At 39.3% G+C, this 60,948-nt stretch overlaps 2 protein-coding genes and 1 long non-coding RNA gene across 3 annotated transcripts in view; all 3 read right to left on the bottom strand.

Annotated features, from left to right (window-relative positions):
• Positions 1–2,190: 2,190 nt before the first annotated feature.
• Positions 2,191–15,648, bottom strand: efna1a (ephrin-A1a). Its single transcript, XM_060865872.1, has 5 exons — positions 15,370–15,648; positions 5,067–5,362; positions 4,251–4,316; positions 4,086–4,163; positions 2,191–3,952 (listed from the first exon to the last, which is right to left on the bottom strand). Exons 1-5 carry the CDS (start codon positions 15,468–15,470, stop codon positions 3,831–3,833), a joined length of 663 nt encoding a protein of 220 aa, XP_060721855.1. The 5' UTR covers positions 15,471–15,648; the 3' UTR covers positions 2,191–3,830.
• Positions 15,649–16,735: 1,087 nt separating this feature from the next.
• LOC132842244 (uncharacterized) lies at positions 16,736–30,808 on the bottom strand. Its single transcript, XR_009648006.1, has 3 exons — positions 30,609–30,808; positions 17,193–17,248; positions 16,736–17,064 (listed from the first exon to the last, which is right to left on the bottom strand). It is a non-coding gene; the product is annotated as an uncharacterized LOC132842244 (long non-coding RNA).
• A 17,943-nt stretch (positions 30,809–48,751) lies between these two features.
• Positions 48,752–60,948, bottom strand: part of efna3a (ephrin-A3a) — an 82,598-nt gene continuing 70,401 nt past the window's right edge. Inside the window, exons 2-5 of the mRNA XM_060864917.1 lie at positions 53,623–53,924; positions 52,631–52,696; positions 52,173–52,244; positions 48,752–50,709 (exon numbers count right to left, since the gene is read on the bottom strand). Coding sequence (XP_060720900.1) covers positions 50,591–50,709; positions 52,173–52,244; positions 52,631–52,696; positions 53,623–53,924 — 559 coding nt within the window. The 3' untranslated portion in view covers positions 48,752–50,590. The remainder of the gene's footprint in view (positions 50,710–52,172; positions 52,245–52,630; positions 52,697–53,622; positions 53,925–60,948) is intronic.

Raw genomic sequence — 60,948 nt, 5'->3', positions numbered from 1 at the left:
TCCTTAATCAGTACAATATGGCTGTGTTAGCAGCCATGTGTTTGTTTTTTTTTTGTTAAGTATATATAAAGTGTGCACTTTATTTACGTACCTTTGGGACTTGAACTCAACATATTTATCTTAATATGTAGGTACAGATGTGCTGAGATAATCGATTTAAGCAGCGTGAAAAACTATCTGTTTTGCAGGAAAGAGAGGAAACTCAGGAATGTAAGACTGCTCTTACACATGAGACACTTTTTTTTTCTTTTGTCCAAACATTGATTTAAAGATTTACACTTTATCCATGTTGAGTCCTCCATAAAGTGGTTCCCTGTGACTATATCAACTCAAAGCCGCCTTAACCTGGCTTTAAAAAATATATAGTTTGGAGGAGACGCTGCAAAAAAATAAATAAATAAATAAATAAATAAATAAATCATCATCAAGGCAAACGCAAATAGCTTAATATTTATATAATAGTTGGAGGTTTCTAGTCTTTTTTAGGATTTACAGAGTAACTTATTTCTGTTTTACTCAGTATAAGCTTTAAGTTTTTTTTTATTCTATTTTCAGATCATTTGCTTCTTTCTAGAAATAAATTCTTTAAACTGGACTGCTTAAAGAACCAGACCATTGCATGTTCATTAATCTCATATTTACACATTTTACACGTTTTTTTTCCCCCTACACAAACACTATAATTATATTCACACTTTTCTACCACAAGTGTACATTTGTTCATCACCTCTAGACCTTCCACATAGTGCTCCTTGCCCTCTCTGCCCTCAGCACTTCTGTCTGCTTACTCACTACTTTGTAGCTTTTCTCTCCCTCTCCTGGTGTTTAAAGAGTGTTTGTGCAGTGATGAGTTCTCCGTCACCTCTGAACCTGTCCGGTGCCTTCAGCGGAGGTCGTCGGGGTGAAAACGTGTGTGATTTACGGTCACAGGGCCTTTGTTTTGAAAGCACAAGGGATCGAGCGAGAGGGACAGTGTGACAGCTGTTTTTACAGACACGGTAATAAAGGAGGAGGAGGCCTCTGGAGATGAGCAAGAGGAAGCGTGGAACAATGGAGATGGAGAGGCAGAGGGAGAGAGAGGGAGAGGTAGAGGGAGAGAGAGATTTGGTAGAAAAACAGGGTGAAAAGGCAGAGAGAAAAGCTCAGAGAGAAACAGGAAAAGTAAAAGGACAAGAGAATCAGGAATAGAAGTGGAAACACAAATCCAGGACACAGTATTAACCTGAGAAAATAAAGTGAAAGATAAATGAATTCTGGCTCACGTGAAAGTAAAAACTTACACAAGTATTCACATTGATGACACACTCCTGTGATTTAACCCACAAACACTAACACAAAAAGCCACAGAAAGCGTGAACGCTTCTTCTTTCCAGACCTACCTGATCCATCCTGACCCCTGGTTGGAGTCTCATCTCTTTGTGGTTCACTCTGCTAGTGATAGATCTTCATGGACAGCCCGTGACCCACGGGATTACTGTGGACAGAACCACTTGTAGACCATCACACAGTCTTTAAACTGTCATTGTGTCGGTCATCTTTGTGCTCTGGTCTTCATCAGTGAACATTTAAAGGCTTCATCAGGAAGGAATCGGTGTTAAGTCTGTAATGATCTCAGAAATGACTCTGACCTGTTAGTTCATCATGAGCTCTTGGTTACACAATTCCACTGGAATACAAACTGTTGTGTAAATGACATTATTTACATTGACATTATTTCCTGTTCAGTGTCACATAAATGAAGATGAGGTTCACTTCTTAGTCTGGTTCCTCTCAAGGTTTCTTCCTCATATCATCTCAGGGAGCTTTTCCTCGTCATCGTCACCTCAGGCTTGTTCATTAGGGATAAATGTTAAGAGATTTAAGAGATAAATAGTAACTTCATTTTGAACTTTACAATTTTTATTTTTGTTTCTATACTTCTATAAAGCTGCTTTGAGACAATGACAATTGTTAAAAGTGCGATACAAATAATTTGAATTAAAACGAACGAATGACAAATAAAATTGCTCACGTGCAAGTAGCAAGTTACACAAGTATTCACATAGATGACTCAATCCTGTAAGTTAACCCACAAACGTGTGTGAGTGTGTGTATAAAGCTTGTGGTTGTGGCAATGGGTACATATTATTTATTTATTTTTACTCTTTAACTGGTTTTAGAAAAAAAAGAAAAGCTACAGTAATAAAAATGTTCAAAAAATAATATTTATTTCACATAAGAATTTCACATTTACAGTATTTACCAGACATCATGTTTTTATATAGACTTCTATATGTACATAATATACAGTTCACATAGAACACAATAGAAAAGCAGGGATTGAGGAGATCAGTCATGTTTTAGTCCGTGTTCATCAGTTAGCATTCAGTCAGTTAGAATTTAGCTACAACAGCTAGCAGGACTTTATGTTTTGTGTAGAGGTTTGTTGTTCTGCTGTATTATGTGTGTACATATTAGATATAAACTACAGACAAAATTAGCTTAATAATGCGAGTTTAATCTCATTAGTTCTCTTTCAATAATTCATAAAATATATTTATTCATGTTTGTCAGTGGTTTTAATGCTATGGCGGATCTGCATCAGTCTATCTGTCGGTGTCAACACACACAGACACACACACAGACACACACACAGACACACACACACAGACACACACACAGACACACACACAGACACACACACAGACACACACACAGACACACACACAGACACACACACACACACAGACACACACACAGACACACAGACACACACACAGACACAGACAGACACACAGACACACACACACACAGACAGACACACACACACAGACAGACACACACACACAGACACACACACAGACAGGTGAAGTGAATAATATCTATGATCTGTTATTATAAAGTGAACAGTGAGATGTTGATGTGTTCTGCATGACTGTGACAAGGGCCAAAGAGTCAGAGTATTTATATCATTACTGAATGTCAGATTTAAGGTGAGATTAACTTCAGAGATAGAAAAGTCAATTTATCCTCATTCAGATGCTCAAAATAGGAACCAGTAGAGTTTACAGATGCACTTCCACTGATTTAGTAAAGCTGTCTGTCTGTGCTAAATTAGCATATATTTATAATCTCACACTCTCACACTCACTCTCACTTTTACTCGCGCCCTCTCTCTCACGTCTTTGCTCACGCACGCACACACTCCCACACTCTGCTTTTTTATTCGTCTTCGACTGCTTGCATCTTTTGCTCCTTATAAGCTATAACTATCATTCAATAGAACACTTAATAACTTAAGATCTCTTCAAATAAAACATGTACAACTACAAAACAGGTTGTGTGTGAATGAATGCTACAATAAGTGTCTTTATATATCACATCTGTAAAGTGTGTGTGTGTGTGATCAATTCCAGTTGATTTGGTAATGTTATAAAAACAACTTGTGCTTCTTTACTGCTACATGGAGAAATAAAGCAACAAAGCCCTTGGTACACTTCAGCGATGCGCTCTGTGATCTTTGGCTCTTCTGAGTCTCAGCTGTCCTTTACACACTCACAGCCTACAACACTGTACAGTCCTGATGTCCTTCTTCTCGTTCATCATTCCTCCAACTACAGAGCACTGTTACTTAAGTTTGGTTAAAAAGTATGCTTTGCAAAAAAAAAAAGTTCTCTTCACAGAACGCATCCTTTCAGGAAGCAGAGTAGGAAAGCGACTGAAGCGCTGAACAGTTCCTGTGTTCCTTCCCCCAGTGGCCAGCGCTGGACTTCTGCGAACTCCTGTGTGTTTTGATTGACACATGCCACCTTCATCTCATTCTTGAATCACTGTAGTGCTTTAAAATGTTCTTACTGTAAAACCAGCAGTAGTAATAAAGGGAGTGGGATTGTAAGGATGGTCAGAAATGCTGGTCTGACTGCAGAGTTTGTTCGCACACTTTTCCGAACATCTGGCAACACCACTGGATCGTCTGTGAAAATAGAAAAGGCAGAAAATGAGACCTTCTTATTCGTATCCCCTCATCCACTGCATTCGGACACAGCCTTCTTCTTTTTTTTTTTTAACATTATCATTTAAAGTTACACAAATGAAGTCATTTCTACCTGCTGGTAAGTGGTTTGAGGTTGTGTGCACGCTTCCTCCGCTTCCTTTGCCAGGTCCGACTCTAGCCTCTTGTGATCCTAAACGCAGAATAAACACACGTTACAAACCAATTCTTCACAAAGTCGCAACACGTATTCTGCCATTTCTCCTTCAGTGATCCTCACCATCGTTAGCCACGACATCCACTCTTAGCTTCAGGCAGTCCTGTCCGTGGTGATGCAGCGGTTTGGCTGTTTGAGAGGCAGAAAGGAAAAGTGAATAAAGAAAGGATTACAGTGTAAAGAAAGAAACTAACAGTGTAATTTGGTTTCTTTAACTCGGCAGAAATTCTAAGCTAGGCCATCTGGACATGTAAACAATCTGTCACACCTTTAATTATTAAAGCCTCGTGAGGTCTAATCCAACATTTCTCATCAGCTTCCTTGTGAAAGAGCCTTAAAGTACAGCTGTGTTATTAATGATGAACAAGAATAAATTATTCCTCTGAAATAAAAGGTTGTGCCTCAAAGACCCAGGGGACTTTTTTACATTTTTTTTTTAAACTTAAGAACGATCCCGAAGCTCAACCCTAACTGTTGATACTTAACATGTGTGGCTCACAGTTCAGCCAAAATGACACGTAGCCTGGAGTATGGCCTCGCATGACAACTCAGGGGACCTATTCATTACCGATGAGCTAAAAGGGCACATGGACTTGACTCATGCACTTCATATTCTTTTCTGGAAAAGCTCACGGTGCCATAAATTTCAAACTGGACCATGAGTGGTGTGGACAGCGTGATGTCATACACTGACCAACACAAACCTATGACATGTGCACCATGCAAACTTCTGCCAGTTTCCCTGGCACTGTGGCATAAACAGCTGGATTCCAGCATTACGTTCAGCATTTAGCATTACATCATGTGTGGCTCGTAAATACAAATATAGGAGTAATAAATGGGGAAATGATTAGAATAACATCTTTATTTCTGACTCACAGATATAGTAGTAGCTCTGGCCTGGGCGGAACTCCTTGCCCAGGGTAAAGGGTGTGAACCTCTGGAACTTCTCAGAGAACTTTTCTGGCGCGTGCAGAGAGAACGGCTGGCCACATTCCCAGCGCATCTGCTCATAGGACTGCGGCCGGCACGCCTCATAGTCCTCGCGCTCCACCAGGTACAGCACGTAGCGCTCGGCCTCCTGAGACGGCACCGTGCCCAGAGGGTAATGTGGACACACGATGTCCAGGTAGTCGTTCAGATGCACCTCCACCGTGTAGTCGTCCTCCTGAAACCTGCCGGAGGAAAGAGGATGGTTCAGACAGGGGAACATGCAGAGAACGTCCAGAGCTGAATGATAAACAAACCATCGGATGTGTAAGACATGTGAGAACATTTTCAACAATAGGATTGAGTGATTTTCAGAATGTTCATGATTATATATACACGTGATATTATTATTATTATTATTATTATGAGGCTATAATAATTATTATTATTATTATTGTTATTATTATTAATAACAATAATAATAACAATAATTATTATTATTATAGCCTCATAATAATAATAATAATTATTATTATTGTTCATTTACTTTTCTTATTTTAGATATTTCAAGAAAATTCAATTATCCTTCCAAATTTTTTTTTTTTTTTTAAAAAAGTCCTACAGTAGACTGGCAGCCTGTCCAGAGTGTCCCCTGTCTTGTCACCCAGGGTCTCCTGAGACTGAATGCTGTTTAAGATATTTGGGTCATGTAGTCCAGCCCTGATCGTTGTTCAGTACAAAACAATCAATCAGCGATAATACAGAGAAGAAAAAAATTGTAAAAACAAACCAATAAATTCAACAAATCAGTCAAAGAAAAAGGAAAGAATCATACAGCGCTCCGTGTTCTTGTGCAGTTGGTACAGAAAGAGCTGGAGATGCTTTTAAATTTAATTTGAAGTAAGTTGTAGAAGATCTGGACAGCATCATGGTCACATTGTGATCATTTCTACACAAGCTGCTGTAAGACTTCTGGTCTGTGTGCGAGCAGTGTAACGTAATCACCAGCTCAATCGCCTCGGCATTGATCGTGAGACGTGTTTGAGGAGCACTGGGAAATCACAGAGGACTGAATAGGGAAAAGGAGCAGTGGAAGCAGAAAAATCAAAACCCTTGAAAGAAGAACGATTAATGGGGTGAAAGAGCGTGTGTGTGTGTGTGTGTGTGTGTATATATATATATATATATATATCTGTGTAAATTTCCCTGTGGAGGAATCTGTAGATTGTCGATTGTCCTTATTAAGTTCCATACGTATTCTGACTGCATTCTAATATTATGAAGCAAAGAACTTCCTGTTCTCCTGTTGGGTGTAACACACACACACAGTTGTTAGATAGATAGACACACTTGCAGACAGCTGCATAAAAACAAACTTTTTGAGGCATTAGCACGGTTTGAAGGTAAAGGAGGAACTCGCCCTGAAACAGAGGAATAAATGTGTGTTCTGTCTGCAGCTCCTATCATTACACTCACACACACCCTGTTCTGGCAGAAGGAGAGAGCTGAGAGTAGCTGATTGTCTCGAGTCTGCGCCTTTCGTCTTCCTCCCTTATTGCACTCCTCTACCAGCTTTCCCACTGTACTGGCTGTTCTCTGTCTCTCTCTCATTACATTCCACTGAGAGAAAGTGTGTGTGTGTGTGTGTGTGTTTAAAGCCCATGAGAAGAAATATTGCAACTGCAGGCCAAACCCTGTCACTGCAACAACACTGTCTTATGTGGACGTGACAAACACAACACCTGCAGGTGATCATTAATGAATCCTCAGTAACATCCTGCTGTAAAACTTTAACTTTAAGCTCAAAACAGTCACCACAAAAACATCAGCATGGACATCAGGTGTGTGAAGCTGACGGTTCGTACCATCATATACCACTTTACTACATGTGTACATGTTTATATGAATCACTCATCTTTACTTTTCTTGTGTGTATAAGCCTGGACATATGATTGTGTAGTGTGTGTGTATGTGTGTGTGTCGTGTGTGTGTGTATATAAGCCTGGAAGTATGATTGTGTAGTGTGTGTGTGTGTATAAGCCTGGAAGTATGATTGTGTAGTGTGTGTGTGTGTGTGTGTGTGTGTGTATAAGCCTGGAAGTATGATTGTGTAGCGTGTGCGTGTGTGTGTGTGTGTGTGTGTGTATAAGCCTGGACGTATGATTGTGTAGTGTGTGTGTGTATATAAGCCTGGAAGTATGATTGTGTAGTGTGTGTGTGTGTATATAAGCCTGGAGGTATGATTGTGTAGTGTGTGTGTGTGTGTGTGTATAAGCCTGGAAGTATGATTGTGTAGTGTGTGTGTATATAAGCCTGGAAGTATGATTGTGTAGTGTGTGTGTGTGTGTATATAAGCCTGGAAGTATGATTGTGTAGTGTGTGTGTGTGTGTATATAAGCCTGGAAGTATGATTTTGTAGTGTGTGTATATGAGCCTAGGATTGTGTAGTGTGTGTGTGTCAGTATTGTGTACTGAGGGTTACTGTATATACACCTGAGATCTGATGTCATGCTGCACTGCATTATGGGATCATTCAGCTATTTTGAAGGGTTTGTTCCTTTACAGGCTACAAACACGTGTAAATGTGTTTTTTTTTTTTCAGAGTGATCTGTACGTCTGAGCTCTTCTTACACGTCCAGACGTCACTGTTAGTAACGTTCACGTTCTCTCTCCACACTGAGAAACACTAGTAATAAAACTAACCACGTTGTCCATGTGACTGATGGTGGATCACATGACCTTCACACTGCTGAGTCACTTCACTGTCCTGCTGTAATCCTGATCCACTGCAGTAACTACTGACCTCCGAGTATACGCAGAATCATGGCTGTGTTCCAGTTGGTCCTGTAACACTACAACACATCCTTTTATCTGATAGTACAGCATGACTTCTCCACACCCGTTCATTCATCGGTCTCTTCATCCCACCATCCATCATCAGGATTAACCCTCCTCATTCAGCCTTTTCTCTCACATACTGTTTCTGATTCCTGAACAACAGTGAGAACAAGTCGCTTTGAGATCTAATGCTGAAAAATGATATCAGCGATCTCGTAAATACGCTGGATGGTCTGCTATAAAACCCTCTCTCTCTTTCTCTCTCTTCCCACATGATGGGATAAAAGGATTAAGAGAGAGAGAGCAGTGAAGCGAGAGAGATACTTTAGGATTAGGTTTTTCAAATAGTTACGTGTGTTGAAATTTTTGTCCAAAGAGTTGGATTAAAAAAAAAAGTAATAATAATAATAATAATAATAATAATAATAATAATAATAATCTCACAGCCAGACAGACAGACAGCCAGACAGACAGACAGACAGACAGACAGACAGACCGACCATTAAAGGTCATGATTAAAAGCAGTTTGCAGTATGGCCACAATGTGGTCATCAAAAGACGGACAGAGGGAGAGCAATTAAAACACAAAGCAGGGTATTAAAGTGGCCCCAGAGGGGGGCAATTATGTCACTTCACCCCGGCCCCTGAGGGCTGGGAGTCAGGGGGAGACTGAGAGAAAAGGGGGATGGGGCTCGACTCCTGCACAAGAGGTCAGAGGCTCTTCTTTGGCTTAGTGATTGTCCTTTAGAGTTTTACAGTTACTTCATCAATGGGTTTATTCACACAGAGAAGCCTTTCACTGTCCGCTTTAACGCCTCAGCTTTGTGCACACAGCACAACCCTGAGAGAGAGAACACTGAGCATCGCTCTTTAACTGCCTCTCTCTCTCTCTCTCTGTCTGTCTCTCCCTGTCTCTTTCTCTCTCGCTCTCCCTGTGTCTCTCTGCGTGTCTCCCTGTGTCTCTCTGCATGTCTCTCTCTCTCTCTCTCTGCGTCTCTCTCCTGATCTTTCTCTGCGTCTCTCTCTCTCGCTCTCTCTCTGCGTCCCTCTCTCTCGCTCTCTCTCTGCGTCCCTCTCTCTCTCGCTCTCTCTCTCTGCGTCCCTCCCTCTCTCTCACTCTCTCTGCGTCCCTCCCTCTCTGCGTCCCTCTCTCTCACTCTCTCTCTGCGTCCCTCTCTCTCACTCTCTCTCTGCGTCCCTCTCTCTCACTCTCTCTCTGCGTCCCTCTCTCTCTCACTCTCTCTGCATCTCTCTCTTTCTCTCTGCGTCTCTCTCTCTCTCTCTGCATCTTTCTCTCTCACACACTCGCAGTCTTTCTCTCTCACACACTCGCAGTCTTTCTCTCTCACACACTCGCAGTCTTTCTCTCTCACACACTCGCAGTCTTTCTCTCTCACACACTCCCAGTCTTTCTCTCTCACACACTCGCAGTCTTTCTCTCTCTGCTTAAAAAGCGCACCTGTAATTCGGAACAAAACTATTCCTCTTTTTCTGTAATAACTCCACTTTGTCCTTCTGATTGAGTACAAGTCTTTAAAGGGAGGACTAACAAGCTGAGACTGATTAGTCTGAGCAGAAGAAAAGAAATCAGAGAGGAAATGGGTGTGTTAATGAATCACCCGTGTGATTAGTACATAGCTCTTGTGTTCAACGGTTTGCTCAAGTTTCATTATTTATTTCTTTGTTTGTTTGTTGGAATCGAAGGTTTTTGTGCTGATGTCCTTTTGGAATTCGAGTTGGAGTCGTGTGTCTCCACATCCACCCCCTCTCTGTCCATCCACCTCTCTACTAACTGGAATGTGGAGGTTCTGGGGGAAGGGAAAGAGGAGCGAGTGGTGAAAGGTGGAGGAAATGCTCTGAGTCAGCAGCTGACACACACACACACACACACACACACACACTGTTACATACTGTTAAAACATTTCCCCTCCTTTAGACAGACTCGAATACGATGGAAATCTGGCTCATGATCTTACAACACGGCTCTGTACAATATTAAATCCAGGATTTGGATCAACTTCTGATCTTTCCTTCGTGAATTGTGTCTCACACCTGTTACTTAAAGGTCTAACATCCTCCCTGTGTTTTTCCTTCGCACCTCCATCCTGCACTCTACTATTTAATCAATCCTACAGCTTCAGTGCAAATACTTTGAACTTTTGCTGCTAGCTTCAGCATTCTGGATGACTGGTCTGGAATGCTGCAAGGCCGGATAATCAGGCACTCTGTGCAGCCGGATTACGGAGCCTGGGCTTCAGAGGCGGCCACACGGTCCTATTCATCCGCAACAGACCCTGGATAATACAGAGCGAGAGAGAGAGAGAGAGAGAGAGAGAGTGACAGACAGAAAAGCTTGGGGGGCCCTGGGACAGATCCCCTATTGTTCCACAGCTTGAGGGTTATAGAATAGAACTCCCCAACCTTAAAAAAAAAAATGTGGACAGACTGTTTTGGTAAGTGCTCAAGATAAATGAGGGGAAAAAAGCGAGAGAAGCAGACGCTTCATTAGAAAGATTAAAGAACAAAAAAGAAAGTAAAACTGTATATTGTTCTATGCCAAAAAAACGAAAGCACTTGAGCCAAAACTGTGTGTGCTGCTTTGAAGTCTTCCAAAGTGTTGCACATGTGCATGAGAGTGAAGAAGAGTGATGGAGAAGAGGGGAGAGAGAGAGGAGAGAGGAAAGGAAAGGAAAGTTGAGAGAGGCTTTGATATGCCGTAACGGGTTGCGTCTCCGGCTCAGGACAGGCTTTCATCCCATCCATCCATCCGTCTCTGTGCTTTCCATGTGTGTGTGTGTGTGTGTGTGTGTTTTCTGTGTTCAATAAGCCTGCTTGATCCCCTCACCCAGGGCTTCTCCTCCCCCACAAATAAGCCCTCTCTCCACCAATCACAGGCCAGATCACTGGAATGCACGGCATGCTGGTTAGTGTCCTGCATCTGCGCGTGCTGGTGCTGCCCATTCTGCTGCCATGGCAACCCTTTAAAGATAAGATCATCAACCAGTATCGACCATCTCTCTCTCTCATTTTTTCAATCCACCTTTCATCAATCTCTTGCTTTTCCCTTGTTTTGTCGGCGTGTGTCTCGTTCCTCAGCGTGCTCAGAGTCTCCTTTCTCTCCGGAAACTTTTCCACTTTGTTTCCCTTGTCCGTGAGAGAATGAACGAGTGAACGGTTTCCTCTATTGATTGAATTCCGTGATAAAGTTGTTAGCATTCTTTGCACACCGAGCTGCGAAAACACTCGCTGGCTTCCACAGGTGGGAAAAACGAACGCTTTTGTAACCTGATCGCAGCACAGTGAAAGAAACTCTTTAGTGTTTTTCCAACAGTTTTTCCTGTTCAGCTCGTTAATAGAAAACCTGACATGTAATTAGAAAAAGTCTATTACTACCAGGTCAGGGTTTCATCTGGGACAGGAGTTTCTCTCAGTGACGTAGACGTTACGCTGCATTCCAAACACAAACAGGGAGGCATCCGTGTTTTCCCTGCTTTTAACATCAAACGCACGGGGGTTAAAAATGACATCGTTCTAACCTCTGACTTCAAAGCTCTGAGGTAAGCGTCATACTGTACCTGAACCGTGACCCGAACCTCAACCGCCTGCCCTTTTTGTACCGACACTGCCAACTGATCTACCCCGGTCTGATCTGCCCCGGTTCTCTCCTCAGCTATAGCGTGACAACACCCTTTAGACGCAAGACGCAAAACAACTGAAGAACATGAAATTTAGGAAAAAGGCAGGAAAGAGAAAAGGAAAACAGAGGATAGCTGTGACCCACACATACAGTGAAGAACATCCGCACACTCGTTCACACACTCTGCCAAGACAGATCACTGGCATTGTCTCTCACACACACACACTCTCTCTCGCAAACATACACCTGCAAAGACATTACAATCTGAAAAACAATAAGACTGATTGCAAATAAATAGGTGTGTGTGTGTGTGTGTAAGAGAGGTGAGGGGGGTCTTTAAAGAGATTCAAGGTAATGTTCACAGAAAATCAGAACATTTAATTGTGTTTCTATCTGTGTGTGTGTGTGTGTGTGTGTGTGTGAGTGTGTGTGTGTGTGAGCAAAACAGAGAAAGTTCAAGTTGTGGGAAGTTGAACCACATTCCCAGCCTTTCAGTATGTGTGAATAAGTACAGAGTGCAAGTTCTTTGTTTAAGAAGCAGACTTCTTGCGTGCACAAGAGTGTGAGAAAGGTATTGTTTACGGCACGTACAGGATGTGCTGTTTTCCCGGGAAAAGAGCTGGCTAGGAAACACGCAGTCAGTCAGCCGGGGAACACGTGGTCTGTCTGTCTCACTCACACTCACACTCACACACACACACACACACCTTAAACATTGACCAGGGAGAAAACAAGAAAGAAGAATGGAAGATGCAGTGTGTCTCAGAGCAGATTATGTGAGAGTGAGAAAAGGAGAAAGACCAGAAGGAAAAAAAAATATGTTAAAGCTTTGCAAAGCACCAGCAAGTGGTAGAGAGAAAGAAAAGAGCGAGGCAAGGTGAAAGAAAAAAAAGTACGAAAGAAGAACAGTTCAGGAGGTGATGAAAAGGAGTGAGTACTGAAAGATGGTTACGGCTGCCAAGAGTGATAAAAGAGCGAGAGAGCGAGAGAGAGAGAGAGAGAGAGTCCCTTCGTACAGAGAGTGAAAAGAAAAAAAGGCAAATAAAAGACAGAAAAGCGGAAAAGGGGGCACATGTAAGGTGGGGATAGAAGGTCGGTAAAAAGAGGGAGTAAGAAGAAAAGAGAGAAAATAATGAAAGAGAGGTGGACTGAGAGGAAGCCCACCATTCAGAGACCACCAGAGAGGCAGCGAGAGTGACAATACATCGATAGAGTAAATGGCACTTCATCACTCACTCAAAACCACCCCCCACCCCGACACACACACACACACACACACACACACACAATACGGTGACAGACAAACAGCATGAACTGAACTGTGTCTCTTCTTAAAAAATACAATTCTCTGCCATATTTGGAAAGAAAAAACAAATCTGTGCCCTCAGGCTGCCTTTGTTAAAATACTGCCCTAAGAGCCTTTCAGGGCCGATTAATCCGTGTAAAGAGTTCTTTTCTGAGAGCAAAATGGCAACAAATCGAGGAGACAAGCATCACTAAAAGGAGGAAGGAGTCGAACATGATGGAGGGAAAGAGTTAAAGGAGAAGGAGAAGAAAGAAAGTCTGAACTTTGTGCCAATAAACCAAGTGGTGTCATGGGCATGCAGCCAAGGGCGAGACGGAGGTGTGGAAGAGAGAGAGGGAGAGAGAGAGAGAGAGAGAGAGAGAGAGAGAGAGAGAGAGAGAGAGAGAGAGAGAGAGAAAATGATTTCAATCTAATGAAAAAGTGGAAGAATGTGAATTTAATAATCTTTTTAAATGTTATTCAGTCCTTTAGTAGCACGTCACCAGGAACACACACATTACTGTTCCACTCCACTGTCCACTGAACAGGAAGTTGGGTTAATGTGTCGAAGACAGTGGACAACAGAATACAAGATTTCATTCTGACACTCCCTACACACACACACACACAGATGTGCAATGTGCAACATTAACAGACCCACAGGCAGGGACAGGTATAAACACAGCTTAGTTTGTTTCTTGGAGCATACATGTGCTGACACACACACACTTTTAAAAAAAAAAAAAAAGACACCCAGCAACTTGATCTATACACAAATTGAATTATTGGCTAAAGTCATCTACAGCATTCAATTTTAATGTTATAGGAGGGGGATGGGGGGGGGGGGGATTGAGGGGGGTGTCAGGGCAGAAATGGATTAAAGGGTTTGTGGTGAGATGAGAATGTCAAACTAGTTTGCAGTAAGCAAAGAAAAATATACACACTAAGGAAAAAAAATGCAGAAAATGCATTTTTCCCAACGTTCTTTTTTTCCCCTCTGATTATAGGATGGGACCAGCGTGAGAGAGACAGACTGTAGAAAGAGTTAGCCATGATAAACAACAACAAAAATAGGCAGCATTACTTGCTATTTATGCAGAATTAACTTCTTTGTTCGGTTCCACACATACACTAAAATACGTCTGAGAGAGAGAGAGAAGAACTTTTCAGAACTTTCTTTTTTTCCCCCTGGCGTCTCGACTCCTACTTTACTCTGGCTCTAATTCCTCTGTTCTGAGACAGTGTGCCTACGGCCTCAGAGTCAGGTTTCTTTAAATCACAGGTGTCAACGCGAGGTCCCGGGGGGCCTTTCACAGTTTAGTGCTCTCTTTCTTCTAAGACACCACAACTCACAAAAGGTGTTTGGAGCTATGCTGGAAAACTGACTCTTTGGTGTGTTAAATCAAGCTGATTGCATACAAAATTCAGGAGCTCCAATTATTTATTAACCTTTCAGCCTAATCAGGTTGGAACATGAATTAGCTGACGACATTTTCATTGTGAAACCATGTTTGTTTTGTGAAGTAGTACTCCGACACCACTTCAGACGCCACCCTCCCTCATACGTGCTCGGGGACCACCAGAGAGTCGCTTTCGCATCTCGCTCCAGAGTGTTGAGTTTCTCTACATTGCTCTATATATCTAAAGACTGCTGAGAGTGATGATGTTGAATTTCCTACAAATGAATTTAGAAGACAGGCAACTGCTGCTAACCACATCCCACACCATATGCCTTTCATATCCTCTTCTACCCTTCCAGGTGAATTCCTAAGAATTGGGAGAAATTAAAAACCTTCCTGCTTCCGGCTGAGTTACAGAAAACTATACAGAAACCTGGGAGGGTTGAGGATTGAGCTGGTAAACGCTGTTTAATCTAAAGCAGGATGATGAGTCTGCAGTGCTTTATGCATTGTGCCCCTGTTCACGCATCTGATTTAACTTGTCAGATCATGATTAAAGGTCTTTGGCAGCTGACTTTTTAAAAGAGATACCATATTATCTGATGCTCACATTCCTGATCAAAGATTGCAGCCTAAACCACATACTATTGTACAACACTGTGTCAAAACATATTGTTGGGATGTAACCCAAGAGCTGACAGCTTGACAAGTGCACATTTTCTCCGTCCTAATGGAGTTAAAAGCGATCTGTAGAAGGAAAGACAAGCCGGGTTAGAAGGAGAGCTTCTGTGGGTTAGGAGCTGATTTAGAGCATGGCACAGATTTCCCAGCTCACAGTTGTAATGTTCTTTTACACCTGAATCATCAGATCTTTAACAAAACAGGACCATGGTCACTGCTGGGAAACTCTAAAGGGGTTGAAGGTGTTGGGAAACGTGTTGGCACAGCAGGATACCAGGTCTGTGTCGCAATACATCATCACAACATCTCTCTCACACACACACACACACACACACACACACACACACACACACACACACACACACACACACACACACACACACACGTCAAACCTAAAGGATAAGTACTCACTTTAGATTCGTGCTATTCCAGAAAACACTGTGTCTTTCTGCTCTGGAAAGGGAAACACACGCGTTGGCGAAGGCGCACAGGAGAACCAAAGCCAAATCCATCTCCAAATCTGCGGAACCCTCTATTACAATGAGACAAAACGCTCTCCCTGGAATCAGGTGTCTTTCTGTGAGTAACAAACACAATCCGGTCCACTCAAGTCGTAAGTTTGGTAGAAACAACCATTATTTCATATTTCCTACAGCACTGAACGCACAGAAGCGCAGCTAAATGAAAGCGGGCTGCGACTTCAGCCTTGTGTTAAACAGAGGAGTTTTGACTAGCCACGCCCATACGACCCATCTGACCAATCAGCGAGAAGCGCTTAAGACTAAACGCCTGGCTGCATCCAAACGCGCATGTTAAAGAACTGAAGGTATTTAATCAGTCAATAATAAATGAATCGGTCAGTGAATCAGTGTCAGTTTTGGGTCTAATTTCTCAGCTGTTAATAGCAGATTAATCAGGAAAGTTGGGTTGAAGAAGAGTCTGAGAGTCAACACAGAGCTGTTTAAGGGTCCATGTGGTGTGTGATGTTCAGCAACAAGCTGTGTTCAGCTGTGTGCTTTCATCTGCTCTCATTCCACAAACAGTGATAATTAAAGCCCCAAACTCCTTCATCATGAGCATTAACAGACTGTGCTAAATCTAATTACTGCCTGCTCAAGTAACTATAGCCTTGTGTTTATACAACTAATTGTGTGTGTGTGTGTGAGTGTGTGTGTGTGTGTGTGTGTGTGAGTGAGTGTGAGTGAATGTGTGAGTAAATGTGTGTGTGTGTGTATGTGTGTGTTTGAATGAGAGAGGGTTTTGTAGCTGTTATTTCTCTGATTAATATTAATTAAGACGTTACTCAGCCTTTGCTTATGCTGAGCAAAAGAATAAATACTGAACATCTGCAATTAATATAGAGTAGTTTGTTTATTATTAAAATACAATTTAGAATATATAATAATAGCTTGGTGCCTTGGGTGGTTTATTTATATTCTAGCTTGCTTGTCTACAGGAGTTTCATTTATCTATTTATCTATGTTACTGACATTGTTGTATGAATGCATGTCTACAGCAGAACATTACACAACTCTCTGTAAACACAGTGGATGTGTATTGCAGGGTGTGAGTTGTGTGTTTTAATCACTTTTAGCTCAGCTTTAGATCTCTCTCTCTCTCTCTCTCTCTCTCTCTCTCTCTCTCTCTCTCTCTCTCGCTCTCTCTCTCTCTCTCTTCTTGACAAAGACATTGCAGAACTGTTTTTACACGCTTTATGGATGTAAACATTTTAGAAGTCTGAAGGATCAAGCCATCATTAGTGCTGATTTCAGGGGCTTCTTGACCTTCCAGTTTTCATTGACTGTGATCTGATGAAGTGGCTTTTCAAAACAGAGAAATCATTTTAAATTAAAGTGTTATTTATATTAAGAATATATATTTTAAAATACAGATTTTCACAGTGTTGGTGTTACTTTGTTACAGCTCTACAGCTTCAAATCTGATCCTGAGCTCAGTTTACTGACAGTGTGCAGTTCTGCATGTTCTTCTACTCCAATAAACATGGCAGCAGGACGACAGACTACGCCGTGGTGTCCCTTCTTGTCTGTGTTCACACCTCATGCTAAGAAATCCAGCTCCTGATTACACTCCTGATCCACCGCATCCCTGAATGACAAAGTGCTCAGTGATAAATGATTAAAAAATGATTTGCTGCTTCCTAAACGGGTTTAATATATATTACATCATCATCTGTACATGAGAGCTGATCCATGATCAAGAGTTGATATACTTACATTTATGGGGAAATACAAATCTCATCTTCTCCTCTGTAGACTGTGGTAATAAATAACTAAATTAAGAATAAAAGAAAATCAATAAGAAAGAAGATAGGATAAGAAATAGTATGTGCAGCACCTTGTTAAATAGTGAAACCTATAATTATGTGTACAAAGGAAATAAGGTACAAATTTATTTATTCATTTATTTATTTATTTATTTTTACCACGTGGTTTTCTCTGCTCATTCCTGTTCTGCTAAGAGTCTCATATTAAAACTCTCGTGTTAAAACAGAAGCCATGACCTCAGTTTTTGGCTGCACGACACAACCGAGAAAGTCTGCGATAACGATAATGTATAACCTTGAACACTGATTCAGACAGTTTCCCCCAAGCAGAAAGTCCAAGACTTATTATTACAGTTTCCAACAAATCACACTGGGAGAATGTCATTATTCAGTGTGATCTCATGTTAAATGACTTCATACAGTAATAAAATAAAAACAAAGAATGAAACGCCTCTGTTTTATCTTAATAACACGTCATAAGTAGTTTAATAACTAATTTGTGAACAATATATCATTAAAACACAATGAGGAACAAAAAAAAGAGATCCTGATGTGGATTTTGATAGATTATCTCTCTCTCTCTCTCTCTCTCTCTCTCTCTCTCTCTCTCTCTCTCTCTCTCTCTCTCTGTGTTTCTCTCTGTAATTTTTCCTGGATTGTTTAATATAATATGGAATTTCACATCATTTTGAAAACAAAACAAAATTGTATTTGTTTGTATCTTCCTCATCACTAATGCCAGTACACCATGCCAGATTTAAGGAGGTGCTGGTTTGCATACACACACATACAGCATACATACACACACAAACACACACGCATACAACATACATTCATACACAAAAACACACACATACTATATACACACATATACACACACACACAAACACACACATACAACATACATACACACAAACACATACAACATACATACATACACACACATATACAATATACAATATAAAAACACACACATATACAATATACATACACACAAACACACACACATTTACACAACCATACATACACAAACACACACACATACAGAATACATACACACAAACACACACATACACATACACACAACATACATACGTACATACATACATACATACATACATACACAAAAAACACACACATATCCAATATACATACATACACATGCACACACTCACATACAATATACATACATACACACAAACACACAGATACAACATACATACATACACACACATACAACATACACACATACAACATACATACATACACACACACGCGCACACACACACATTTCTATGCCGACAGATAGGCAAATAAAGATGATGAGTCTGAGGAGATGAGGTTCTCTTTGAGTCTGGTTGCTCTCGCAGTTGCTTCCTCATGTTGTCTCAGGGAGATGTTCCGCAGCCCCTCACTCAAGTAAACTGAATTTTGTTGTGATGGAGAAAAGAATTTAACTGTCATAAAATACCTCAAGGACATTTTCACTAAAATGATTAGAGTAGCCTGTTAATAATAAAGAAATGATTATAGATCTTTTCCTCCAGCACTCTATCTAGCAGGGTTCATACTGGATAGCATCAATGACAGAGGATTTGTCCTCTAAATTCCCACAGAAGGGTAACGTGATGAACTCACACTATCACAGTGTAATAACAGTTTCTTTCTTGGGATCTTCAGAGTTATTGTGTGTCACTTCAGTTTTTCTGCCAGGCTTCAGCCCTTTGACTCTTTTTAGTTCATAAGAGTGACTTTACATCGAGTCTCTCGCTTTGAGCACCCCTGAGTCCAATAATAATAATAATAATAATAATAATAATAATAATAATAATAATAATAATAATAATAATAAAGTGACTGTTGATGGTTCAATTGAAATTTTCTACTCCATATTCGTTATGTATTCATTATTGGTACATAGTAGATATCATTTAAATCTGTGCTGCTCATGTGTCCACTTTTACAAGAGGAAGTTAGAGACAGAGTCAGTATCAGAGTCTAAATAAAAGTCAGAGTCAGTGTAAGAGGCAGATGAGAGTCAGTGTTAGAGTCAGTGTCAAAATCAGAGTCAGAGTTAGAGTCAAAGTCAGTTTCAGAGTTACACACACACACACACACACACACACACATATATATATATATATATATATATATATATATATATATATATATATATATATATATATGTGTGTGTGTGTGTGTGTGTGTGTGTGTGTGTGTGTGTGTGTGTTTACATACTATATAAATATAATATAAATTAATATAAATACAGAATAGATCTAACACATAGACTAATGAATATAGATCTAACATATAGACTATAGTCACTAGAGGCAGGTCTCTGAGACAAATGAAAGTGAAAGTTTCTAGCTTCAGTTAGAAATTCATATAATAACACTAGAATTATAAAGATAAAACAAGCAAACATATGGATGTGAGGTAAAAAGACTAAATAAATAAATAAACAAGAAATATGCACAAACCCCTCTCCAGAATAGCACAAGAAGATGCTTCAAGGCAAAAACAAAAACAAAAACAAAAAAAAAACAAAAAGCAGTGAGCATGATTTGAACTGCTCAGAAAAAAGTCACAAAATTTTTTAGGACAGTTTAGAAAGAAGAGGATGGACTTGGAGAGAGGAAATAAAAGTGGGACAAAAAACAGTGACTAAATCTCAGATCGCGTCACATGAGCCTCCACACGTGGGAATGACACGTGGGATGTGCTGTTGAATTCATCTGCTCTGGAAACAGATGGGTTTATAAAGCTAGATCTAGGCTTTGGACAGTAAACACAAAAGGAAATGTTAGTTAGTGCGAATGAAAGAAGAATCTTTTCATCTATTTGTGTGAGTGTGTCTGTGTTGGACATTAGACTTCCTCTGTGTGATATTCTTAGTCAAAAGCTGTGAATAAAACCTGCTATAAAAATTTTCACAAGCAGTAGGAGTCAAGATACAGCTCATTTTTATGGCGTGAGTCCGTAGCGTGAGAGACAAACAACAAATCTACAAGAGATTGTCTCCTAAACACGAGGTGGGAATCAGACTAATGTGCCAAATTAACCTTTATCTTAAAATGACTCTTAAATACGTCAGTGTTTAGGTCTAATTCAGCAGACACGTCTCAATCTCCTGTTCTCCTGCAGCTGATGGATATAGCAGAATTTCTATTAAAGTACTAGATTAATGCCAAAATGGAAACTTTGGTCAACATCAACATCTGATCCAGATTTCTGCTCATCTCAGAGTCTCGGATTTATCTGTACAAACATTCCGCACATTTTTTAAACAAAATCAAAACATTACTGATGGACACTTCTGCAAAAACTGTAGAATTCTTTTCATCACCCCAGGATCGGTGTGGTCTGATTTTAAAGGTTTAAAGGTTTGAAGAGAAAGAAACCAAAAAAAAAAAAAGAAAAGAAAAGAAAAGAAAAGAAAAGATAAGAAAAGAAAAGAAAAGAAAAGAAAAGAAAGGAATGTACGCCTGCAGGAGATTTGTGTAGTTAACAGTGGTTGACATAGTCATCAGAGTAAAAGCGAGTAAACATTGATTTAAAAGCCCACTACAATTACCAGTGTGTGTGTGTGTGTGTGTGTGTGTGTGTGTGTGTGTGTGTGTGTGTGTGTGTGTGTGTGTGTGGTCTGCCTTGCATTCTGTTACAGTAAACAGATGCCTTGAATGACAGTCTTTTCAGTGATGAAAGTGAATGTAATACACATCACTCCTCCTCTTCACCCCTCCACCCAGAGTGGCACACTTCTCCATACACCACTGCCTTCATTACTGAACAGAATTAACAGAAATTTATGGCTTCAGTTCTTTTGTCTTTCCTTTTGCATCCTTCTGTCAGACTCTGCGTGGGCATTTAAGTGAAAAAAGCAAATGCACTTTACTGCTCTCTGTTTCCTTCCTTTTGTAGTCGCACGCTTTGCCTTCAGTTCTTGTCATAACCATCAAACACCAAAGAAAAACAAACGAGTGCTTCTTTTTGCACAAGACATAATCTGATCATTCGCAAACGTACATAAAACATATGACATGATGCAACAATAAAGTCTAATAAATTATTTAGAAAAAGAAGAAAAAGAAGAAGTTACAGTATATACAATGGCATGATATCTAGTGAATATAATCTGGAATCGTGGGAATTTTACAGCATACATTTAGTGCCACATAACTGTAATATTTTTAAATGTTGTGTTTCTATTTATTGTCTGTCGTTGTTTGGATTTGAATCTTATAAAACATTTTATAATTTATTTAATTGTATAAAACAGCATTATTTACAAATTACAGTACACCAAAAAAAAAAAACCCCAGAACAATAGGTTTTAAAAATAAAGACCTCAGGAACACATGGATACTCTGTACAGTACACAACAGCGCATAAAGTGCGAGTACACAACAGTGTGGGACGACAAAACAAAACAACAAATATACACAGAACAATGTGTAAAACCTGAGAGCTCCAGTGAGCTAAACTTTTAGACTCAAGTTTAAACACACACACTTAACTTCACTACTCGTAAAAAAGAAAGAAAAAAAAGAAAGAAAATGAACTGCTTTACCCCCTTAACCAGCAATTTTAGCATAATAATAATAATAATAATAATAATAATAATAATAATAATAATAATAATAATAATAATCGTTATTAACATCACAGTGCTTTATGTTCCCATTAGACAGAAAAGAAGGGAGTCTTACTGAGGTTTGCTGAGTATAAATAGGAGACGACAGAAATGAAAAGGGTTGAAATGTAAACAGCTGGATGTGTAAACTGCTGATAGACAAACTAAACTGTTTGGTAGAACAACATCACTGTTTCCATTGCAGCAAACTGAATCATGCACTAAATAAACCCCAAATAACAAACTCCCAATTTTATAGTGTAAATATTTTGCTAGATGTTCTGTTAAAATGTTACGTTTCTTGTTTCACTCCACACTGTACACTTTCTACTCCACACTGTACACTTTCTACTCCACACTGTACACTTTCTACTCCACACTGTACACTTTCTATTCCACACTGTACACTTTCTATTCCACACTGTACACTTTCTACTCCACACTGTACACTTTCTACTCCACACTGTACACTTTCTATTCCACACTGTACACTTTCTATTCCACACTGTACACTTTCTACTCCACACTGTACACTTTCTATTCCACACTGTACACTTTCTATTCCACACTGTACACTTTCTACTCCACACTGTACACTTTCTATTCCACACTGTACACTTTCTACTCCACACTGTACACTTTCTATTCCACACTGTACACTTTCTACTCCACACTGTACACTTTCTACTCCACACTGTACACTTTCTATTCCACACTGTACACTTTCTATTCCACACTGTACACTTTCTATTCCACACTGTACACTTTCTACTCCACACTGTACACTTTCTACTCCACACTGTACACTTTCTACTCCACACTGTACACTTTCTATTCCACACTGTACACTTTCTACTCCACACTGTACACTTTCTATTCCACACTGTACACTTTCTATTCCACACTGTACACTTTCTACTCCACACTGTACACTTTCTACTCCACACTGTACACTTTCTATTCCACACTGTACACTTTCTACTCCACACTGTACACTTTCTATTCCACACTGTACACTTTCTATTCCACACTGTACACTTTCTACTCCACACTGTACACTTTCTATTCCACACTGTACACTTTCTACTCCACACTGTACACTTTCTATTCCACACTGTACACTTTCTACTCCACACTGTACACTTTCTACTCCACACTGTACACTTTCTATTCCACACTGTACACTTTCTATTCCACACTGTACACTTTCTATTCCACACTGTACACTTTCTACTCCACACTGTACACTTTCTATTCCACACTGTACACTTTCTATTCCACACTGTACACTTTCTATTCCACACTGTACACTTTCTACTCCACACTGTACACTTTCTACTCCACACTGTACACTTTCTACTCCACACTGTACACTTTCTATTCCACACTGTACACTTTCTATTCCACACTGTACACTTTCTACTCCACACTGTACACTTTCTACTCCACACTGTACACTTTCTACTCCACACTGTACACTTTCTATTCCACACTGTACACTTTCTATTCCACACTGTACACTTTCTACTCCACACTGTACACTTTCTATTCCACACTGTACACTTTCTATTCCACACTGTACACTTTCTACTCCACACTGTACACTTTCTATTCCACACTGTACACTTTCTACTCCACACTGTACACTTTCTATTCCACACTGTACACTTTCTATTCCACACTGTACACTTTCTACTCCACACTGTACACTTTCTACTCCACACTGTACACTTTTTATTTTACACTGTACACTTTTTATTCCACACTGTACACTTTCTACTCCACACTGTACACTTTCTACTCCACACTGTACACTTTTTATTCCACACTGTACACTTTCTACTCCACACTGTACACTTTCTACTCCACACTGTACACTTTTTATTCCACACTGTACACTTTCTACTCCACACTGTACACTTTCTACTCCACACTGTACACTTTTTATTCCACACTGTACACTTTTTATTCCACACTTTACACTTTCTACTCTGCACTGTACACTTTTTATTCCACACTGTACACTTTCTACTCCACACTGTACACTTTTTATTCCACACTGTACACTTTCTACTCCACACTGTACACTTTCTATTCCACACTGTACACTTTCTACCTCCTAATTTGTCAAAACGTTTGATAAACAGGATGTTTGGTCGATTTTATTTAGATGTGTGTCCTCTGTGTCAGTCTTTCTGTACCGCTTTACTGTACAGATCTCTGTACAGATCTCAAACCAGATGCTAAACTCAAATATAGACGTACAGTGTGCTGGAGCTCTTATCTCAAACCCTATATGCAGCTCATCCACAGCAGGACATTCTCAAGGTTTGTCATTAGCTTAAAAACCTCATTCATTGTCCTGCCTCGTGCTTCACTTGAGCTCACATGTCTCAGCTCTTTCATTTCATGCTTCCTTGGTCATTACTTAAGAGACAGAGGATCAAATTTACGGCAGGTTTCTCTCGCTTCTGGTCAGCGTGGCACACTTCGCATCATTTGTGGCCCCTTCTGTTGAGTTTAGCTTTTGTTTCTAGCATTGTTGTGCAAATGAAGGAGATTGAATAGTGAAATAGATGCTGTACAATGTGGCACACTTCACTACTCCATCTGTAACAGGAGGGAAGTGTTACAATACAATATAATACAATACAATACAATACAATACAATACAATACAATACAATACAATACAATACAATACAATACAATACAATACAATACAATACAATACAATACAATACAATACAATACAATACAATATAATACAATACAATACAAGACCATAAAACCACCAGGCAGAAACTCTGAATGAATCTTACTGAGTCCTGCATCATGTTTCCCAATAAAAAGCTTTTTTTATCTTCCCTGAAAACGACCTTACCAAAATAGCTTTTTCCATTTTCTGCCCCTCTGTAATGGTGTGAATGCTGTGAATCAATTTTTATCAGTTTTATTTCTCCCGTTCTCCTTCACTCCCTCCTGCGCTTTTCACTCACCTTCTCACATAGACTCTTTTTAAAGAGGCAGAAAATCCATTTTAAAGCCCCCCCCCATTCAAGATGGCTGCCTGCTCAGCCTCACAGATCATGTAAATAGCGGAAAGAATCCATTTGAAATCACATTTCTATCTCCTCCTCAGCACATGTGAAACATCTGGCCCTCAAGATTTACCTTTCAAAAGAAAAAAGTGGCCCAAATGCTCTTTCAGCTCAAATTTGACCTGCCTCTCAAAGAAAGGCCCACAATCTCCTTTCCTTCTTTGACAGTAAAGCAGGAGGGACATCAATAACTCTAAAAGTGACATGCACACACACTCTACCAATCTGCTGCACATTCAGCGTGGTCCTCATTAGCATCCCGCTCCACCCCACCCAGTTGTTCCACTGTTAGTCCTGTTTGAAAAGGTAGAGGTCATTTCGAGTTCATGTCTAATACTTCCTTCATTTTTTACTTGGACAACTTGAGTGTTTGTAACCTAATTGTTCTTTAAGTCACGCTGTTTCATCTCTGATTGCATTAGCATTATTACTACATTATTTAGATTACAGTCTAAACAAATTGAAGCTGAGAAGCTATGACACTTGATTAATGTGAGAAGTTCCCATCTAGTGAATTATTAGAGTAATAATGTTACAGGCAGCTGAGACCCAAAAACATCTAGGCATCTAGTGTAGAGTATAGCAGCTCAGAATAAGCATAGCTTTAACTCTGTTCAAGATAATAGCATTAATTAGAGACGTGATGGGTCAAGCGGTTAAACCTCTGAACCAAACCTCCTCAGCTGGGAAAAAAATTCACTGTGCTGTAATGTATATAAAATCACTCTTGGTAAAATTTCCAGCTAAACTTCATTTCACAAACTGCACAAGACATCTAAACTAACCCAACAATCTGGGTATTGGGAAATGGAGACTTTTCATAATTTTATTTCTCAGCCTCTGAGAGGGAATCACAGTGGGATTTCATATGTATTTCTGATGTACAGACTGATGCACACTCCATAATTTCTCTCTCTTCTTATATATTTTATAATAAAACTCTGTTCTGGAAATCACAAACACACTGTCTGAACCTTCACTTTTGCAGAAATGTATAACATTTAATTCAGATTATTTGCTATTTGCTTTAAGCAATTATGGAGTGTTTATGTTCAAACTAACCCAATCTGGCAACCCGTTATTTTACTGTCTTTGTCTCAAAGCAGCTTTACAGAACATAAGAAATATAGTACAGAAAGTTCAAGATTAATATTAGACTTAAATGTGTGTGCAAATTTATCTGAAATGAAAAAGCCTGAAGTGACTGAAGCGACTGTGGTGAGGAAAAACTCCCTTAGATGGAAGAGGAAGAAAACTTGAGAAGAACCAGACTCAAAAGTGAACCTCATCCTCATTTGGGTGACACTGGAGGGTGTGATTATAAACTGTTATAATAAACACCAGATAGTGTTATTATGACTAATGTCCTTTCTACAGTCAGATACAGTCTGATAATTGTGTATTGATGAGGAGCTTGTTGTCCTCAAAGACCACATGGAGTTCATAACTTTCCTTTGAAGGTGAAATATGAATCTCTATTTCTTATTGGGGTGATTAGTCATTTTTGACCACTAGGTCAAAATAATATGTCAGAATAATAACTCTACAAAAGTATAGTTTTATTATTTGTTGGTAGTGTGATTTAAACTGTGAGAATCTGTCCTGGATTTAATTTAATTTAATTTAATTTATTACTTTGTGGTAAATTCTTTTATTTGAAAAATACTGAGCTTGTTGTATGTCATTGGTCAAGATTCCATCCCACTGACTGGAAAGCTGGAAGTTCAAATCTCAGGACCATCAAAAAGACCCGTAATTCAGCAGCTCAGGGTCGTTTTTCACTTTCTTTGTATAAAAAAAGACTTTAGATCATTTAGAGGAGAGTAAGATGTAATTGCAGCTAATTTATCGGTGATAAAAGCGGTGGGGTTCATGTGGGACGGCCGTTTGCAAACAGAAGTGATATTTAAAATAGCAGGTGTGAAGAATCTCACTTTCCTACTGCTTAGCACTTAGACGTGTTACAATAGCAGCTCAGGACAGAGACACTTAAAAGTGTGAACAATTCTTAAAGGTATGAATTATTATATTTTTTTTATTAATAATACATCCCAGATGTCTGGCTGTGTTTAATAACTGTCTTTAATTGCATAATATTGTATACATCTGTTAGATTACTGTACACTTAAGACTCCTTGATTAAGGAAAATTCTAGTTATTATTCAAGAAGGCATTATGTTCTGAGAAATCCAACATTTACAAACCGGTATCAAAATTTGTAAGTAAAACTTTTCTTTTACACACTTTTATTAATTTATTAAGCAAAACTTAACAAAATGGGAGTTAATTCAGAACGGGAATTTATTACTTAATGGATCCATTACAGGCCACACACACACACACACACTAAATCACCCCAGGCAATCCAACCTACCAACATGTTTTTGGGAGATTGTAGAAAAATCAGAGAAAACCTGAGGGGAGAAAACAGGTGAGACGCCAAACAGGTAGTAACTGGAGCTCAGGACTGAACTGGAGGCACAGAAGGTATGGTGTACAGTAACTAACAACACCACCATGCTGATCACATACTCTCTTTAAATCTCCTGGATCATTTCTATAAGTGCTTAGCTAATGTAGCTGGATATTCAGAAACATATTTACTTTCAAATATCCGAGTGACTCTGAGCTTCTGAGGACGTGATCATCTTATTCCACCTTTTCAGTATGGTAACATTTCTCAAGACACATCAAGGCGCTTGGCAAAGAAGTTCATTTGGCCTCCAAAAGTCATCTCAGCTACCTACAAGTCTCATAGACATCACATTGTATAATAATAAAACAATATTAATCATATTGCCATTGCATCAGTCAGCTTTGTGCTCTGGTCTTCATCAGTGAACATTTAAAGACTTCAGCTGGAAGGAATTAGTGTTAAGTCTGTAATGATCTCAGAAATAATGCTGACCTCAGGAGCTTTTGGTTTTCCACTGGACCATAAACTGTTGTAAAAAGGACATTATTTACATTAACATTATTTACATTTACATTATTGCCTGTCCAGTGTCACCCAAACGAGGACGATGTTCACTTCTGAGTCTGGTTCCTCTCGAGGTTTCTTCCTCATATCATCTCAGGGAGTTTTTCCTCGTCACCGTCACCTCAGGCTTGATCATTAGGGATAGATGTTAGAGATAAATAGTATCTTCATTTGAAAGTTCTGCAAAGCTGCTATGAGACCACTGTTTAATAAGTAAATGGAATGGAATTGAACTGTTACAAGACACCGAGGTTGCATTTGCTTTACTCTGGGATGGCATGCAGTGGTCCAGGTGCTAAGCTTTTTAAGGTGTTTATTTCTGCAGTGAGTTGGGCAGCTTGTGGTTTGATGTTTGTTGGATATAATCTGGGGTCGTACCTGGACATCCATTTCAGACAGCTTCCTCTTGCAGGGACAGATATATTTTTGGATTGCAATACTTTCTGTACAGCTGTACTATTGCTCTAATTACTTCGGGAATAAGTAAAAACTTCCAACACTTCACTGGCCGGTGTTTCGGTTCATTGTTCAACCCCTGTAGTATATTTTTGTTGCATAGGTGAATATTTGTTAATGAGAGAGAGAATTATTATGGTGTTTTTTTGTTTTTTTTGTGTATAGTAAATTAAAACTGTATGTAGTATATAGAGCAGATCCACTCCTGGATGTGTACAGCGCAATCGTGTCACTCAATACGGTCCTGTGGATTGGGCCATAAATTTAAATCTACATCACATCAGATGCTTTTTATGTTTTATTCCGTTTATCTGTTGTTTGTTTACAGTTATACTCACTTGTTTGCGAACGTATTATCCGCTAACATGGACAGTCTAATGTCTCTGATTTATGGGTTATTGTTGGAAATGATCCTATTCACAACTGCAGTTTCTTGTTCCTTCTTGTTTGTGAACATTCTGTCCTGCCTCCTGTGACAGATGGCTGCTGCATTCTACACACTCAGGTGTCTGGAGACTGCTTTCAGTCCTCACAGGATGTGCTTCTTATCTGTTGGTTTATGGGAACATCCTTACCTTAAATCATTTTGTTTTCACTATCACTATTTTTATCTCTTCTCTAATAAATAGACCATAATTTACCACATAGTCAATGACTGAAAGTGAAGCTGTGCTTCCTGATCTTTCACCACACTGTGTGCACCACTTCTTCTTGGTTTTCTTTTGGAATCCATATTTAGGGGAGATTTGTCAGTGTGCTCTACACACACTTCCAGGTTTGTGTCGCTCACTTCCAGGTCGGCGGCCATCTCGGAGAGAGCACTTCCGGGGCGGTTGCCATTTTATACCAGCCAGCACTATTTAAGCTTGCTTCCAACTCGCTGTCCCTCACCAGATGGTCTTTTCAGCTTGCTTCGTGCTTCTGTCTTGTCATCCCGGCTTTGTTTCCGTTTCTTCCGCTTGATTTGACCCTGTCTGTTTCTGGATTCTGGATTCTGCCTGCTGTGTGCCTGTGTACTGGATTATTGGACTGTTTCTTACTCTGCTTCCTGCCTACCCTATACAGTATATCTCTGTTCACCTGTCATTGTACCCTTGGAACACACACACACACACACACACACACACACACATATACACACACACACACACACACACACCCCTCTCCACAGTTACCACACCCTATTCAAAGTCCTTACAAAACATAAAAGTAATACTCAGTGTGTATCTGTCTGAACTGACCAAGCCGTGCTGCTATCTTGTCTATTGTTCCTCTGTTTTTTTTTTTTTTTTTTTTTTTTGCTGCTCGTCTGTGATTCTGGCTGATCTGTTTGTTTTTATTGTTGTTTTTTTTGATCGCCTGATCACTCAACACTGTTTTGGATTTACTGTACATATATTCAAAATTTATATTGAAATTTTCATATTTCATATTTTCAAAATTTAAAGGTAAATAAAATGTCTTGTAAATACAGTATATAGTGTTGAATTTAATATTTTAGTTAAAAAAAGTATTTATGAATTTTAGAACAGGAAGTCACTGATTCATTATGTGCCAAAGCTTATACACAGTGATATTATCCTTTGCTTATAGAAACTGCTGTTGTGGTCACTGTACAAAGAGTTTTAACATGTGCCTTACATTTACATTTAAAGCATTTAGCAGACACTCTTATCCAGAGTGACTTACATTTTTTTATTTCAGTTTATACACCTGAGCAATTGAGGGTTAAGGGCATTACTCAGGGGCCCTGCAGTGGCAGCTTGGTGGACCTGGGATTCCGATCAGTAGTCAAACACCTTAACCACTGAGCTACCACATCCCACATCTTCAGTATTGAGAAATGCCTGTTAGCAATTTAAAAAAAAAAACATTTAAAACCTTCACATGGGACGAAACAATTTTATGCATGATCATTTTATGCAAACAATGCATTTAGTTTTTGACAGTAAAAGAAAAAACATAACAGTGTATTTTTTCCTTAAAATACACGCAAAGGATAAATCCTGAAAAGTCAAATCAAGAATGTGTGTGTGTGTCTGTACATGTGATTGTGTGTATGTGTGTATGCCATGAAAAATCAACACACTCAAACATTTGGTTAACTCTAATTTTGATAATAATGAAGCAAATTGTAAATAAATTATTGATCCAAACAAAATGCTTTTGAAACCTGCAAGTGTTTAACTCCTACCTGTCATGATGTGATGTATGGTTGTTTAAACAGCAGATAGACACCATTTCATTTTTCCTGCGTGAAGTTGTCAGTCCTTGTCTAGTTAAACCCTGAGGGACATCAAGTCTGGATGTGTCTCTGGAGCCGACGGTAAAGATTTCACTGTCAAAAATGGTATTCGCACATAAAATACATAGACCTTGACTTGTGTTGAACATACATATAGTCACAGATATACAGTACCGAGGAGGAGGAGGTGCAAAGGCATGTGTGTGTGTGTGTGTGTTTGGATTTATGCTTAGCACATGAACCTTGTGCTGTTGTGAAGGAATCTGAAGAAGGATCATGTGCATCTTTATGAGTTTGTGGTGTGTGTGTGTTTGGGTGGGGGTGGGGGGTGGGGCGGTTGCAGGCAGATTCAAGGAGACCACAGTGCCTTAACATATCTGCAGGCCAGATGCCAACTACTCCAGCTGCTTCTCTCTTGGTCCCCCTCTCTTTCCAGTTGTGGTTACTGCTCTTTGCTCCATATATTAAGGGACTCTAATGGCCCCAAATAGGCCCCTGTGTGTGTGTGTGTGTGTGTGTGTGTGTGTGTGTGTGTGTGTGTGTTTGTGTGTGTGTGTGTGGTCATGTTTTTATATCTTGGTTGGGACTAAATATCTGCATATTTGCAAAAAGACTGGGGATTTTGAGACTGGGACATTTTTAAAAGCAGAAAAATATATAAACCAAAAGAGCCAAAGAATTTTTCTTTTGATTACTGATTACTGGTTAGTGTGTAAGTCTATGTTCAGGTATGTCAGAAGAATGTCCTTACAAGAGCAGTGTGTGTGTCTGCATGTATGTGTGTGTGTGTGTGCATGTATGTGTGTGTGTTTGTGTTTGTGTATATGTGTTTGTGTATATATGTGTTTGTGTTTATGTATGTGTTTGTGTATATGTGTTTGTGTATGTGTTTGTGTATCTGTTTGTGTGTTTGTGTGTGTGTTTGTGTGTGTGTTTGTTTATATGTGTGTGTTTGTGTGTCCTTTAGTGTGTTAAGTGCTGAGTGTATTTGGATAAAATTGTCCACTCTTATATACAGAGTGTTTAGTGTGTAGTGTGGATTATTTTCCTCTGCAGCACTATTGAAATTATTAAAGTATTTTGTTTGTTTGTTTTTTCTTTTCAGTTCATGTTCTCTTTAGACCCCAGAATTAAAATAGCATTGGTTTGGCACAGAAGAGCCTCAAGTGGTGTGTGTGTGTGTGTGTGTGTGTGTGTGTGTGTGTGTATTAGGGTTTCTGTAAAATGAATGATATAATGAAGAAGGAGAAGAGAAGGCGGTTACTGTTCCATAATATTCACCATGTTCTGTGTTTAGACTGATAAAAGCCTTGATATGACACAAGACAGTCTTTACTTTCTCCAAATGAATGAAAAAACACACAACACCTTCTCACACAACACCTTCTCACACAACACCTTCTCACACAACACCATATGAATACTGCAGAGTCGGAGGGAACTTTCCCGTGACTCCTTCACTGTTTTGGGTTTCCTGCCCTGTGTTTCTGCCCTCACTCTTTCTCCCTTTTTTTTTCTTTGAAAAAGCCTAACGTAGCTCTGTGGGGGAGTTTAAAATAGTGTGTGGCAACCCAGTCAGCTGACGCACAACCACAGGGCCCATAGTGTAAAGCACAACACAGAGCAACAGCACACAACTACACAACAGAACAACTGCAGAATTCAAAAAGGTTTGTGCAAACACGTCTTCTTGTGAAGAACACATCCAGTGTTGTCTTGGGAGATTGAGCAATTTTTCACTTGAAAGTTGATCCCTAGTATGTTTGGCCTCGTGGCACATAATGACTTCAATAAGGAACGACAGAAGAGAGATCTGATCTCAGATCGGACAACCTTGGAGGCTTTCAGTACTGAGGTTGGAACTCTGAGAGAGCACAAGGTCCTGCTCTCACACATTACAGCACTTAGGCTTTAATTACTGCTGCTAAACACTAGCAGCTGCCTGGAGAGTGCAGATGTTTCTCTCATGCATACACACACATACACACACACACACACACACACACATACACACACACCTCACACACCTTACACACATGCACTCACCCATACACACCTTGCACAGACACACACACACAAACAAACACACACATACACAAGGACACACACTCACACACCTCACACACATGCACACTTGCCCACAAACACACATGTACAGGTACACACACTTCACATTCATACATGAACAATAAACCTCTCTCTCTCACACACACACACACACACACTCTCTCACACACACACACACATGCCTCATACATGCATACACCTCATACACACACACAAACTCTCTCTCTCTCTCTCTCTCTCTCTCTCTCTCTCTCTCTCACACACACACACACACACACACACACACACACACACACACACAAAGAGCACTGAGTGAGGACACGTAATCAAAGTTGACTGACACAATGGCAGGTGAAAGACTGTGTGATGGTCTACAAGTGGTTCTATCCACAGTAATCTCGTGGGTCACGGGCTGTCCATGAAGATCTATCACCATATCACCAAAGTTGATATGAACCACCAAGGGATGAAACCCTAACCAGGGGTCAGGATGGATCAGGTAGGTCCAAAAAGAAGAAGTGTTTACACTGGGAACTGCCATCACAATCACACTCTCAAGTCTGGTTCCATTTAAGGTTTCTCTTCCTCACATCATCTCAGGGAGTTTTCTTCAGCACTGTCGCCTCCGGCCTTTAAACCTATATCTGCATTTCTCTTTTGTGTGAATGGCTGTTGTTAAAATCACTACAGAAATTTAATTGAAAAAAAAAATCTACTGAAAGGACATATTTTGAATCAATTTCCATTTGACTAAAGTGACATTTTTGCCACTGCTGCAATTTTAAGGTAATGCAGAACTTTTTTCTGCCTACAGATAATTCAGTTCCTGATTAGTCTACTGTACCTAGGTAGCTAATGTTAGCCAGTCCAGTGCAGTCATTTACAGCATCTGGGTGTGTTTAGGGCTCTATGCATAGTGTACATGGTGCTGAAGGGGTGTGGGTGTGTGTGTGTGTGTGTGTGTGTGTGTGTGTGTGGTGGCAGAAGCTATAAAAACAATAGTGACTGGTGAAAGCAGGCAGATATCAGCAGCCTCCTCTTCTAAAGGACTCTGTTGATCATTTTTTAAAATTTTACATACTTTTATCTGTGAAGGAAGTTCAGTAGCCTACTGTGGCCTTGACTGTAAAAAAAACAACAAAAAAAAAAAGTCCTTTTTAACTTCAGTGATTTTTTTAGCTGAATTGTTCTTGTGAGAAAATATAATTCTCAGTAACTGTAACCGTGCAACACTGCATAAGCAATAAGGTTAAAAGCTGAATGAATGGATTAATAAATTATTTAATTAAGTATTAAATGTTATTTTGAGAACATAAAAATGACAAGTCCTCATGCAGATCAGCCGAATGAACACAGTTACAGTAAAACCAGCTGAAATCCAGATCCAGAAAGCATTTAACACCAATTCCAAGCTTTCGAGATGTCTGAAAGCCTCACGTTTCTTTTCAATCTAGATAAAAAAAAAAAGTTTTGTTTTGCACTGTTTAAAAAGTGTGTAGTATGTGCTAATTGTGCTAAAAGGCATTAATATATTTTTAGACATGCTTTGTAAAAATATAGAAGAAATGTCTTAAAGTGGCATATTCTGATTCATTTAAGTTTAAAACATTTACTTCTCGATGGCCGTGACCTCTAATTATAGGACATTTCTTTCACTCTGAGTCGTAGTTTAAATACTTTTTGTGCACCGAATTGTTGCTAATGTGTTAAGGAGACTATGGCAAAGGCAGCGGATCCTTATTTCGAACATATTTCGACTTGCCTCTCCCAGGGATTACTGAGGGAACTGATGTTGATGTTATGAAATGTTCTTTCACCAGTGGCATGAAGGATCATCTTCCGTACAGAGTGACCCAAAAATCCAGAAAGGCTACGTACTGATGTTTACGTAAAAGTTATATAAATAACAATTCGGTATAATTGAATGCTATGCGACTCTGGCTTAATATGATGTTTTGAGTCCGATCGCCATGGTAATGTTTTGTGGATTTGGGTAGGGAGAGGTTTTGTGTATGTCAAATATCCACTGGTGCACCACTGAGCAAAATGTTTGGCACATAATCCCTATTTTACATATTATGAAAGGAAACATATGCACCATGAAGTAATGGAAATGTGGTGATGTGGCTTACCATGTGTTAGGACACATGTGAAGGTTCAATACAATGCAGTAGTAGTAGATGGATAAAAAGGTGCAGCAAGAAGCCTGAGGGCTTCATGTACTTACCTCAAAATCTTCAGCACAATTCCTATCAAACACACATTGCTGCCTGGATCCAAGCCTGAGGGAGTTACTACTTACAACCAGCTGGTCGTGCTGAGAGAGTCCAGGGACTGGGTTTGGGGTTAGGTAAGAGATCTTGGAGAGAAGAATCAACAAAGGAAGAATAAATTAATAATAATATAAACTTTTTGATGAAAGTCATACTGTGCTCGGAACGTCTTTAAGAGGCTTGATTCAAAGACATTACTCTGTTATTGTGCATCCCTTTACTTATTTGACTCATTTTCATCTTTAAATTCTTTAATACACTCATCTTCTAATGAATACTTTCTCCTTGATAATGCACCATGTCACAAAGCACGGTGTCTTGAACGGGTTCCAAGCACACAACAGTGGTTCAGTGACCTCCTAAGGCAACATATCTGACTCCTCTGAGCTCCTTCCAGGGATGTGGTGGATTGGGAGATTTACAAGAGAGTGTTGTAGCTGGTGAGCATGTAGATATGTGCAGGCTGATTTAAGTAAAAGCTGATAGGACAAATTCAGGTTTCCATGGGGTGGAAAAATATAAAAGTTTTTATAAAAGAATCACGGGGTGAAATCTCATCAGGTTAGCATGATACGCTATAATGCCGAAGGTCTGCCATGCTGTAATTGCCACAAAAGGTAGCTTTTGTGATGAAAGCAAAGTTTGAAGAACATGTTCATCATTTCATTTCAAATCATTATTAATTACTCTGACAATAACAACATGTATTTCCCGTTCAAACTAATTCCATGTGTGAAATTATTACGTCCACACACACAGTCACATTGGTGCCGTGACCCGGATTATGCTGAATTTAACAACTATTTTTAAACTCCATTACACATGTATGGAAATCTCAAAGTGATCCCAAACTTTTAAACGGTAAATACATAAACTTGTTCAGTTCATATGCTAATTCTGGGAACACAATGTCAGCTAAACAAATGATCAATTCTAAACCTAGTCTCTGTCACTAAAACAAATTCCTCGCATGTGAAAACATGCCTGGCAATAAAGCTGATTCTGATTCTGATTAATTATTTACACTGAGAAAAAAAATCCTTAAATTTACACACACACACGCAATAGTCTAGTAGACTATTCAGCACAGTTCAGGATGTGTTTTCCAGTAATGCACACTTCAAAGACACTGGAATTAACTGAACAGATCTACATAAAGAAATCATCATTCATTCATTCATTCATTTTCTACCGCTTTATCCGAACTACCTCGGGTCACGGGGAGCCTGTGCCTATCTCAGGCGTCATTGGGCATCAAGGCAGGATACACCCTTCACGGAGTGCCAACCCATCGCAGGGCACACACACACACTCTCATTCACTCACGCAATCACACACTACAGACAATTTTCCAGAGATGCCAATCAACCTACCATGCATGTCTTTGGACTGGGAGAGGAAACCGGAGTACCCGGAGGAAACCCCCGAGGCACGGGGAGAACATGCAAACTCCACACACACAAGGCGTAGGCGGGAATCGAACCCCCAACCCTGGTGGTGTGAGGAAAACGTGCTAACCACTAAGCCACCGTGCCCCCCCAGAAATCATCATATTACAATCAATAAAAATAAAAAAAGGTTATATGGAATGACAGGAAAAATGTACTGAACACACTAAGAAAAGTCAAAGTCAAGGTAAGGCAGCAGCTGGTTTCACTAAGTAGTCCTCAAAATTAGATTCATCTGGGTTTGTACATTAATGGCATTTGGCAGACACCTTATCCAGAGTGACTTGGGCCTAAATAGTTAAGGGCGTTGCTCGGAGGCCCAATAGTGGCAGCTTGGTGGACCTGGGATTGGAACTCACAACTATCCTCCAACAACTTAACGTGGTAGGCTACCACATCCCAGTTAGTACATATTGATGTTTTTTATTATGTTTAAGGCTTACCCATCTCTGAACACACAAACAAACATATACAAACATCTCAAGCTCTCCCAACAAGAACAACAATGGCACTGGTTACAGAGTTTGCAACTCCTAAACCTTTCTGTAAGCACGACTCCGGCATATTATCTGAACTCCTCAGCCACAGTCTCCATGCACACTCTCCCCCGAAGGATCCATTACTGAAGAAAAGCCATGTTGAAATATTTAGAAAATGCTGTGAATTACTGAGAGAATGGAACCTTCCAGGGTGAGTGTGCACAGAGGCCACAGAGTACATGGACGTGGAGTACATTACGTATTGTTTTGGTTCTCTGTGACAGCTGTATCTGCTGCCTCCAAGTCTTTCTGGAGCTCTATCCATGTGGTCCTTGGCTCTTGATCTAATAACCTTCTGACTAACTTTCTGTGCATGGGCAGTTTAATTGTGGAGTGACTTTCATCCAATTAGACCCATGTTGCTTACAGGAACATGCAGATGTCAGTAATTACTGCACTGGAATGGTGTTTTATACAACTAAAACGTTGACATGTTTAATGCTAAACTGACTGTGTATATGTGTATGCGTATGCGTAGCATTTAGAACGAAAATATAATTTCTCATGAGTCACTATCTAAATGTATCAGAGTGAAAAAAGAGCATTCATCTTTTTTACATTTTATATTTGATCAGAATACAATAGCTGTTTTAATCAGAAAGCAATGTTATCTGGATGCTCTCTGGAATTCTGGAGACTGAGATGATCATTGATTTTATGATCCTGCAATTATTTTGGTATTGATTGAGATGGTGGACATTGTCTTCGTCAGAGATCTATCTACACTCTATTACAGTCCACACACTAAACTCTCATTCACACACTTCAGACAATTTTGAGATGCCAACCAGATGCCTACAACACATGTCATTGGAAAGGGGGAGGAATCTGGAGAAACCAGAGAAAACAGGAAGAACATGTTGACTCCTGGCATGCAGGGTGGAGATGAGAATCATGGAAGTGCAAAGCTAAAATGCTAACCACGATGCCACCGTACCCTCCACAAAATATTAGTAATAGACTTAGGTAGGCTCCAACTTTCCTGTGACCCACTCGGACAACAGGTGAAGAGAATGGATAGATGGATAGATTGATGGATGGATGGATAATTATCAAGTCAAGACAAAAAGCTTTTATTTTCATTTCCACCACATACAGCTGAAACACCACATACAGTCAAATTCCTCCAGGACGCTGATGCTATTGATGACATTGAGTTACATAAGATACAGGACTAAGGACTAAAAAGTAAAAACAAATATATTAACATAATCCTGGTGCAAACAGTGCAAGACAAAGGACAGTTCAAATAAACGATACAAAACTTGACAAGACATAAAGGCAGCATTGAGCAGTAAGCATTTGGTTTTAAAAATTTAATTTTAAATCAAATGCTTGTTGCAAAAAGGTTGTTTTCGGCACATCTGGTCACACAGTGTGCTGATAACAACCTGCTCCTTAACACCAGCAAAACAAAGGAGCTCATCATGGACTTCAGAAGGGAGAGAGGAGGCACGCACACCCCCATCCATATCAAGGAGTTGCCAGATGAACGTGTCTCCAGCTTCACATATCAGAGGACCTGTTATGGACCACCAACACCTCCAGCCTGGTCAAGAAAGCTCACCAGTGCCTGTTCTTGCTGAGGACACTGAAGAAACATCACCTGTCTGCAGCCATTATTGCTGTGTGATTGAAAGCAGACCACAAGGCACTCCAACGGGTGGTGAAAATCGCCAAGCACATCACAGGAACTCTACTTCCAGCTATTGAGCACGTCTAGAGGAAACGCTGTCTGCATCGAGCTCACAGCATTCTTAAAGACTAATCTCACCCTGCCCATAGACTGTTTGTCCCCCTTCCCTCCAGTAGGCACTTCAGGAGTGTCTGGACAAAAACCAGTAGACGGAGGAACAGCTTTTCACCTTACTGAACTCTGCCTCCTGGTGACCACCCACCCCTGTATATCATGTCTATAGCACCCAACCTGTATATCTTTTATTTCCATACCTATATATCCATAGTATATTCATCTGTATATTATCCTGTTCATACTGTAAATACTTTTTGCACTTCTGGTTAGATGCCAAACTGCAGTTCGTTGCCTTGTTACATGTACATCTAAATCTAAAAATCTAATGTGCAAAAAGCACAGAGTGCAAAGATGTGTGTGTGTGTGTGTGTGTGTGTGTGTGTGTGTGTGTGTGTGTGTGTGTGTGTGTGTGTGTGTGTGTGTGTGTGTCAGACCAATCACAGAGCATTGAGGAGTCTGATGGCTTGAGGGAAGAAACTGTTACACAGTCTGTTTATGATGGCCCAAGTGATTCTGTACTTTTTTTGCCCTAAGCACTGTAATCTCTGTCCAAGTTTGCACTTTGATGGCCTGCACCATTTTTACAAATGTCTCTTGTTCAAAACAGAAATATCACAAGAGTAAATTACTAATCACACTATCAAATTAGCATGAAGTAGTTTTAAATAAAATCAAGTGTAGGTTAGATATTAATGACCTGCTTTACGGTGCAGTGTGGATAATACCGTGGAATCGATCTTATCTTATCCAGGCTACACTGGGCTATTAGACTTTATTTATTTATGCATTTCCTGGTAAGCTAAAAGTCAAAAGTACAGGTTTTAGAGACGAAAAACACGATCGTAGTAAATGACATAAAGCTTCAAATGAGACACTGCAGTCAATAATCACGCCATGGCTTTCAAAACTGCGTGTTACTGAAAGGACATCCACAGATGTCACTGTAAGTCAAAAAGTGAACAGAGAACAGGCAACAAGGTCGTGAGAAATACAGCTCTACTTTTTCCAGGAAAACTTAACAGAGAATCCTAGATTTTACCTGAAAGCAAGAAGAAGAATGGGCAACACGTGGCTCTCTGGGGTTGTGTCCCAGAAACGTTAAAAATGCAAATGTAATATGCTGAATATGAGTAATTTTAGTTTTTATGCCCCTGACACCAGGAGTGGTCACTGAGCATTTTTAGGATTCAAATATAAGTATCACTTTAACTGGCAAATGAACTGATTAGATAAACAATAAATCCAAACAGGGTCAAGGCCACAGACAGCAGAGTCGAATTTCTACAACAGTTTTTCTTTAAATTGATTAAAATTAGCTCTAAGAATTGAAGGTAAATAAATTTGACTGCATTTCATTTGTGCATTTCAAAGGTTTTTGGACGAAATTATATTTACGCAAAAATCCTAAGTGGCTGAGAGGTTCCCCTGACTAATTTATTAACCAGACTGCTATTTTCTTAAGGTGATTTTGTCAACTTAACGTAATGTGGCAACAGTGTAAGAAAAAGAACAAAGCTGTGAAATATTTATAATTTTAAGGCTAACAAAAGAAGTAATGTTTAGAGAAAAAGGTTGCAGCAGTGATGGATGCACTACTGTTGAAATCAAATGTTTGATTAAGTTCTCATTCACCTTATTGTTTGTGGCTCATTATCACAAACCCATCTCAGTTCTTCTCGGGGAATGGATAGAGTGCATCTACAAGTACTTTTATTTTGATATTCAGACGTCCTTGTTGTGTGCACTGTTTCATTTACAGCAAGCTACCACTGCTGGGCCCCTGAGCAAGGCCCTTAACCCTCAGTTGTAGTGTAAGTGTAAGTCAATCTGGATAAGGGTATCTGGAAATGATTGTGGGCTTCTTTTGCACATGGATCCTTTTTGAGGGTTCTGGGTTGTCGATAAGAAGGTCAGGGTTCTAAGGATTTTTAATCTTGGGGGTTGGCAGCCTAATGGACCTGGGATTCAAATGCACAATCTTCCAATTCATAGTCCAACACCATAACCACTAGGCTACCACATCCTCTGGAGCAGGGTTCCTATCCCTATTCATCATCTCTGGGTATTTAAGAAGACTATTTCTTCCTTTTCTGCAAGTTACTTATTGTCTAAGTTTGTGTTCTTTCTAATTTATCTGTTTCATTTTCCATATCTCTTATCCTTTGTTGTTTATTGTATTGTTAAATAAAATATTTTCTCTCATGACTAAATCGACCGACTCCTCATTCATGATATCACTAGTGTTTCATGCTAGTGTTTCAAGCTCCTCACAAAAACCCCATGCGACAAGTCTTCAGTGCAGGCCCAGAACTCACCTGCTCTGAATTGTCCATTTGTAGAATGTGGTGAGGATGCGAGTGAGGAGATTGGAGGTGCTGCTGGGCCTCTGTGACCAGGCAGGTGATGTTGAGTCCATAAAAGGTATATTGGATGTGATGGAACTTTACTTTAAGCACATTCATGAGCCTGCAGGGTAAACAGCTGTGGATGAAGCTCACTGCCCGGGGCATGGTGCTGGAGTTGGTGTTGCAGATCCACCAGACTGGGGACTCCTGTGAAAAAAGTTCATGGTAGTCAAACCCAGCAGGCTCAGTTGAAGTGAACAAGAAATGAAGTCAACAAACATCATCCTTACATAATAATAATGTCCTTTATATCATGGTAAGTGAAAGAAAGCTGGATTGTAGCAGATATGGCATCATTATGTGGAGTGTTTAGGATGGTAGGTGTACTCTTCGGGTGCCAGTCTCGCCAGTTCCGGGTCTCAGCGGTAAACTGGTCTGAAGTCTTGTCAATACCATGTGTGGGAGCCGTAAACCTTGTATATAATCCTTGCTGTGCTTCACAACCCTTGTGATTTGGGATGTTGTAGCTTAATGGATAAGGTGTCGGACTACTGATTGGAAGATTGTAATGTAGAATCCCCCGAGCTGTCACTGCTGGGCCCCTGAGCAAGGCCCTTAACCCTCTGGATAAGGGTGTCTGCCAAAACGTAGGAAATGACTGTGGGCTTATTTTGCACATGGATCCTTTTTGAGGGTTCTGGGTTGTCGATAAGAAGGTCAGGGTTCAAGCCCCAGCACCACCATGCTGACAATGTTGGACCTTTGAGCAAAACCCTTAACCCTCCCTGCTCAAGGGGTGCTGTATCATTGCTGCCCCTTTGCTCTGACCCCAACTTCCAAAGCTGGCATTTGTGGGACTGTGTTGTTATGTCTGGGTCACAATAATAAAGGCTTCTACCTTATCTGAATCTTCATTGTTATACAAGTGCTGTGGTATAATATATGCAGACTTTTATATACTTCTATAAAGTCTGTGTGTGTTGTGTGTTTGCTGATGAATGAGAAGTGTATGTTGTGATGTGTGCCTCAACTTCCCCGTCCCTCCTCCTTCCCATTTACTGGCTATTCTTGGAACATCCAAATTATAGTCTGTCAGTATGTGGCTGGGAAGTGTGGTTCTTTAATTCTACTTTTCTCCTCCCATCTGTTTTCCTCTTTTGCCATCTTCCTCTTAACCCCCTTTCTATGCCCATTTTTATTGCTCATAACACTACTTTATCCCCTTCATCACCCACTTTTCTTGTTTTATTGTTTGCTTCCTTGTTGTCCACGTTTTAGCTGGCTTTAACACTTACACTCACTTAAATGTCTTTATTCTGACATTCTTTCTTGTCCTTGGCCCAGTTTATTCCTGATGTTACTTGTCAGGAAATTTCTCTTAACAGATATATTTTTTGAATAATGAATATATTCAAATACCCATCTCTCATATCCTGCCCCTGTGTGATTTCTTTACTTTCGTCCACTTCTTGTCTTTTTTTCTCCCCGCTGGTATTATATCAGCAAAAATACCTGATATATGCATGTTCTTGATATACTGTAGATATACACTGATTATTGCTTGTGTGTGTGTACAGTTTAAACCAGTGTATTGTGCTGTTTAAATGTGTGTAGCAAGAATTCAGTACAAAACCATGTATTATAAATGCTTAAAAATATCTTTAATGTTATTTGAGGCCAATATTAAACACATAAAAAGGACACTATTCATTTATGAATATTTTATTTTCCTTCCTGGTTCAAGCAATGAATGAATTTTTACTTTTACTCAAGAAAAGAAATCTAATTAAATAGGAGGTGATGTTGGTTGTTTATATGCTCCATGATGCCACCCAAAAACTTAACTTAGGCAACACCTCACACATGTACACATTGATTTAAGTTGTATCTCTTATCATGTTCCCTTATCTTTAATTGAGGTCTGGACTTTGACTCAGCTATTCCATAAATTTTGAGTTTATCAATGTCTCAAAGAATCACGTTTCTCAAACAAAACAAACCAAAATGATCAGCCCTTCACCACTGTGCTAGACAGTTGATATGAGGTGATAACCCTCTCCACCCTGTTTTCATCAGTCCATAGGGTATTGCTTAAAAACTTAAGGATGTTGCCATATTCATTACAGAGAGAAGGGGCTTTATTCCTAGCCAACCTTTCATGAAAGCCATACTTGTTCAGTCGTTTTCTGACTGTTCTTACAGAGGCCTGTAGCTCACATGGTGTAGCTCTTGGGTTTTTCTTTCTATCTCCATGTAAGCAAACATTAAAAGCTCTGACGATGGACTGAATTTGCTGGGATGCTTACTCCTGAAAAGATTGACAGCTGTCTTGAAAGCTCTACATTTATAAACATTTCTTCGTTCTGTAAAATAGTGAATTTCAGATGAGTTGGACTAAAGTCCTCTCACTCGCTCACTCATTTTCTACCGCTTATCCGAACTACCTCGGGTCACGGAGAGCCTGTGCCTATCTCAGGCGTCATCGGGCATCAAGGCAGGATACACCCTGGACGGAGTGCCAACCCATCGCAGGGCACACACACTCTCATTCACTCACGCAATCACACACTACGGACAATTTTTCCAGAGATGCCAATCAACCTACCATGCATGTCTTTGGACCGGGGGAGGAAACCGGAGTACCCGGAGGAAACCCCCGAGGCACGGGGAGAACATGCAAACTCCACACACACAAGGCGGAGGCGGGAATCGAACCCCCAACCCTGGAGGTGTGAGGCGAACGTGCTAACCACTAAGCCACCGTGCCCCCCCCGGACTAAAGTCCTAAAGTTAGAAAATTACTCGATGATAATTTTTTAGGTATTCCTACTTGACAGACTACAAGGCATACTTTTTTTTCCAGTCACTGGAGATAAGAGACTCAAACCCTGTTCCATCATGACAATGTCCCTGTACACAAAGCTCCATGAAGACACGGTGTGTGAAGGTTGGAGTGAACTCGAGTGTCCTGCACTGAGCCCTGACTCTGACTCAACACCACTGAACACCTTTGTGATGAACAACATCAGTGTCTGATCACAAATCAGATACAATCCAACATCTAGTGGAAATAGTGTGTGTATGTGTATGTGTGTATGTGTTTGTGTGTGTGCATGTTTGTGTGGGTGTGCGCATGTTTGTGTGTGTTTGTGTGTGTGTGTGCGTGATTGTGTGTGTATGTGTGTGTGCGTGTTTGTGTGTGTGTCTGTGTGAGAGGTGTGTGCGCGTGTGTATGTGTGTGTGCGTGTTTGTGTGTGTGTATGTGTGCGCGCGTGTTTGTGTGTGTTTGTGTGTGCATGTGTTTGTGTGTATGTGTGCGCGCGTGTTTGTGTGTGTGTGTGTGTGTGTGTGTGTGTGTGTGTGTGTGTGTATGTGTGTAAGCTTATAAGGGTGTGAGTAAATGGGTGCGGTTGTTTTTGCGCATTCATCCCAGCTGTTGAATGCATTGCAGATGTAGCAACAAGGAGAATATTAGCTGCAAAACATAGTGAAGGGGGAAAGAAAATAGAGGTCATACAAGACACAGAGCCATTAACAACATTAAGGGTCAGTAACACAAAACATTAACACAGGAATTAAAAACAATAAATTTTTTTTTTACAGAAAATCAGAACAAAAGGAGGGTAGGACTGAAAAAGAGAAATAATTAAATACATCCACTAAATTCTTCATTAGGAAAATATTATAATAGCTTCTGGTGTGCTACAGTGGCAGTCACAAAGCAGTACAGTGTACACCACCACCATCATCATCACAATCATGTGTGGCTAATCATCATCTCAATGGCAAACTATTTGACTTCCACCTGTAATAAACTGTAGTCATTTTGATTAGCTCAGAATAAAAAAGCTATTCCTTGAGCATTTCAGTCCATAGTAGTGCAACTGAAGCAAATCACCTATGGGTGGCAAGGCACTGTCAAAAAAATCATCAATCCCTAGAAGCACACTGAATTCTATTATTAAAATCAGGCAGGTGATTGGCACAACTAAGACCCTCCCTGGATCAGGATGGCCCACCAAACTTAATGGAAGAGCGAGAAGGAAACTGGTCAGAGAGGCTACCAAGAGTCCTACAGCAACTTTGAAGCAGCTGCAGGAATTTATGACATATTCATCATTGCGTGCATGGGACAATATTACAAATTCTTCTCAAATGTGGCTTGTTGTGGGAGGGTTGCAAGAAAACAGCCACGCCACATGTAGTCATGACTGGGCTTTACCAAAACACACCTTGAGGTTTCTGAAGCCAAGTGGAAAAGGGAGTTATTGTCAGATGAGAAACTGAATTATTTGGCTGCAACACTAAATGATATGTCTGATGGTATGCCAATACAGCTCGCCATCCAAATTACACCATTCCTACAGAAAAGCATGGAGGATTTAGTGCTACAGAGGATTTTGTGGGGGTGTTTCTCTGCAGCAGGGACTGGAGCACACGTCAAGATAAAAGGAAAATTGATGAGGCAAAATACCATCATATACTTCAGGAAAACCTGCGGCCCTCGGCCAGAAAGTTGTGAATGGGAAGGTTTATTTTCCAACCTGACAAGGAAAAGCACACACAAAAACTGAGCCAATGGTTAAAGGAGAAAAAGGTGAATGTCCTTGCATGGCATAGTCAGAGAGCAGACCTAAACTGTACTGAAAATCTGTGGAGTGACCTGAAGACCACCATCAAATTGAACTAAATTTGAGCAGTTCAACAAAAACTGAGCAAATATTGCAAAGTCTAGATGTGCTAAGTTGGTAGAGATGTATCCCTGTAATTAAAGCAAAATACTGACACAAGGAGATGATCCTTTTCCAAGTCAGTGCTTCTGTTTTTTCATTTTTTTTTTTCTCACCGGAAGATGTTATTTCTTTCACTTGGGTGTTATAAGTTGCTCTGAGAAAATACAGATGGATAAAATAAAGATTTTGATTATTTTAGAGATTCTTTTTTTTTTTATCTACCCAGTATATATTATAAATATTGTCACTTAGGCAATTTAAAAAAGAAATTACTTTTACTATAATTTATGGTTTGCTTTTTAAAACCAACATATGTGTAACAATTTAATATAAATCTCTTGTCCACTGTATATTCTAGTTCCTTCTCTTAAACACTATTTACACTTAAGAAAGCTGTACATTAAGGTACACTTGTCTTTTTCAGCTCCATACTATGTTTAGTCCTGTGCTTTGCTTGTAAAGGCTAATGTTTTTCTTTTTTCTCCTCCTTTCCTGTCAAGTAGCGGGTTCGAGAAATCCACAGAGTTTTGGCGGAGCTCCAAATCAGAGTTACAGAAAAAGCCCACGAGGAAGCAGCTTCACACTTAACACATGCTCAGATGTCCCTGACATTTTCCCATTCATTTTCACTGAACCGAATAATTCACTGTTGTGGCCTTTCATACATTGTCTCGGGGCCAAAAAACTTTACTGACCTGCAACTGTTTGCTTTCAGAATGCACTCGTTTATCAAAGTGCTGAGATAGGGTTTTATTTTCTTATAGGCTTTCCCTTCCATGGGGGCTGTTATCTAATATGTTAATTTAAACTTATTAATAATAAATAATCTAGCATACATTTGCATACACTAAACATAGAGACTGTGTTTTTATTACTACTGTTAAAGACACTGGGGAGAAATGTGTTAAAAAGATGAATGGATGGGTGAATGAATGAATGAATTAATGGATAGATGGATGAATGAATGAATGGATGGTTGGTTGGGTGGATAGATGGATGTATAGAAGAATGAATGAATGAATGAATGAATGAATGAATTCATTAATGAACTGGTGTGTGTGTGTGGCTGGGTGGGTTGGATGACTGACTTAATGAATGAATGAATGAATGAATGAATGAATGAATGAATGAATGTGTGTAACTTGGTTTAAGCACAAGGATCATAATACTGTCATATAAAATGGTATCAGTGAGGTCCCTTTTTTATGTATTTATTTCTTTTTTGTCTTTAGCAATAATTAACAAATCTAAACTCAAAGACATTCTGCAGAATATTTTCTGGATGGGTCACTTAGTACTACATACTAGATATATAGCGCCCTCTGTGGGTCAAAGCTTTGTTCCTGGTTCCTGTCATAGATCATAGACAGACCTGCTGGAGTTCCTGCTTCACTCTAATCACAGTATGCACCATTGTACACCACCACATGCTCCTATAACATCTAATGATCTGTTCCCAGTGTCAGGAAAGGTTAAGTGCAGTCCTGCTGTGGCTCCTGTCCCACGACACCTGATGTAACCTGAATACTGTGGACTTGAGCTGTAAATTTCTGTGGTTATCCAGTTTATCAGAAGACTCCCATCTTCTGTAAACTCATCCTAAACATTCTCTATTCTGTTTTGTGTCCTGTTTTGTGTCTTGTTCATGTTGTCCTCTGGTTTCGTATTAAAGTACCTACAGTAGTGTGCATAGATCACATGCCAAGAAATTTACAAAGATGTCATTAATAATAAAATGAAATTGCAAAGTAAATAGTAATAAATTAAACAAAGTAATAAATTAGTATTCTCTGGTACAAGTTGTGCAGTTTTATAAGGAAAAATTAACTCTTAGTTTTAACGGAGCGTCTTGCAGAATCTGCCACGGTTCTTCTGGAAACATTGACTGTTGCTCATGTTTCTATTTTTTGCAGCAAAACCCGGCAGCCTTCATTATGTTTTTTTTGTCTGAAAAGTGGGTTGTTATGTAATATGTTGTTTGACTGATATACAAACATTTTTCTGTAGTTTTACATAGTTTTTTTGGAAATAAATAAATGTTTGGAAATTTAAATTGTTTCGCACTGACCCAATAAGGCAAATGTCATAAAGTTAAAATAAACAAATAAATAAATATATTGAGAACAATATTTGTATTAAAAATAACAGAGTCCTTAAAACGTTTGTACAGTATTAATCCAGATTTTATAAAGGCTGCTTTCTGGTTATGTGCATTGTTATAATGAGGTACAAATAACATCCAATTAAATATTAAATAAAACAAAACAAAAATGAAATGAAATTCAATTAAATTGCACCTACAGTATATGCACATATAAATCTCCCTGAACAAGGATAAAGCAGTGTTTCAAGAGAAATGGATGGATGGATGGATGGATTGATGGATGGCTGGATGAATGAATAAGTGAATGAACAAATGACCGAATGAATGATTGAATGAACTGATGGGTTTATAGATGATTGATGCTTACAGACTTGCAGATGCAGTTCATTATAACGTGTCACTGTGGCTCTCAGAGACCCACAGAGGAATTGGGTAATCGAGAGAAGTGAGAGGTTTTCAGGCCCATGTTGTTGGGCTGGTATTTATATTTGTTCCTATATTTATGTTTCAAACTAATTAAAGTGGACTAACAATATAATATTTAGGAAAGAGAGATTCAGTGGCTAGCGCTCTCTATCTCCCACATACAAACACACATCTACTAACTGTTAACAGTTTGGTGTGTATTTATAGTCATTTGGAGGAGTGAATCATCTTCTCCATCTCAAGTGCAATAACACGGTTTGAGTTTTAAGAGCAACTGCTCAGTTCATCAGTGTCCAAGATAAAGGTGGCTGCAAGTAGCACCTTCTTCATGACACACTGGTATTTTTTTACTCGGTCAGTTCGTCCTGCAGTGACAGGTTCACGAGTTCTAATATTAACGCCTGTCCAGAAAGTATTTATATATTTGTTTAATCAATTTTCTCAAAGAAAACAAACCAGGTAGTTTGTGTTGTGACTAGAAATAGCATCAGGTCATACAAAAAGAGATTTCATTTAATGCACAGTAAAGTGTTAGATGCATATACATAATTTTGTCATTGACATGAAATGCCCTTTTATGCTTCTCTCCATTTCCAAATGATGACTGCAGTCAAATTAAAGGTACAATGTTTTATTGTCAGTTTTATTTATTTTTTTATTGTCATTCATGAATCCTTGACGTTTTAGTCATTCTACTCATAAGTAAGCATGACTGGCACTATAGTTTCCAACAATAAATACTGTCAATATCTCCCACAAAACTGCCCCGGTGTCTCACACTCTTGCATATTGAAAAGTTACAAATGTGGACCTAAACATGTATGAAAATCCTGAAATGCACACACACTCCCTTGCAACATTCCCCCAAAAATGCACACTTGTAACACACATACACATATTTAAATACATTCTTGCCAAGCTCTTAAACTTGTATATAAGAATAGAAGTGCAGCAAAATGAATCAATGACCTCTTTTCAAATGCAATCCTGACACTTGCCCTAAATATACAAACTGTATTAAAGAACAGAGAGAGAGAGAGAGAGAGAGAGAGAGAGAGAGCGATGAAGGTGATATTCATATGATATGCACGTTACCTGGGGGAAAGACACAAATACCAAAATAAAAAAATTCCTTTATCAGAAACACTGAAGAAACAAAATTTCCCACAGTTCTGTGTTGTTGACTATGTCCCGTTTCTCTGATTCTCGTCCTACGACATTTTTCCACTGTATATCGATCCTCACACCGATCATCTTCGAGTCAGTCGAGTTACCAAACATATAAATACCGTTCAATAAATAAAGCACCAAATGACACAAGAATTCTGTTACTAAATGTAAACTGTACAGTAAAGCATGTTTCCAAACTGCGGTTCTTTAATATAAAACAGTGATCTGCACTTTACTACTCACATCCTGTTACAAAATGGTCGCTATGCTAAACAGTGACATGCCTTCTCGGGCATGGGATATTCTACAGGGGGATTTCCTGGGTGGTAGAACATTACAGGAACTCACCTGGAAATAGGTTCATTAATTTATCATTTGCTTCCCATTCGTTGTAAAGACTTTGTTGGGAAGTCTGACTGGTAGAAAGAGAATTTAGACAGGTCATGAGGTCATGAAGAATGTGATGACCGGCTTAACCCTGTGTTGCTTAGCAATATTTTCATATTTTAGCAAATACATGAGCAAGCAGAATTCCTCGTTCCATTGCACTGGGAACGCATTTTTTACGAAAGTACCAAAATTGTGACTTCTTGTACGTCTGGATGCAATCGTGTAGAGGATCTACTTGGCCTTTATCACCAAGCTGCTTATTGATACCTCTAGTACAAACACAGTTCTGGAGTTCAGAAGCTCACACTGTCCAATAATGTCCACTTTACATATGAGCAGCGTGAGACCCTCAGAGCCTCCTTTAAAATCCAGATGAAGATGTAGTTGTGTAGTTGCTTCAATATTCCATTCAACGTCTTCATTCTTTTATCCTAAGGAGAACATTGTAGCTGATGTTTCAGCAAAAGGCAAGTTCACATATCAACATACAAAGATTCAATCATCTATCCATCCATCTACCATCTGTCCATCTACCATCCATCCAATTGAGGGCATTTTGGGATCAGTCATTTTTGTCCAGCCCTCGGTCCCAAAGGCCACTGTTTGAGTGTGTAGGAGATCTACTGCTATATTTTCCTATGAGTTCTATGAGTAGGTTTGAAAAGTTACAAGGGAGACCGTGGCTAGGAGATGAGAAGCGAACCCAGGAGCAACATCACGACGGTCATCAGCAGACGATCTCTAGAGGGACTGCTGCCGCTGACGCTCTTCTCCAGTTTGGGGATGTTGTGGTCAAACTCATCTAGTGCCGTGAGAAAGAGACAACAGTCAGAGATGACAAACAACAACTCAGATATATATTGATCTGAAAATGAAGACCCTTTCTGCAGTAATTTGTACCACGGTATATCAGCAAGAGTTCTAACTCAGGATATTTATTCAGAATTGTGTTACACACATTGTGAGGATTTAAAACCAGAATTGAGCACACAGATATTTAGACTACAGATTTAAGAGCTGTTCAGAGAGTTGCAACACAGCTGGAAGATTTCTGTGTCGTGAGGTCAGAATCAGCTCGAGCGAGAAGCAGTGATACGTCCAGCTCTGCTGTCTGTTCATTTGGTGCAGCTCTTATACATCACACCTTAAATCTTGGACTGAAAATCCAAAATATAGAATATCACATGAGATTCATATTAACTACGATAACATGATGCTAATAATAAACAAATAGTCTTTTCCATATCTTTTATCTCGAGAAGTGAATATATTATAGAGCTAATTATGTACAACACTTAATTAAAGTGAGCTATTAGCATAAGCTTGCTCAGGTTATTGTTTAATGCTTCTGTGCTAATTCCTTACAGGAGAGTTCAGAGAATAGCTTTGATTTTTTTTAATCTATTAAGACATTTAAAAGCATTATATAAAAAAAACACATCTCACACACACATTACAGTTTCATGACCTTGATTTAGAGGACACATAACCATTACATTCTGCCTTTTTAAAGCATTGTAAATTTTAGTTGTTTAAAATGATGCCATGGGGCATTAAGATGGTTAGAGGAAAGAAAATATATGTTATACAACCACTTTGTGGGTCATACATGGATATGTAAAGGTTTCTACTTTAATTCCAAACATACAAACCCACAAAGGAAAAAACAACCTCTAAAGTGCATTTGATGCCCAGGGAAATTGTGTCCTGTTGTTGTGTAGTACCATGTGCGCTCACCGAGAATCCAGGAATTATGTCACACTGCAGACCTGGAGGCAGGGGGCTTTTAAAAAGTGTCTGTGTGAAATTAATGACTCTTTGTGTGTGTGTGTGTGTGTGTGTGTGTGTGTGTGTGTGTGTGTATGTGTGTGATTTACGCTTTGGTGTCAGGTGCCACATGTACAAACAGCAATAATCTCTTTCTGGCAGGTGAGGCTACAATGATGTGTGTTGGGTGAAAGATAATAAAGTGATGGATTGATCGCTGGTGTAAGCTTAAATAACACAGGACCATGGAAACACTGCAGGACCAGAGAGCCTGGCAGAAATATCTACACAATGTAACGCAACTACAAAATGCACAATTAACATACACAGTGCTGAGGGATGGTTTTGTGTTTGAGACACACACGTGTTTAACTTTGAGTATATATGTGTGTGTGCATATGTGTATGTTTGAGTGTGTGTGTGTGTTTATGTATGTGTGTGTGTATATGTGTATGAGTGTGTCTTTGTGTGTGTGTGTGTGTGTGTGTGTGCACTCACCAATGTTGTGTATTTTAGGTCTGGTTGTGTAGTCAGGAGGGTTCTGGTCTGCATCATCACCTGCATGTGATACTGCAGAAGAAATGAACACCAGCTGAAATGTCATCTCAACCAATCCAGGTCAGTGTTGTAAATCAGCGTCGCTTCTTATATGATAAATGCAGCGCTGGCCTGCTACGGCTCTCGGGAGATGCAGCGGTGAGGTGTTTTTTTCATCTCCTGCATCCCTGATTCTATTTTAACACTGACTTTAACATTATTGAGTCTCCCCTGGAGAGAATGACAGCACTGAGTGTCTAATGAGGGTGTAGATGGATCCTGGAGGCTCTCCAATGCAGAACACTCACAATTCCTTTGTGTTCTTAACGTGCTTTAATGCATGAAGTATTAAAGCATTAGATCGAGTTTGTTATCTAACGTAAATGTGTACTGTGTATGTGAAAAAGCTCTGAACTCACGTGTAGAACAGCACACAAACACCCTCAGTCTTAAACAGCTGTGGCCATGATGATGGGTGGGTGTAGCTACAAAACACACACACACACACACACACACACACACACACACACACACACACACTACATTAGAATAGCATATTGCATTGTGGTGGAAACCCTGCATACATATTAGGCTTTTAAAAATATGAGCACCCAGGAGAGAGGATGCAGCAAGCAGACATGGAGGCAAAAATGCGTCATGTTATACAGTAGTATAAAGTGGTGTCATAAACCCAGGGATAAGCATGTAGGTACAACACAGGACTGCAACCATCACATTTCAGTGACTGTGAAGTTTTGGAGGAATCGACTGCACATTGTTCTGTTTGTTAAGCTTCCAAACACTCAACAAATATTTTGATCAGAACCCTGGGCTCTGCGAAAGTACATTACATTTAAACCTCCTAGCACTAATCGTTCTGATTACTCCACAGTTCTGGCATCTACTGATCATGGAAATCGTATTTTGTTTAAGCGATGTGACACGTAGGGATGTGGTAAATATTACAATTCATTAAGATTAAGTGAGATGTTCCAGCTTCTGTTCCAGCATGATCCAGTTGACATAGAAGACAGCAAGGGTTTAATACTGTAATAAACAAATAAATAAAAAGTAATTTAGCTACTCTAACAGTAAGTTCTTTTCTTAGTGATGGTAGCATGCATCGTTTCCTTGTACACTTTAAATTCATTACAATTTGGCAGTAATGCTGCTTTTCCATCAGTAGATTAAATCTGTAAATGTGATTTTTTTTTCTCCTAACCAGTCATTAACCAGGTCACTAAAATACTGAACCCAAAGCATTTCTTTATACATCACAACAACATGAAAGGAAGTTGATGTTATCAGCTTTGAATGGCACTTATCTAATATTGAAGATATTGAATTAATAAATAATCATGCTAGTTAGCTAATACAGAAAAAATGGTTTATATTGGCTAACAATGCTTACATATGTAGTAATACTCGTGCCCCACGTTGAACTCATAGCCGAGCGAGAAGGCACTGTAGCGTTGAAACTTCTCAGAGAATTTAATTGGTGCGTGTGGTGCGTGTGGGCGGTTGCACTCCCAACGCTTGAAGCCCATCTGCGGGTCACAGGTGCGATAGCCACGATAGCTAACCATGTATAGTACATACTGCTCAGCCACACCTCGCTCTAGCACCCCCCGCTGGCTGGTGTTGTAGTGCGGGCAGTAGATGTCCAGGTAGTCATTGACGTTGACCTGCACGGTGTAGCCCTCTCTCCGTAAACTGCGTGGGAAAAGAGCAAGAGAAAACAGATTACAGATATTTTCAAGTCAGTATCCACTTACTGAGGTATTCACAAATATCTGAGCAGAAAGAAAGAAAAAATACTCCACATCAACCTGTTTTGGGGAAATAGCAGGATTCCAGGATAACAGGATCCTACTTCTAAGAAGCTCTATTACATTATGTTCCTCAGGAAAAGAATAACTATATAGATTTAACTATAAAGATTAAAATGCTCTCTCAATGTCAACCACGTTCAGTAAATTCTGTTGCACCACTTGGGAGGTGAATAAATGCCACTTTGGAACAATTGTCAAATATATGCCTGATTTGTATATTTAAAAAAAATTTGCCCTTGTCAGGTCCTTATTGTCAGTGTCCCTAGACTCAGTAAGCAAGAGTTACTCGACATGTAACAGCCTGGATGTAATACTGAGCCACATCCTACAAAACACAGAAAGCATAGTTTCTTATTTCTCAAAACCAGATCGCTTCTATGTCTTTTGTTCAAACTGTGTTTCTACAATAATATCAACATTAAAGTCTGTTTATAAAGTCACAGTACCTGTAAGTACTGAAAGTCATCAACCTTGACAAAATGTTTAAGAGTATCTGATCTTTTGCCAGACTTGAATGTTTTTAAGGAGCTCCTACACAAAGGTGGACGTGTAAATAGTGCTGCAGTGTCTTGTCATGTATGGATAATGAAATCATTTCATCCCAGAAGCTTACTTTAAACAATTCCCTCAAAGTGTTTTAGTCATCACAGCACTACGTCAGCATTGGTTAAAGTAGTAAATGGCATCTAATCATTGTCAGAGAGGCGATGACTTTATTTATTAATTGATTTATTGACAAAATGTAATCTTTGTGAGTCTTTTGGTGAATTATTTGTACATACACATTGTGTGTTACAGGAACACTGCATTTCTCCTTTCTTACACCGTACACTTATAACTGTTCTGCTAACGCTGCATCAGACAAAGCAGGTGCTAAAGAAGTATTTGTGACCTTAGCATTATGAGGTTCTAGCAGGGTTAAGAAAGAATGGGAGATCGAACCATATAATACTTTATGTTAGGGATTCCATGTTTAATATGATCAATGTGTGAAGGGACGTCAGAAACTCTAGGATTAGTAATCACTCCAAATGCAAGACCTTTTACTTGGGCCAAAGGCTGCTAGATATCCTTAAATCCTGCACAAATGTAAACTTACTAAACAGAAAGCTAGAATAACTATAACATAACTAATATAATGGATGGATTAAATATCACAGATTAGTCAATTTAAACATTCACGTCATCAATCACAGATCCCAAACTAAGGGATTTGAGGTGACATGATTTATAAATAGATTTGTGAGAAAAATTAATATCCCACATAAAACGTATTACTGTGAATTTTGTTTTCTGTTATTTTCAAATGATGCTTTCAAACAAGCCACATTGAAATGAAAAGTATGTTGTATTTTATTTTATTTATTTTTTTTCTATCCTGAAATGCTGCACTAGTGTCAAAGCTGAGCAAAAAAAAAAAACTTCTGCTGCTTCACAAAAACCCTTGTGAAAATCTACTAGAACATTTAGTCAAGTTCTAAATGATGAATCAGGAATAAAATGATGAAGTGTGGTGAAAGCTTTGGATTGCAGAATATTCATAACGTCCATTTTAGTGTCATTTTGATTCCGTTGATCATCCACAAAAGCACACGAGAAGACAGAGAATCCTTTAGATTCACTTTGTCAGCACTTTGTCAGCCATTTCTAACTGTATAATGAAAATGTTGTTTTCTACTTTATCTGCCTCTGTTTGCTGTTGCATCACTCTCCCATGGGCAATAGCCTGCAATAAAGTTAATGAAAATACAGAGAATAATTAATGTTGAGCAATGTATAATAATGAGCAGCTCCTTGGTGAGGAACACAGAGCCGCTGCTGTGCCTTCTTTACTAATGGTGCGATGTTGACAAAGAGGCAGAGGGTGACCTGACTCGTTGACCTTTCCATAATATATGTTCTGGTTACCTCAAAAAAGAAGATAACAAAAGCTAAATTTTCAAGTGAACCATGTGAGAACACATTTAAAACAGTAGGTGGCAGTAATTCATCTCATTTTAGCTATAACTGTACTATTTATTTTTGGTCCAAGAAACAGAAAACATGCAATCAAAAGTTACTTACACAAAACCACAAATACAGCTTTTGTCTATCACATATACTTTAATACTAGGTCGAGCCTCATCGGATTACTCAAATACAGAATAAGGACCAGAAATGGCACTCACTCTAAATACTCACAATACATTTCCTTTGCTTTTAGACCAGTATTTGTTTTTTCACCTCTTTTTCCACAAACAAATTTCCAAGCTTTCTGTCCATTGCACATGTTAACTGCATGTCATTAATTTATTTTAAAGTTTATTACGTTTATGCAGAGGTGGGAGTAAGTCACACGTGTGCAAGTCTCAAATTTGTGACTTAAGTCTGACTCGAGTCAAGTCATATGACTCGAGTCCCCCATCTCTGTGTTTATGAAGGGCTTAAATACTAAATAAAAAAAATTGAGCATTGTTTGTCAAAGGTTGTGGAGCATGAAGATAAGAGCTGTTCATTAACAAACAAAAGGAATGAGAGAGTCACACTGTGATTTACACAGCTTACATCTTACGCTACACTAATATGTTTTTTTTTTTTTTAAAAAAAGGCACAGTGGGAAGTGTTGTTGCCTCACAGCTTCAGGGTCCCAGGTTCGGCTATGAGCTCGAGTTACAGCTTGCACAGTGTGTTTCATGTGGGTTTACTCTGCATTCTCCAGTTTCTTTCTACCTACTGATAGGTGAAATGGCTACGCTCAATTGTGTGTGTGTGCATGCTGCTCTGAAAGCACTGGGTGGTGCACCCATCAGCGGTGTGTTCCCAGCTCACTCTTGTGTTCCCAGGAGAGGCTCCAGGACTCACTGTGACTTTCAACAGGAGAAAGCAGTTACCGTGTGCTTTAAGTTGCTCTATCTTGAATTTATTCTCTTCTGCCAAGGTAGGATACTGACTTTTCTGTTCTATCTGCTAGACTCTAGACCTAGAGTTGTGTACCTCCAGACAGTTTTAGACTGATGGTATATTCTTAGTCCATGACCTAGTGAGCCAGTATCGCATTAATGGTGACTTCATAAGCACTTTCGTAAATTGCTCTGGATAATGGAGTCTGCCAAATGCTGTAAATGTAAATTTACTGAAGATGAATGATTGAATGAAATGAGCATTACTGATACCCTCAGTGACACTGAGACATTCAGGCCACAGTTTGTTCTCTCAACAGACTGTACAATGACAGTGTGATATGATTAGAGCAGACTGGTGGAGGTCACACACCTCCAGCAAGTTTCTCTGTGATGAGTTACTAATACTTGAGATGTGACCTTTTAACATAGTGAACTCTTACAGAAAGTCCAAACTTGGTGATTATATTTGGTAATAACGGGAAGACGTTTGAAGGATAGACATAAATTGCTCCAGCTTCAATTTCTCTTCACGCACATCACAGGGGACTTCATATGGACCTTCAACACCACCTGTCTGCATCTCATCCTCACCACCTTCAACAGGGGGACAACAAAGCGCATCCTGACCAGCTGTCTCGCTCTATGGTACAGTGACCATACAGCTGAGAAGGATTTCACAGTCTCTTACATTGAAAACTGGTGTTTCCTATCATAAACCCTGCATCTGCAAGGCCACTGATATTGTGGACCCTTCTCATGGACCCATCATCTTCCAAACCCTCCCAAGTATCACTAGTGCCGGCATCAATGAACATTGAAATTACCACATAGGCAATGATATTATATTATATTATTATAAAATATCATACTGATACAGGACACTTTTTTACTGCCCATATTGTTGCTTCAAATGCTTTTCTACACAAATTGTGTCATGGTCCTGAAAAAACAACACTTTCTCCCATGTATATGAATTATATAATCAAAACATAAAATAAAATAAAACCCAAATTGCTTGATTAACTGCTTTAATTTCATCTCCTGTTTTCAGTCTAAAGGCACACTAGGGGTTGTAAGTATGCCATAACAAATATAAGAAATCACCAATACAGGACACTCTCAGGACACCACAGAGGTCCAAAGGTACATTTACATTTACAGCATTGTTGCTTGGTGAAGATCTAGATAATTGGGGACAGGTCCATTTTTATTCTCACCTAATAGTTTTAGTCTATTTACTGAATAATCTATAGGACACTACACGGGCAAAACTTTGTGGACACCTAGCAATCAAACTAATATCATTTTATCCCTATCTTCACTCCAAATTTAGTCTAAATCCTCACTCCAGATTTAGTCAATAACCTTATTCCAGATTTAGTCCCTATCTTCACTCCAGTTATAGTCAATATCCTCCCTCCAGATTTAGTCCCAATCTTCACTTCAGATTTAGTCCCTATCCTCACTAATGATTTAGTCAATATCCTCACTCCAGATTTAGTCCATATCTTCACTTCAGATTTAGTCCCTGTCCTCACTAGTAATTTAGTCTCTATCCTCACTCCTGATTTAGTCCATATCCTCACGCCATATTTAGTCCTCCTATCCTGGCCTTTCACTAGATGTTGGAGCATGGCTGAATTTATGTTCATTCAGCCACAAGGGCATTGTGATATTAAAGCTCTGTGCAGGACACTTGGTTGTTCCACTTCAACCTTGGCAAACCATGTCTTCGTGGTCCCCCCCAGGTTTGGGTCCGTAGTTCCCGTGAAGGGAAATTCAGACCCTAGATCCTCTCTATCATAAGTTTGTTTTTTATTTTTCAGCCTGAGGACATACTGACAGCTCTACTGAGCAGCTAATTGGTCCAATTACCTTTGGTTCCTTTAAAAGGGTAGGCCATATATATGGAAAATGCTGAACACCTGAATGGACTTCCCATTCCACACTGCATTAACACTGTGATTCAAAAATGATTTGGTCTCCCACCGTGTGCTCATTATCCTCATTGTTCATTGTTGTGCAGCCTCACCATCTACCAGACTAGAGCCCCTGCGGTTAGCACTTTTAGTATTATCAGTAAAATCTTTCTAAAAATACTAATAATTATGAACTATAATTCATTTAATGGTCTTTCCTTACAGTTCATGAACAATCTACTAGTTTTGTCATCCCAGTTCTTTGTCCAGCATGCAGTGGTTTGAACAGGTTTCTATAGAAATTAAGAAAGAATAAATCCAGAAAATTACCTTTGTGTTCTCCGGTTTAATCTAACGGTCCAAAACCTTACATTTAAGTAGACTGGCTACAATAAATTGCACTCGCTGTCTCATTTATGGTGCATTTCTGCCTTTTGCCTGGTAAAGCTCTACCATGACTATAATCAGGATAAAGTGCTTACTCAAAAATAAATCCTGAAGGAGATTGATTGGTGTATCCATTTTATTATGCAGTGAACGTGAGACAGAAAGAGGAGGAGCAACTCAGCAAATCACTATGACCAAGGGTTAATAAATCCAGTCAACACAAGCAACTCAGCAGGAAATCCTGTTGACAAGCATCACAACATTGACTTAGATTTGGCAGGTTAGATGCCTAAATATTTTATTGACACTTTAATTCGAGAATGTGATTAACTGCTTCTTTGTAAGCAACCTGAATTGTTGAGAGATCATTGCTGGGCCTGTATGGTGTTCCAGACATCCCAAGGAAATTCTCCATGACACTATGTTAATTGTGTATATTGACAAAATATCGATACACTTTGCCTGACCACATTTTGCTTGATTGCAATGTTTTTGCTGGAAAAGCATCATTTTCAAAGCTGAAAGTTTTATCAGACACCCATTTCCTTCCCATGGTGCAGAAAAAAAAATGGTGGCAGTACAGCCTGAACCACGAATGCTAAAGGAATGGCAAAGAGATGTTATAGGGATTTCAATACCATGGCTACATCATTACCATCTCTATAAAATGCAAGCAGGTTAAGTTGGATTCCTGCAACCTCATAAGCCTTTGAGAAGCTAAAAGAAAGATTCACCACAGGACTCTTGCCAGAAAACATCCATTTGTCATCAAGGTAGAAGGAGTGGATCTCAGAGCTGCCCTATCACAACACCAAGGTAATCCACCAAATCATTTCACCTCTTTTCCAAACTGTTTTCCACAGAGAGAGGATTTATGATGCAATAAATATGGAGCTCATTGCTGTCAGGCTCGTGCTTAAAAAGTTCAGACTTTGGCTTGTGGGCCTCAGCAGCTGCTGTTCTTAAAACAGACCGCTGTAATTCTGAAACATTAAACCTTCCATAAGACAATCGCTGACGTTGGCCGTATTCTTTCCTACGTTTTACCAGTTCATGCCGATTAGATTGTAGGAATTAAAAAACTTAATTTTTTTCTTATATCGATAAAAAAGTGTCAAAATTATAAAAGTACTGAAAGCATTATTCTGCTGAAACAGCAGGCAGATAACATTGATAATCTTTGGGTATTCAAATTCTATAAACATTTGCTATATTTACACTGTATAATTTGTAAAAGTTGAATAAATAGAAGGTGTGGACAAATCACTAGACTGGAATAAGCAGATTACGTGTCTATGAAAATCAGATCATGGCTATTTTTTTCTAGCTGCCTGTACGGTCATTCAGAATGGTTTTGATAAAGAGGACATATATGTTCTTATTAATGTACAGTGTGACAGAATATCAACTTTTTAGCAAAATGTCTGCCAACATTTTTCATACTTATCATACTACTCATTCTTTTTTTTAAAGATAGCCTTTAAGAATGCCTTTGAAAAAAGCAGAACATATTGAAATCATTGGAAGGACCAGGAAGTAATAATAGTAAAGAAAATAAAAACAATATTACTATGATATAAAACAGGAAAACAAACATAACAGGAATAAGGATAAAACAATGATATGATATTTCCTAAGTGGAAATGTGTGGCAGAAAATGTGGAGGATTATTTGTGTTTTAATATAAATAAGGAGACTGTTCTTGAGGTGAAGGAAA

The sequence above is a fragment of the Tachysurus vachellii genome, chromosome 3, assembly GCF_030014155.1.
Source record: "Tachysurus vachellii isolate PV-2020 chromosome 3, HZAU_Pvac_v1, whole genome shotgun sequence".
Classification (NCBI taxonomy): Eukaryota; Metazoa; Chordata; class Actinopteri; order Siluriformes; family Bagridae; genus Tachysurus; species Tachysurus vachellii.
The sequence above is the reverse complement of the archived record's forward strand: the minus strand, read 5'-3'. Positions and strand labels throughout refer to the sequence as shown.

Coding starts and splice junctions, on each gene's coding strand:
- efna1a (XM_060865872.1), bottom strand. CDS start 15,470: ATGGATTTGGCTTTGGTTCTCCTGTGCGCCTTCGCCAACGCGTGTGTT. Junction 5,363..15,369: donor TGGAATAGCACGAATCTAAA/GTGAGTACTTAT, acceptor TTCCTCCGGCAG/GTTTCAGGAGGACGACTACA. Junction 4,317..5,066: donor CCAGAGCTACTACTATATCT/GTGAGTCAGAAA, acceptor CCTCTCAAACAG/CCAAACCGCTGCATCACCAC.